Source organism: Trematomus bernacchii, unplaced genomic scaffold (assembly GCF_902827165.1).
Source record: "Trematomus bernacchii unplaced genomic scaffold, fTreBer1.1, whole genome shotgun sequence".
NCBI classification, from domain to species: Eukaryota; Metazoa; Chordata; class Actinopteri; order Perciformes; family Nototheniidae; genus Trematomus; species Trematomus bernacchii.
In genome coordinates, this window is record NW_022987851.1 from 3,158,696 (window position 1) to 3,211,437 (window position 52,742).

General features: G+C 40.1%; 2 protein-coding genes across 2 annotated transcripts; one reads left to right on the top strand and one right to left on the bottom strand.

Annotated features, from left to right (window-relative positions):
* Positions 1 to 17,965: 17,965 nt before the first annotated feature.
* Positions 17,966 to 33,715, bottom strand: LOC117469042 (A disintegrin and metalloproteinase with thrombospondin motifs 15-like). The gene is made up of 8 exons (XM_034113434.1): positions 32,641 to 33,715; positions 29,441 to 29,573; positions 26,120 to 26,287; positions 23,241 to 23,524; positions 22,975 to 23,152; positions 21,561 to 21,736; positions 20,537 to 20,712; positions 17,966 to 19,236 (listed from the first exon to the last, which is right to left on the bottom strand). Exons 1-8 carry the CDS (start codon positions 33,598 to 33,600, stop codon positions 18,459 to 18,461), a joined length of 2,853 nt encoding a protein of 950 aa, XP_033969325.1. The 5' UTR covers positions 33,601 to 33,715; the 3' UTR covers positions 17,966 to 18,458.
* A 1,842-nt stretch (positions 33,716 to 35,557) lies between these two features.
* On the top strand, positions 35,558 to 51,769 carry LOC117469043 (A disintegrin and metalloproteinase with thrombospondin motifs 8-like). The gene is made up of 9 exons (XM_034113435.1): positions 35,558 to 36,476; positions 38,440 to 38,679; positions 42,244 to 42,376; positions 42,493 to 42,660; positions 43,406 to 43,698; positions 45,411 to 45,597; positions 46,562 to 46,734; positions 47,953 to 48,128; positions 49,439 to 51,769. Exons 1-9 carry the CDS (start codon positions 35,775 to 35,777, stop codon positions 50,181 to 50,183), a joined length of 2,817 nt encoding a protein of 938 aa, XP_033969326.1. The 5' UTR covers positions 35,558 to 35,774; the 3' UTR covers positions 50,184 to 51,769.
* The last annotated feature ends 973 nt before the right edge of the window (positions 51,770 to 52,742 follow it).

Genomic DNA, 52,742 nt, shown 5'->3' on the forward strand with positions numbered 1-52,742 from the left:
TTATTTTTGCTCTGACAATTTTCAATCAGTTTACCCTAATGTCTTATTGGATGTTTATTCCAGATTTGAAAAGATTCCCTGTGGCATTACTGAGAAATCCTGTTTACGAAAATAAAAAGGACGGTCACAGCTCACCCTTGACCGCCAAATTCTAATCAGTTCATCCATGATTTCATTTGGATGTTTGTAGAAAATAAAAAATAAAAATCCTTCAAGGTTGCTAAATTGCATTCACAAGAAGGGTACTAAAGGCCAGAATTGTACAGATATATAACAAAAAATAAAACTACGGACAGAGTTACAGTGTATGTTTTTACTTTGTATCACGTCAGGTCCAATCCCAGTTAAACCATGCGGTCCAGTGTTTGGCATGACACAGCTTTGAACAAGTCAGTGATTAATGGTCTGTGTTAAAGTCTTCTGATGTGCTGATTACATCACTCTCTGTTCCTGTCTTTCTCGCCAATATGACACCTGATATCTTGTCAAACCAAAAAGATCATGTCACTGGCATCAGGGTCTAGTGTTTCATATGTTTCAGTATGGTGGTCTTTGATCCAATGCTGTCACATTGAAAACAGACTCTATGGACATAGCATGAGAACACCAGTCATAAAAAGAGCCATTTTACTGCTATTGCGTATGCAGGCCGCATGTTTTCCTTGCCCCACTGTGTTGTTAAAATGCTATGACACACACACACAGCATTTTTATAGTATGAGCATAGTTATATGCCGTGAGCATATTTCCTTATGAAAAAAATGAAAGCATCATATAATACAATTCAACACTGTTAGTTAGATAGATGTTCTCTGCTGAGCGATCAAAACCACTGATTCATACAAAAAAATAGCTCTATTAAAATAAAGTATGGAACACATGACTGTCGATTACAATGTTACCTCTCCAAAGTGCAGTACAGTTAAATGAAAGTTGCTTTTCACAAGTATAAATGACAATACTTTTCAGTGTTATTTGAAGGCAAACAATGCAAATAAATGCTGATATATTTTAGTATAAAAAAACGTTTTCTATATTCCAATTACCTCTAACTGTATCTCAGCATCACCAGCTATCATTCTTGATTATTTTATTCAAAGGATAAATTGTTTAAACTTTCTGACTCACATTACGTCATTGGACAGTATAAAGAGCCACCATGCATTTTCGGGTGGTTGTGTGCATCCAGTAAACCTAAATTCTACGTAATACTTTGTATGAATGGAATGTTAAGAGCCTATGCCATTTTGAAAACAGAGTTGACGGTGGAGCAAAACTGTAAAGTCCAATTTATCCTTCAGGTCACAGTCAGGTCTGGCATCAATTTCCCCACAGTGTGTAATGTTCAGGCCCTGAGAAACCAAGCCAATTATGAAGACGTAGCTGGAGTCGGAGACATTGTTGAGCCTCTTTCGGCCATGTTTTTTATTTGTGTCCCACAGCCCTTTCTTCTTCCTTCCAACAGCCTTCGCCGAGGCTGCGTCAAAATATATCAGGCTGATTGGCTATTCAGTTTATGTAAATGAGTGCACAAGAAGAGAAACAGATGCGAAGGAAACAAGAAAACATTGCATTAAGAAGACGACACACACAGAGTCTCTTTTCATTTTCCATCTAAGTCTCATCTGATCATGTAATAAACAGATATTTTTACAACATGGCAGTTTTAAATTAAGGTAATTGAGAATGACGTGAAAATGGTCGGAAAACATTCCTTTGATTTAGTATTGAATCATAAAAATGGCATTAATATCGACATTCCTATGTTTTCCAATTTCAATTTTTGAATGAGTAGTAAACACTACCGCTGCCTGCTGTTGCTGAACGTTTTTTCCTGTCATCAAGTGCAGAACGTACTTGGAAGTTTGCCTTAGGTTATGATCTTTGCACTGTGTTCAAGTTTTTTGGGCTAGCTGCAGGTAACAGGAGGCAACGCAACTCTCTGCTCCTTCGAAACTAGTTCTTTCTGTGTTGGTTTAGTGTATCAGGGCATTTAGCAAAAGCTAACTTTGACAATGTTATGTGGAACACAGAGGTAAGTCCCCATCTTAAGAAAACCTAGGCCTACTGTTAAAGGTATGCAAGTATGTTAGCGCGTAAGTATGGTAGTCTATCATACCGTTTTTGCTAATTATGATAATACTCCCAAGCACTAACTAGCTCTCCAATGCAATAGCAATGCTGACTTATATTTGTCTTTTTATTGACCATCACTTTGTGAGTATGGAAAATGCTACTCTAGCCTCAGGCTTGTTATATTATGTAAGTAGACATCACTTTGTTAAGTGTTTTGCTTTTACTTATAATTGTGAAGTAAATCTTGATCACAGTGCAGTGGCTGTAGAATAATGACAGCATTAAAGTTGAAATGGGTTTTTATGAGCCATGCTTTCATAACGCAATTCTGCCACTAGGTAAGATATGAGGGTTACTGGCTGGAAGTGAGAAGCCTGCTTGTGTCTACCTCTGTCTAAATCCAGAATTTGAAGTAGTGTGAGGAAGAGAGAACTTGATAGGCCTAGCATTGGCAAGTATGTGGGCCAGGACTTAGTGAACCGTCAGACATTAAGTGTGCTTTACTTTATTTCTGTCAGTGTGTTTCCCTCTGTGTGTGTTAGATGTCCTCCAGATTGCTTCTCCTCCGCCTGAGCGACTCTCTTAGAGACCACCATCTGAAGCGCTGCCTGCCTCCCTTCAGAGAGGCTCATCAGTGCAGGGCGAGGCAAACCGCTCTAGTGTAAACCTGTTAAGCAAACACAACGTGTTGTGATGAAAACCATGCTGTCTCACTCCATGCCTTTAACAACAGTCAGCGTTATTACAGCTGAGGAATAGCTCTCACTCTATTCCTTCCTCTTCTCTCACTTGCCTAACCCGCAATTCCCTCCTTTTCTCTCATTCAACTATACGTTCAGTTCACAGTTTGAACATGGCTGTTGGCCAGAGTATAGCAGAGGCCGCTTTGTGGGATCAAAGCCTATTGGCATCTTCAAGCGGATTTCTGCCATCCATCGGTTGCATCTCCTTCAGATTACAAAAGGCGTTTTTGTTGTGGGAGAGCTGGCTAGCGTTTAAAATGTGTGGTCTCTGAGGGGCAAGTGAATCACTCATTGACAGGCTGGATCCCCTAGGTGCTGCTCTCCCTTTAACAGCAACTCAACCTTTTTGCTAACCAACTTTTACTCCATCTGTGCAAAAGTTAAACTTTTTGAATAACCCATTTCAATGTATCAAGATATTTTATTTTATACATGCAGTATTCACAACATGTGTCCAAACACATTTGTCAATGCAGCCATGAAAGCTGTAAAACTAAGAGGACTGGACTGTAAAGAGCTGTTTTTTTTAGCATGCTGCTTTTCATTACAGCCAAGATGATTGCTGAAACATTAGGAGAGCAGTTAACTAAGCCCGGCCCTTATTTTGCAAGGTCTCCATGGCAACTTAAATCTATCTAGGCGCTGGAAACTACCTCAAGTTGGTCCCCATTAGTTTTTTTTATTGAGGGGAGTATGGCGGAGGAAGAAGTGAGAGAAAAAAAGGTTACAGACTAGAGAGACTTTAGGTTATCATGAAGGTAGATCAGAGTCGGGCTTTTGTAAGATTTTGTTAAATGTTTGAAGTGTTGAAGTTTGTGTGTGGGTGTGGGGGGGGGTGTGTGTGTCATTGGTGGAAAGTAACTAACTACTTTTACTATTGGTATTTTAAATTCATATCAATGCCTATGCTTTTGTACTTCCATCAGAGTATTTCTTCAATGCAATTTTGCTATTTTAATTTAACACTGTGTACCCTAACAAATGTTTTCAGTTCTTGTCATCATTCCACCACCATGAATGGCATCTTCTCTATTACAGGCACGTCCAGAAAATATCTCAATTGGTGATCACCGTCACATAAATATACGCTTTTCCAATGCAGTCATATAACATGCTTGACTGTCATACTACCAATGATTTATAGTTGTTTGTGATGTTTTTCCAAGAGCCTTAAGGCAAGTATTTAAGAGTCACAGTAGAGGATACCTGGATAATGTGTTGTTCAGGAAGACCCTGAGAATAGGTTTAGGGTTAGGGTTAGGGTTAGGGTTATGGTTATGGTTATGGTTAGGGTTAGGGTTAGGCATGTTATAAAGTGACCCTCACTTTAAACCACAATGCTTTAGTTATAGGACATGACCAGAGTTGGGTGTAACGCGTTACAAAGTAACGCGTTACTGTAATAATATTACTTTTGTCGGTAACGGAGTAGTGTAACGCGTTACTTTTATAATTCAGTAATCACACTACAGTTACTAACATTGCCCCGACACGCGTTACTTCGTTACTTTTATAAAATCAGTCATAATCACACTGACAGACAAGAGGGGTTTCCGCCGCAGGTTTATATGTACGTAATCTGCGCGACTTGCGCGTCCACATCTCCACGTGCAGTGCTCCATAAACATGGCAGAGTCAGCGATAACTTTCGAGGGGTGGAGGTTTGCCCATTATTTTGAGTTCGTCCGAAGAATAGACAGGAATGTGACGGTGAGGTGCAAACTGTGTCCAGGCCAGAAGCTGTTATCCACTGCTGCAAACACCACGTCAAACCTCAACAAACACCTGCAAAGAACACATGCTAAGGTGAAGCTAATAGCTAAGGACCCCCGAACCCAGAGTGAGGATGTTGTGAGTGCGCCGCCGCCGATTCCGAAGCAGCACAAATTAGAATTTGGAGGACCGGTAACCAAAGCAGAGATGGACAGGCTTGTAGCATCCTTCATAGTAGAGGTAATGTTGCCCATTTGCACAGTGGAATCACCATCGTATCGTTCAGAGATATACTGCGCAAAATACAGATAGCAGGAGACAGAGGACAGCCATAGTCAGAGCTATCTGGATCAGTCTTATGCGACAATGGAAACTGAACTAAAGAGAACATTTGAAACTTTAGCAGTTTGCGTGATCTGCCTGTAGGGAGGGGCGGGCCGGCCCTGCGAGTAAAGTAATGAGTAAAGTAACGAGTAAAGTAACGAGTTACTTTATGTAGAGAGTAACGAAGTAGTGTAATATATTACTTTTTTTTAAAGTAATATGTAATATGTAATATATTACTTTTTTTTAGTAACGACCCCATCTCTGGACATGACCAGACAGTATTATAGAAAGGAAAACCAAGATGGATGAAATCAGACTTGTAGTGGTTCATATAAGCAGAACACTTTTAGTTGTATCTGAATATATCTGAATTTTAACTTGTAATATATCTAATATTGCATTTTATGTATGTTTCTTTCAATTGTTGGGCCTTGATCTGGTGTTCTCATTTCGGTTTCTTCTAACTCTAACGGGTTCATCCATCACATGGCATTAACATTGACAGTATTTACTTTACTCATCACATCAAAAGGATATATGTTTCTTGGAAAGAACCTGAGTCTGAGCAGGTACAGTAAAGGACATTCTCTGTAACTGAACATGTAAAAACGGCTCAACATAACTCCATTAGTCAGAAAAACACATTATCATGAAAGGACGACCCACTAAAAGCAACAAACGTCAAACAATTCCTTTTCCCAGAATGGAAAAATCTGTCCCTCACTGCCTGTAAGGCGATGGGAGGTGCTAACTAAGGAGTTGTAGGTCTTATGAAAGCACAAAATCATTTGTCACCCTTGGGATCCTCTTGGATCTCATCAGACTGTTTGGCCTGAAATGGTGTTTGGGAAAAGCTATCGTTTAGATCAGTGGTTTTCAAAGTGTGAGGCGCGCCTCCCTGGGGGGGCGCCAGAGAGCTTCAGGGGAGGCGCAGCGTGAGAAAAAAATAACGAGAAAAAGATGAGTAAAGTGTCACTTGCACACTTTTGGCTGTCTGTGGAGACCAAGTTCCCCCACCTCGCCAACAAGGCTGTAAAAGTGCTCATTCCCTTCACCTCCACCCAGGGGCGGACTGGCCATCTATGTGTTCTGGAGAATCACAGAAGAGCCGGTCGTCAGCGGGCCGTTGATGGCCGGCTCGGTTCGCTGACGGCCGGCAGCGCCCTTTATTTGTTATGTTTTTAAACGGCATTGCGGAAATGCAATTGAATACCCCTGCATTATAGCAACAACAACAATAATAATACTAATAGCAATAATAATTGGGAGGGGGGGCGCGGCTGTTCTTATGTTCTCTGAGGGGAGGCTCACCTTCCCACACTTTGGAAACCCCTGGTTTAGATCAATTTATCAATCCAAAGATGCATTTGGAGATTGGTAATTTTACACATGTAACAGCATATCCTTGGGAGAGAGTGAACAAGATGGAGAGAAGCGTTTGTCATCAGGTCAACAAATCAATCTTTTCCTGTGATAGTTATTGCCTTATTTAAAAGCAACATAATGCATAAATAAATCGATTGCAAGGAATTATTTTAGATATTGCCTAAATGCTGTGTATTTTCCCCACAAAGACCCTTTGTTTAACAAGTGGTGACCTTGATGTATTTCCCGACCCCTTGGCTTAGCAAATGAACTTCATAGCCAGTTGTTTACAGCCCTCCAAATGCATTTAATTCCGCAACGCTGGTCATTTTGACTTTGCAGTTCAGTCAATGTAAAGAAAGGCCAACTTAAAGCCTCAGCGGTTCCCATGGACTGGGAAAAATTAACCCTTTATACTCATTAGCCAAGTGAGTGGTGTCTGAATAGGTTGACAGTCCTCAGGGTGCAGAAGAGGAGGGGGGAGAGTAAATCAAAATCCACTCAGCTCTTGGCAGAGGCCTTGTCAACTGCTGTGTTGTTGTGCAAAGCAGATAATGTGATTTCCGGACAAGAGTTCCCTTCACACCTCCCTACAGCCACGGCCCACTGTGAAGAAAAACTCTTTAAGATGAACTCCAAGAGGGTGATTTTGTTAATACATTGGACCAAATCTCACTTTCAATAGAGCTTGATCCATTCAGGAAGCGACAGGGACAGTCCAGGTCAATTAAAGTGTCTAAAGATTCAAACAGCGATGAAACAGGTCTATGCTTCTTTACTTTCTATTTTTAAAGATGGGTGAGAAGATGAAATGGGTGGAGAAGCTGTGTATAACCAATGGAACAAAATAGTATTGCTGACTTAAGAAGGTTGTTCTAAATTCCAAACACATTAAAATCATATTTTTCATATGTGTCAAGAAGTCATCCCTCATACCTTAATATTTCAGATCAAAGTCTTACTTCACCCTTGTGTTAATCATGGTTCCATGAACCTATTCCACCCTGCCACACCCTTCACATGTTGTAGTTTTATCCAGTAATGGACATGAGGTCAAGGTAAAAAAATTGACTATAATTCATGAGTCAGACCAATTCCTGCAAACTGGGTTGAAAAAACAAGAGTACATACCAGGATGCATTGCTCACAAGCTTCTGATGCCTGAGGTCCCAGGTGATTATATCCTCTCGCTCAGTGATGGGAAAGTACCTTAGTACTTTTACTCAAGTCATTTTGTACTTAACTTGAGTATTTCCATTTGATGCTACTTATTTTTCTTCTAATCCACTACATTTCAGAGGCATATATCATACTTTTTGCTCCACTACATTTATTTAACACTCACAGTTACTAGTAACTTTGTATAGTATGCTGCAACCCATTTACATTGGAAGTCGGAGGTTGGAACTGTGAGTGACGTAACATCCGAGTTGACTGCCTTCCAGTAGCAAGAGTCGGGAAAAGATGGACGCCATCAGTAGTTTGCCATACAGCTGTTACAGACACATCGGGTTAGTCATTGTTAGCAATACCGGTTGACAACTACCCTTTATTTTGTATTTTCTGAATACAACCATCCTAGCAACATATCAACAGATAGCAGATGAGCAGTACCATATGTACAGTTGATCCAATGTGACACGATTAATACAGAAGAGCAAAATTATATATTATACGTTTTCTCTTAATATTCATATGCGTTGGCTCCATTTTGAATGATGATCTCGGGTATGGCGAGGTATCTCTGAGTTTTCAAGTTGGAAGTCTGACCTCAGGGGGTGTTCGAGTTGAAATATCTGACTGGGAACTCGGATAATCCCACTTCCCAGTACAACTTGAATGCAGAGTAAAAACGCGCTATGCTGACATGCTATAATGCCATAATGCCAACCCGGTATCACGGCAAGACGTGAACATGTGACGATTTACCATGCTGGGAGACGTGAAGATGTCACAATTTCGTCCCTTCAAACGTGACAGTTACACGGTATTGTTAACATGGCCCAACCAGTGGAGAAATACCCGGAAATGCCAAGCAAATGCTACCCCGACGGTCGGTTGTTATTGTCAATATTAATATAATAATGATTTATTTTGTAATAGTCACACTCGATTCCGCCGATTTCCTTGTTGCTCCAGCTGGTCGACACCTCTTTTAGCAGAAACAAAGGCTACATTAATGTATTAAATCGATGTTAATCCATGTGTGTGGATGTGGAATTAACGGACGTGACGTTGTGCGATTGCGTTGCCAGGCAACAGCTTCGGTTCATGTTAATTTACAAACTCTTCAACTAGAACCGTAGTTATATTTAAAAACATTTTAGAAGGCGTCACGAAATACTTTAATGTAAATTTAAATTTAAATGTGAAGAAATGTGTGTATAACAAAATACATCCGTCATTAAAAATACCGGAAACAGACGTAGGCAAGGTCCTCAGCTCTGTGATTCGATGGTTTAGCCGCAATGCACGTTGGGATATGGTGTTTATGCGATGTGAAATCCGAAAACATTTTTTAAAAATAAAACAATACTTTATTCAGAGTGTGCTTGCTTTTCTCTTTGAAAGTCATCACATAACGGCATTGTAATACACGGTTCGGCTGCATTAAATATTATTTTTATCATTTTATCATTTTTCAAGCTACGAGATGTTTTCCTACGTTTGTCATGAAAAATTATGTCTCAGGAATGTAGGGTTTGGGAATTATGGCAGTTTTAAAAAAGAATATGAAGGCAAATTTCAAGATTTCCTACCCTCTAGCTGTGACATCACGCACTCTAGTTAATGTTAAAATCTGAAGAAAGCCTCTTTACCAAGGTCTGAACAATGTTTAATATCTCTAAAAGTAAGAATCAGATTTAGAAGTTGTGTTACACGAATAATGTCAGAAATATGTGTAACATTTTAAAGTTGGAATGAGGTTTCTGAGTGAAAGTATGAATGAACAGTTAGCAGTTGAAGTCGCATGACGATTGTTCAAGTCTGAAGATTTTCTCCATTGACTTCAATGGTTAAAAATGTGATGAATTATGGGATGTATCTCTGGAATTATGAAAGTTATGAATGATAAAAGTAATAGCCATCGATTCCCGACCGAGCTGAACGTTTTGATGTTTGAACGGAGTTTCTGCAATGTTGAATGCAGGAGGAGAAGAGGTGCAATATTCCGGCGGAATAATAATAATTTTGTCCGTAGAATAACATATAGTTGGAATGCTGTATCAGCATTCCCACTAAATAAAGGTTTTGACAAGACCTGGTGTAACAATAATCAAAAAGGACATTAAAAGAGCTCCAGATGTTAATGATCTAAACAAAACAGCACACCTGAAATGTATATTTAAATACTTTATTAAGGGCAGTGAATTCGTTTTTTCTGTATGTTTTTCAAATCAGTGTTATAAGTGTCATAGACAGTGTTACATTGCTATTATTATCCTTAAAATATATGTAAAACAAAACCACGTATGATCTTTTTATTTGAGTGGTTTACTAATGACAGTTAATTCTGTTTTTGCTATTGATGGTTTCATTTTTGTGAAAAATAATAAAATAATAAAATTCAATAACGTGCTTTAACCACTAGATGTGCCTTTCTATCAGCTGTGCACCGTTATGGTGTAAATACAGCCTATCTACCAATTGGATCAAATATAAAAGTCAGCCGAATTAATATTGATACTGCAAGGAGACGTATTGTGTGAAAAGAAATGTAAGATGTTGTTTAATTGCTGATATATTTATGATCCACGTCACGTTTTCAGTTTTGGTGGCAGTTCTTCCTGTTTGTCTAGAAGTCTTCTCATCAGGGCTCTATACATAGAGAACTACGGCAGATATGTAATATTTAATGCAGCCGAACCGTGTATTACAATGCCGTTATGTGATGACTTTCAAAAAGACTTCCAAGCACACTCGGAATAAAGTATTATTTTATTTTTAAAAAATGTTTTCGGATTTCACATCGCATAAACACCATTTCCCAATGTGCATTGCGGCTAAACCATCAAATCACAGAGCTGAGGACCTTGCCTACGTCTGTTTCCGGTATTTTTTATGACGGATGTATTTTGTTATACACACATTCCTTCACATTTAAATTTAAATGTACATTAAAGTATTTCGTGAGGCCTTCTAAAATGTTTTTAAATATAACTACGGTTCTTGTTGAAGAGTTTGTAAATTAACATGAACCGAAGCTGTTGCCTGGCAACGCAATCGCACAACGTCACGTCCGTTAATTCCACATCCACACACATGGATTAACATCGATTTAATACATTAATGTAGCCTTTGTTGCAACAAGAAAATTGGCAAAATCGAGTGTGACTATTACAAAATAAATCATTATTATATTAATATTGACAATAACAACCGACCGTCGGGGTAGCATTTGCTTGGCATTTCCGGGTATATCTCCACTGGTTGGGCCATGTTAACAATACCGTATACATGTCACGTTTGAAGGGACAAAATTGTGACATCTTCACGTCTCCCAGCATGGTAAATCGTCACATGTTCACGTCTTGCCGTGATACTGGGTTGATAATGCAGTACTGTTCTACAAATACACAGTATTTCAATTATCCAAACTTGGTTGACAAGCTAAAATACTAAAATGCACTTACAAGTTAGTGATACTAACAGGATCATGTAATAACCATAATAATATAATTCTTTGAAAAGATCCATTCTGCATAAGGAGTACTTTTACTTTTGATTATTTAATTACATAAAAGCTGATCAAAAAATACTTTATATTATTCTGAAATGGGTTGTTGTGCAGAATGAAAACTACCTTTTGTACTTTCAATATATTTTGATGCTAATATGTTTGTACTTTTACCTAAGGAACATCAGGACTTGTACTTGTTATGGAGTATTTTAAGACACACATATTTGTATTTTACTTAAAGTGGACCTATCATGCTATATTTGAAACATATATTGTAGGGCCATACCTATACAAAACATGTCTGTGAAGTTTTTTTTTCAAAATACCGAACAGTTCACCCATTGTAGCCATCCCTCATACTGCTCAAACCCCTCTTTTGAAGCCTTGTTAGAGAAACGCGGATCTTGGGTCCTTAGCTTGAAAAAAAGAAAGAAGAGGAGGCGGAGCTAATGCCTGATCAGAATTCTACCCAAGATAAAGTTAAATTCTGCTGTGATAAAACGCCATCCTGTTTAAACCATGTCAAGGATTATTTCTGAAATAGTATGGAGCTCAAATGCTTTTTCTCTTGCAGGTTTATCACAAGGTGAGTTCCTTTTTTTATTTCCTGCTTTTTAAACACATGTGCTCTACACAGTACAGGTTAGCTCTGAGTGTTAGCGAGGCTTGCTAATGTAAATAAAGACGAGTTTACGTCCAAAACACGTCAGGCATTGTTTCTGATAGCAACTTTCTGTGGGTCTGCTGCCGATTTGACGTCAGATCGGCAGCAAATCTGTATCCGCTCGTTGTACACCGGTTTTTAAAAGATTTGGGTACGGAGGAAAAGAGAGAGGGTTTTATTTTCTGACGCTGCGTGAGTTCCCCGATGCACCGGGGACACATATGTCTGTATAAAAGACATCACAAAGTGCATTTTGCATGATAGGTCCCCTTTAAGTAAAGTATCTAAGTACTTCTTCCAACAATGCTCTCACTTGGCTAATGCAGCTGCACTTCTTAGGGCATGTGTTCTGTCAAAAAACAAATCCAGCTCAATATCTGATCCAGCCAAAACACTCTAAATTGTATAAAACTCCATAACATCTTCTGCACCCATTTTTCCTAAACACTTTTAGATATTGGAATCGAACGAGTTTGAAAAAAAACTAACTTAAAGGTGGGGGTAGGTAAGTTTGAGAAACCGGCTCGAGATACACTTTTTGTTATATTCCATGGAATGCTCTTAACATCCCGATAGCAATGAATAGCTTAAGTGCTTTGACAAAAAATCCATAACAAAATGTCATCTGTGGAAGCCGTAATACTGTAAAAAGCATGACCAATCATTTTAGCCGGCCCGGCTAAAATAACTGGATGGCCTACCTGCCTGTCAGCCTTCCATCTGTGCACAAACTTATCTCGTGCCCTCATTGGTTATGTGCGCGTTCGTGTGTGTTGGAGGAGGGGCTCTGTAAGGAAGTGGCAGATTTTTCCCGGTTGTGTATTTTCAAATTCTAGCGCACTCGAGCTGGTTTCTCCAAAATTACCTACCCCACCTTTAATGTGAATGAAAATTCAGACAAACTCAAACTGAAATGTAATTTCAAGTGTGGAGATTTGGATGAAAACCCCAGTTCAGCTTTAGGGAAAGGCCTTTGAATGACTAGGACATTGTGTTTTTAGCAAATAGCTGGCTTCTTCTTCAATTTGAATCTTGTGATAGCAGTGCAGTGTAAGACAAATGCACAATACAAGTTCAATATTTCACTCCAAATCACATCCCTCTTTAGCGATAATAAAGTTTAAGGGGCTCTCCCTGTAAACACAGTTGGGCCTTTCTGTGGCTCTGGAGGAGCTCTGTCAAGTCTGTCAAGTCTGAGAAGATAAAGTAATATCCCTTGGCAGGTGTGTCCAATGAGGAATGGCTAATGTTGATAAATTGAGTGAAGGAGAGAACTTTCAATTAATTTCCATTTTCTTGTATCCATGTAACTAATGTGTACAACAGTTATTCAAAATGGTTCAGTATTACGTGAGTGTGGTGTTGACAGCAACAGCTGAAGAGACTGTGAGTAATAGCCCGAAGCTATTTCATTGCAGTCAATGAACGTATACTTTAAGAGATAGTTTTTGCCACTGATAGGCTAAGATTGCTATTGCTTCTGACAACAGTATGGAAAGGAGTTTACTAGGAGTCCACTTTTAGAGAAATGACGTTGCAGAATTGCCCGAAGGATCAAATGGCAGCAAGTTAAGTGGCTACAAAGCTCTTGCTCAATACTGGATTAAAACAATTGTTGTCACCATTAGTAAGGCACCATCAGCATGCTATATACAGGGTTCCCGCGGGGTCTTAAAAAGTCTTAAAAAGTCTTAAATTTGATAATCTGAATTTAAGGCCTTAAAAAGGTCTTAAATATGACCAAAAAAATAAGAAAGGTCTTAAATATGATTTAGAAGGTCTTAAAAATGATGGGATTTGAAAGGTACTTCTGTGTTGCGATCGCGTCTAAAATGTGTTTTGGGGGAAATGTCCGGGCTGCAAAGTAACCAGTACGGTAAGAGCCTTTCAGTTCCCCCCAACAATTTGTATTGAAATAAATCAACATGGAATCAATAATCACTAACTTTGTTTCCCCCGGCCCCTTAACGGAGAACACCCAGCTAGTAACCTAGCAACCAAGCTTCAGCTAGCGGCAGTCAGAAACTCATGTCTCTTCGAATCTACTTACAAATAAATATGGGGAAGTGTAAGTTCAACCGTATTTCGTTGGAAAACATCGAATTTAGTGCTTGGTTGAAACCAGTGGAGGGGAACGGGTTTGAAGCCCGCTGCACCTTTTGCAAAAGAAATTAGCGTTTGTTTTGCTAATGTAGCGTTAGCTAGTGCAGCGTTAGCTAGTGCAGCAGCTCCCGCAACAACACCGTTGGACCTCCGGGCGACGTTTGGGTCTACGTCAACCCTAAAAGCGGAGGTGCTGTAGACGCTAAATACCGTAGCTCAACACCAATCATACAACAGCAACGATGAAAGATTGTAGCCAAGGCAGCAGAGCTCTGAATATAGCTCTTGTTTCTCTCTCTCTCTCTCTCTCTCTCTCTCTCTCTCACACACACACTAGGGCTGCTCGATTATGGCAAAAATCATAATCACGATTATTTTGGTCAATAATTGATATCACGATTATTAAATAAGATTATTCATTGACTTTGAAAACATCCATTTATTGAACTTTAAAACAAATAATAATTTGAACAGTGTCTTTTTAACTGTTGATTACCCTGAACGTATAATTCAACTGAAAAACCAATACAAAAATAAATTAAATAAATGATATATTTAAATAAATAATATCAAAATAATAAATACCAATAAACAAGATCAACAAATATTTTGGAGCGCACTTCCACAAGCTACTAAACATATATAAATATGATAAATAAAAATAAATTAGACTAAAATTAATTAGATCAAATATGTTGTAGTGCACTGTCACAACCGTGCAAAGCTAAATAATAGTTTTTTTCGATTATGTTGTTTTTGTAATTGTGGCAGGCCAAAATCGTAATTGCGATTAAAATACGATTAATTGCACAGCCCTAACACGCACACACAGAGACACATACACACTTTTTGGCTAACACAGTTCTGTACTGTTATGCTGTTATGTTCAGTCATTGTTCTTATGTTGAACATGAATACATTTGATTTGTAAGTAATTATGGGACGTATTTCTTCTTTCATAGCAATTTTCCTTCATACTTTCTTGCCGTGAAATAGGTCTTAAATTCTATTCGAAGTGGTCTTAAAAAGGTCTTAAAAAGTCTTAAATTTGAGTTGGCGAAACCTGCAGGAACCCTGTATATAATACAACCCCATAAAGGCTTAGGGGTTTTACCTGACCTTTTAAATCCAAGAAAATTAATGCTAGATCATTTTACTCACCCCTTTTAAACCAACTATATCTTTTATCCAAATATGTTGATTTTATTAGTTGGACCTCAATATGGGTCAAATCCTTGGGGTGACTGACGGTGTGCACGTCTGAGAGCCATCTGTCCAACAGAGCATCGGGCTCACTGGGCAGGCAATGGCCAGGCTGGGTGTGTTATTACAGTCCAGCTGGGATAACAGAGCTTGAATCAACCGAATACCAAAGTGGATGAATGAAAAAAACTTTATCTGGGGTCATGCTTCAGTTGGAGAAGAGCTGAGATATTAAGACTGACTCATCTCATGTGATAGAAGACTGCGTGGCACAGCAGAAATCCGCTATAACAGAAACTGCTGATGCAAAGGAAGACGTTCAAGACACAACAGATATCCATACAGTCCATCATTCAAATATGTCTGATTTACAGTAGGTTAGTATTACTAAGTATCAGAACAATACTGTGTTTAGCGACTATCATGTGTGTTCTGCAGCTTCCAAAGTTACCATGGCGATGATGGGTGATCAGTGAAGCAGAGACTTTCTCATTGACTTTGCATTCAAAAGTATCTTTGACATTTCTGCCTCCTATTCAAAGATTAAAGCTCCTAACGGAAATATTTCTGACTTTGAGCATCTGGGATGACAGATGTACTATTTGCATGATTATATGTGCAATATTTGAAAACCTGACTAATCAGAAAACATCAATCATGACTCAGCATATGCTTGTATTCTTATATATATACTTTATTTTATACAGCTAGATGAATGTATACATAGTATACAATACAAAAGACAACTGATAGCATTATCTGTACATGAAAAAAACACAGCAACTGTACAATGGCACCTTTCAGACGGTATAATTGGTTCTTTAAAACAAATAACACTGGAATTTAGGAATGAAATTGAATTTCTGTTGAAGGATGTCGTGTGTCCATCAGTTTAAAGTACCATCTTAAAAAACAATGTTATCTATTTTTCTGGGATGTTATATTTTAAGGATTTTGAAACAGGAAGTGCTGAATTTTCCATTCTTACAGATGATACAATTCAGTTTCATTATTAAACTTTGTAAACATGTAAAAGTCCAGACAGATGCCCTTGCACTTTAAGTCTTATGCTGCGTTCACACCGGACGCGATGCGATGTTTGGGGGCGGCGCGATTACATGTAAAGTCAATGCAGAGACGCGGACAGACGCGAATTCGCTCCGACGGTGCGCATGAAGCGGTGGACGCGGCGCGAATCACGCGATTGAGGCGATTGAACGGTGCCGCGTTAAACGCGAGAGTTCAATTTTTTCAACTCGAGCGTCAAATTCACGTGACGCGTTCTCGCGGAAGCCAATCAGCGGTGAGGATCTCAGCCTGCCGTCACTGACGTTCAACCACACAACATCAGCCGTTAGCTGTTAGCAGTTAGCACACAGAGCTCACAGCTCCTCATATCTGTTCAGAAACTGGACAAAAGTTAAACAAGTACAAACCACAGACTGTCTGTGCCATGGCGAATACAGTCTCTGGTTTATTTATGTCTGTAGGCCGTTGTTATGAGTGTGGAATGAGCATATACAACGTTAGCTTAGCCTGGTCGACCCGATCTTCATTCATAAAACAAGCATTTTAAAAGATTTTTCGCCTGCCGTCTTGTCTGCAGACTTGTCAAAGCATTAATTCATGGTTTTACTAACCGGTATCAGTATGTTGTTACTTCGGCATCATTTAGAAACGTGTATTACAATTTAATCACGGTAAAATATGTTCATTTTGTTGTAGTTGTAGCTCCCGAGCCAGCGCGTCTTGTTTGAATGATGCGAGTAAACACAGCTGGCAGCCGCGGTGAAACTCGAGCGTTTAGAGCGATGCGATAGGAGCGATTAGAGCGAATATTCGCATCGCGTCCGGTGTGAACGCAGCATTAGGGTGTGACGCCCAACTTTACTTTCATTGAATATAAGGGTGGGTGGTCCATTTAACTTTACCATAGATATGTATTATCAACCTTTTTCTGAAAAAAGGGCTTTATATTGATAGTCTGGCATGATGCAATATGTCTGTTCATTAAGGGCTGAAGGTGATAAAGCAGCTACTGTATGTACCCGAAGGGCTGAAGCCTATAGAGGTCGAAGAAATGCCAAAAGCCAACACGTATCCATCACAACATATATTGAACTTTTTGCAAAATATAAGGTCTTCTAAAATGAAAAAATAAAATAGAGCTTTGAGGAGGGTAACCTTGCGTTTTTAGTCAAAATGTAATTTACGAATTAACCCTTATTCTATATTAGTATTAGTATTATTGTAAGGAATATACCTTCTGAATATATAGATATTCAGTAGAGAAGTGATCAATTCTGCAGAAGTTTTAATAATCTATATTGATCTTTACTATCTTCAAAACTGACAACAACCTATTTTTTAGAAGGGGCAAACTGCAAACCACTATGGTTTGGTCTATAACATATCGAATGTTAAATAATATTGCGCTGTATCCTTTATGTAATGGGCAGACAGTGGGTTTTCAATGCTATTGAAGAGTAAAGAGCACACTAGCATTGGTCTGGTCCATTAACAGTATCATTTACAGGTAAGTTTACATGCTGTTTAATATGCTGCCTTATTTGATTGTTACGTTACAACTCTTTGGCCAAATAGAATAAAAACAGCTATGCTCTAGTCAGTTTGGTTTTGCACAAATTGTCACAGACACATTGCACCACTCTAACAGCGTACATTCAATAATAAGAATAGCTAACATCTTGACAAATCTTCGTCTTTAAAAAAATATTCTAAGTTTTTTGGTAACAAGTACAGTCCAGGAATGCTTTGATATTGATTAAAACTATAAAGATTGTATCAAGTACGTAGGGTATATTGTTGACTGTTTTCATTTTGTAAGGTTTGTAAAGCTATGGTCTGACTCAAACAGGCAGTGATTGGCTACTGACTTTGATTATTCACATCGGACAGTCAAACAGTCAATAGTACTGAATCAAGAAATAACTGCATGGAATACAGTTCTTTAATGTTGCGTGAATCATACAGTACCGTGTTTCACATTTTCATTAGTTTTTCAGTGAAATTAGAAAACTCCCAGGTGAGATATCTGCTTTTGATAAATGCACAGTGTGAGTGCTGAAGTTATATCTCACTGTATCTGTTTGTCCTGGACTTTTTTTTGCCCTTTTTTCAATTTCATCCCATGCAGGTAGCTTTACCAAGAAAGTATGTTTATGGGCAGATGTGTGTGATCACTGTCTCTATATCTTTCTCATTTGTTTCTGTCAGTATATGCTCAGGCATTGTGTCATTGTTCCTAGTCGAGGTAGACTAACCACAGGTCAAACCTGATGTGGATGGTTTGACAGTTCAAAAGAAGACTTTCCTTCTTTTCTGTTCTCTAGGCAGATGTCTGTCTTTTCAAACAATGAATGGAGATCCTGTCTTTCTCCATTGTGTTTCTTTGCTCTAACAGACACCACTTGAAACACTGTCAGGCTGCATCTGAGAGTACTTCCACCCAACCCAGTAATAGGGTCATTAAAATGCTCATTTGGTCTCAGGTTCATGTAAAATTGTCACTTTTGTGACACTTACTGAAGCAAATAGGTCCTTGGGCTGTGCCTGTTCTGCTTTAACATGGCTTCAGATTGCAGAGGTCCAGTTCCTGAGGCTTCCTCCTTCCAGAGCAGTGGTCTCTTGGCAGATTCAAACCGTTCTCAGTCATACAGCGCACCGGCCGCCTTTTAAAGCCCCTTCCACAGGATTTGGAGCAGTGAGACCAGACCCCTACATCCCACATAGGACATGGATCCCCACATGATCTCAATGCTACAGGTCTGTCAGCACTGTCACAGTCCACTGCTGGACGCCCCTCTATGCTCTGACACTCCACAAGCCTCTTCTGCAGCCCATTCCCACAAGTCACTGTGCACGAATCCCAACTTCCTGTTACCCAATGACTGACGGGCCTCTTTCCCATCATCAGCTTCTTAGCCTCTACCCGATTACTGTCTGCCAAGACACTATTATGCGCTTTGTGGCTTTTGTCCTCTTTCCGCAGAGTCTTCTCCTCCTTGCTCTCCTTGGAGATGTAGAAGGAGTAGCGCACCCTGGGAGGAGTCATCTTCCCTACAGAGAGAATCTCCACAGTCAGAGGCTCCTGCAGGGGTCTGGTGGCCTGAAGGATCTCTACAGAGGTGGAGGTGCCGCTGTAGCGCAGTAAGCTGCCCTTCACCAGCAAGTCTCGTTCAACGGCTGAGACCACGTAGTTGCCGTTCAGCAGGTACTTGCCGTGCCGATTCTTCACCGCTAAGTAGTTTTCGTCGCTGACCATTCCTCTGTAGCCACGCTGACGGATGTCAATGTTTGAAGCTCCAATGGGCAGCATCAGCACAAAGTTGTAGCCATGTCTGAAATAGATGTAAATGTAACAGTTTTTCATGTATTCTTAAACATCAGAAGATAGAGACAGAGTAGAAAACAGTGTGTTAGCATACATTGCTATCTGATTGTGTTTTTCTTTTAAATTTGTATAATTACCATTAACCATGATACTATGGTCAAGTGAACTGTTATCGCCGGTGTTATGCCGTGTTATTATGCATGCCCACTGCACCTCGCGGGAGCGCACACAGCGTAAAGCAAATACTCACAGACATTTCAATGATTTGTACGGCAAAGTTAGGTTTGGAAACAATATAATTTCCTTTTTGGCGGGCATGCATAACACCGGAGCCTCGCTGCGGGGAAACTTTGCCGCTGTTCTGAGTTTGTTCTAATCTGTCAAAATGACGGACTGCTTTCAGATTTTTCCGTCATTGTTAAAAGAAATCCGTCACAGACGGAAGAAATTCGGTTAACGCGACCACTGCACCAGTATTACTCCAACAAAATTGTTAAATATGTTAATACCTTTGTGCTTAAACTGTATCACTTAGTCTAGTTAAGTTGCCTTCACATGACCAGCGGTGAAACGGCTCTGCGCTGATGTTGTCGTTCTCTCCTATGGAAAGAGCAATGCCTTCTGCGCTTCCCTCTGCGTTGCACATTGCTCTAAATTGTTGAAAAGCACTCCACTAAAGCTCAAATGATTTAAACTTTGACCTTGTATACGGCTGACCTTTTGACTTTCAACCAATGAGCTGTCAGCTTTATGAAGCGGCGCAAGCTAGCAGGGGAGGTAACGATAGAATCAAAACTTAACTAGCTGTTTTCTCTGCAAAGCACTGCACCCGCTGTGAGCAGAGAGCAAATTGCGTATCATGTGAAAGGCAGCTTAACGCAATCGAAAAACATTCACGGCTGAATTGCAGGTGGTTGTTGGAAACAACATATAAGCTGAAACATTTTCTATATGATAGTCTCCACTTAAAAAAAATATACTTGCCCTTTTACCAAGAGTCAAAAAGGAACATGACAGCCACCTTTTCCTTTGAGGTATTCAAATGTTCAAGGTAACTTGTTCAACCACAATGTTTTGTATTTGTAAATGTGTAAAATACGTAGAGGAAATTTTGAATGAACTAAAAGGCTTAGGCAGGCTAAAATATCTCAGTTATCACCTCCTTTCTGTAGATCCGATTTAGCAAAGACCTATTTCCAGCTATTCTATATGCCCCAAAATCTAAAGTTGACATCAATGTTGACCTCAACCTGTCCCGTCACTTCAACACTTAGAGGTAATACAGTATCTGCTGATGTGCGACTTACATAGGTTTGGTGAACATTCCTGAGACCTTCTTGCAGCCCTGGTTGTCGCCACCACACACCCCACACTTGTCAAACTTCCTGTTGGAGTCCAGCTTGCTATCGCAGCCTGCCTTGATGCATTTTCCTTGAACACATACAGCTGAGGTGTCAGGAGAGCAGGGGGTCCCATCCACAACCTGCAAGGATGAAGACATTGTATTATGACAATCTTAAGATGCATAATAAAATGAAAGGCAAGAGTTTGTTGCCACATGTGGTCTTCCATATTTACATTGTTAAATGTTCTGAGTAAACAAACATAATGAACTGAAAAGCTTGATAAAGGTCAGATGTAGAACCAGAGGAAGTGCACAGTATTCTTAAGTGGAAAAGAGATGTTGGCTTGTATTACTGCTACAAGCTTGTTTCCTTTTGGCTGAGTAAATAGTAGCTGACAAGCCCCAGCTGTGAAGTGATACTGTCCCTGCATGTTTCCTTTCCCACCACACCATCCATCCAGCAGCAGCAGCCGCTCTCTCTACTGCCACCAACAAATGACCTGTCATTGCTTTGCTGTGGAAAGAACTAGCAGTCACTTCTTTCATTCCAAATAAGGGCCAAAAGATACAGGGAAATTACACGCCAAACCATTGTGAACAGTGGGCAGCTATATATTTCAAATACAAGGAGTACAGATTGCATCAGCAAGTAAAGTAGTTGATTCCCATTTAGATCAGAATATTGAAACAATTTACTACAGTCACGTCCAAGCTTTTAGACAGATATATGTACCATCTAGTGGCTACAACAGCTTGAATCTTGCAATTATCATTCTCCGATCAGCATTCTGTCAAAGTAGTCAATATTTAATTTGGCTAGAATTTGTTTCTCTACTTTATTAACACAGCATACCCACTGGGTTGTCACATGATTGGTTGTCATGTTATTGTAATCCTGGTTGTTCATGTTTTTGTAATACATTTCATTTGTTTAATGATTAGAAAAGTGAACAGTTCATTTAAACAGGTGTTTGTAAGTTACATACCTTTGGAGCAAGGACATAGAAGTACCCAGTACCGTTGGCGCGGCAAATAAGTTTGCATTTGTCCTTAGGAGAGATGCCTGAATATTTAGGGACCCAAACCGCAGACGGACCCAGTCTGTTGGTGTTCAGGTTTATTCCATTGAATGCCTCACACTGCTCCTCACGGAAACTCTTACCTAGAGATAGAAACAACGTCAGGTTAAATAGAGATCTACTCCAAAATGGTTGACCTTACAGACTGTGACTGGAGTTTTGAAATTGAACATTCACCAAGAGCGGCATAGTTGCTACTCATATAAATGATGCGCGCACAGCACATGCATTTCACTTATGATTATGGTGGCAGATTTCCGGCTTCAACTTCCAAGTAATTTTCAAAACTATGGGTCCATGATTCTTTTAGACAGTGATAGACAACAGAAACTTCTACTTTCCTGACAGTTTGTATCTAGCTGTAGCTAGCAGGCTAATTAAGCTAACATTAACTTCAAGGGAGCTTAAATACACACTTGCTGTCTCCTTAGCGTACATACTTGAATACATTTTAAAAGAGTATGTTTAACTTTTAACCTCACAAGAGAATAGTATTTCAGGATGAAAACTATCCAATGTCTTATATGTCAAATAACTTTAGCTGGGGTTTTTTGGAATGTTGATTTTCCCAAACCAGTAAAGAGCAGGAAACAGCTGCTAATATGCTACTCTCCAACATGGTGGGGAGGCTACACAGTGGATGTGCCAGTAATGAAATGAGGCTTTTCTTCACTGTAACTCCTACATCTTACTATTGGGCTTAAATGAATGCTTGGTTATGTTTCTACCATATTGGGAAGCTAATTAGCTACACCAAATTAAAACACTGTTCGATCCATTCCTTCCAATTTTGCTCAGTTGCTTTGGGTTGCTTCAACTGTTTCAGCATTCAGAAAAAGCTAAACAAACTCGGAACAGCAGCAAAGTTTCCCCGCAGCGAGGCTCCCGTGTTATGCATGCCCGCCAAAAAGGAAATGATACCGTTTCCAAACCAAACTTTGCCGTACAAATCATTGAAATGTCTGGGAGTTTTTGCTTTACGCTGTGCGCGCTCCTGCGAGGTGCAGTGGGCATGCATAACACGGCGCTAACAGTTCACGAGCGTGCGTCCTCTCGTTGACAGCTCACAAGCGTGCTCTTCCCCCCCCCTCGTCAGAGTTGTGTAAAGGCCGACGGGTAATAGTGGATTTTGACGGAAAAATGTCCGTCAAAATGACGGGCAGCGAAAAAGTCTAGCGCAACCTCTGGTAGTTACATAAGCTAAAGTAACTGTAACTGTAAAGTAACTGGACAGTTTTTGGGACATCTTTAGTAAATGGTCAATAACAGCCATTATTGTGTGTCTTTGTTTGTGAACATACTGGAACAGCGAGTAGCGTACCTGTTTCAGGGCAAGGGTTGAGGTTACATGAGCGATATTTGATGCGAAGGCCATAGCAGTATTTGCCTCCATTCTCAGGAATGGGGTTGTCACACGCTCTCTTGGCCAGCTGAACTCCTCCACCACAACTTCGAGAACAGTCCCCAAATAGTCCCCACTTCCCCCACCGACCATCCACCTGAGACAAAGGAAAAACAGACACAATGGTACATCAATCTGTACTGAAAAAAAGGAAGTTTGACAGTGCTGTTTCTGCATTCTCTTACCTTGATGTGCATGGTGGTGTTCTTATCAGTGCAGGTTCCTCTGAAGCATATTTTACCGTTACCACAGCTGGTGCCGTCCGCCCAGGGGAAGTGTCGGGTTTGGCAGACCAGCTGGCCGCGGGCCCTTCCGGTGCACCACAGCTTGGAGCAGGGTTGCATGTATGGGCAGGGCTTGGAGCCGGAGCCGAAGGCAAGCTCACATTGACGATGCAGGCTGTAGCTGGACCCAGGCAGGTTGTCGGTAAGAGACAGCTGCCTCTGAGGCTGGTCCAGCAGACATTCTCCTGCAGAAAGACCAACAACATTGCAAAAAATCAGTCGCAATTACTCACAAGTTGCACTTATTGATATGGTAATATTTACTATAAGGGAAATGGGTACTTGGGGGTAATATGAGAGGTGTTGCTTTTGGAACCCAGAAAGAATTGTCACCAACTCTCCGGAACGTTTGTGCATCTTAAAACGCTTTCCCCCCCCTCTATTCCTGTCTTTCAGTCTCAGAACTCAAACAACAATGTTTCCAAGAGCAGCAGGCAGCTGTTTTCAGTGCAATAAACCCATTTAATTCTACCTGTCCGGCACCAAACAACACACCGACACAGTTATTGACCAGCTGATGGGAAAGTCCTTGCTACTTCCTTCAGGAGTTCATGGAGACCAAAAACATTGGGTAGTCAAGAGTGAATATTGAACTTTTTCTTGTGTATAGGCAACTCATAGATAATGTGGTTATATGCTCATACTTTGTTTACAGCTTGTTACACAGCACCCATATGGCCAATAAATCAATAACTATAGCTTAAAGGACAAAATTAAAAACCTAAATCCTTTCTTTAACAGCATTTGTTTTTGCTAAATTCTTAGCTAACCAAAATGTCTTGCAGTTATACTCTCTTTGTTAGGGAAGTAACAATTACCTACAATTAATTGTTTGGATTGTTTGGTTGATCTAAGTTAATGTAAGGAAATACCAAAGAAAACAAATAATAATAATATGACTATTAAACTAGATAACATTAAAATAATGATAATGAAAATAGTTGCTACAATATATTTGTCTTCAGTCTTTCAAAAGCAGACTCTTAGCCGTCTTTGAGACAGCACAGGCTCCATATTATATTTAGATAAAGCAAATTAATCATGTAAAAAAGGACTGTTAGCAATGTAGTGTTTAATTTAGTAAATGCACATTTGCTTGTTACAATAAGTAGGCTGGTTGAGGGGAAGTAATAATGTGGTGGCTATTACACAGAATCCACTCACAGTCACTTACGGGAGTTTACACACGGACAGAAAAAGACTTGGCACATAAGGGCTACTGCGGAGAAAGAAACCGGAATGATATATTCATTCACTTATGAATGTTACATTTTTATTTGGATACTGGAAGTGGATACTGTCATCATAATACGAAATAACAACGCAAGGAAAATACTTTCTTAGATGTTCTTAAGTGATTTATATTGCACTTCTTTTACATTTTACATTTCTGCATTTCTTGTGGATGCAGTCTTCTGAGTCAAATGGGAATCTGATATGTTCTAGGATCTTTCGTTTTTCTCTTAAAAAGCTTTATATAAATGTATAGGCTCTGATCAGCATATAACATACGTCAGTTTGCACTTCAGGACTGGGTGCTGCATCACTTCGAGTTTGTTGTTAAAACAAAATAGTCAAGTTTAGAGAATTATGATCCTATGTATGCCAATACTATTTCACATAGTGATTTGACAAATTGTTGTTTATATGTATATAAGAACAACTTCAAGAAATCTGCTTTTTTAATTACATGGGCCTTTTTATGCTTTTGAGGTTTTCCCTTTCCTGTAGTGTGTTATATACAGGGGTGCACATAACTTTCTTAGTGAGTTACTCAAATGAGTACCAGGAGACGATGTTTGGTACGCAAGGTTATGTGTTCAGCCCCTCTGTTTCGCGAACGTCGGCTGGGGGGGTGTGGCTGGGGGGGTGTGGCTGGGGGTGTGGTATTGAACGTCGACGGGAGGGGTGTGGCTGGGGGTGTGGTATTGAACGTCGACGGGAGGGGTGGAGGTGGGCGCTAGTGGAGCACTCGCGTGGAACTCGCGCCAGAAGTTGTGGCACAATTCCGTTGTACACACCGACGTTAACAGCAGCCCCGTCTGTGCGCACGGCGATTGACTCTATCGTCCAGTGATCGAAGCGCCTTCTGGAAATGCTTCTCAAAACGCAAATGCGCTTAGTGAGACAAGTGACGGTACGCATTTCAGATGTTTGCCGCGCATGCGTACCTGCGTACCAGTTATGTGCACCCCTGGTTATATAGTAGATTTGTGTGCATGTAAATGGTTTGCAAAGACTAAAATCTTAAAGTTCCCTCTTGAAAATTAGCATTAAATGTCGTCTTTAGGTAAGTTATTTGATGGACTCCCTTATCAACATAGATACAAAGTAAGACTTTGTAATACTAAGCTTATGCAGTTTTATTCTCTTGATATTGGATTTATGTGTGTTATTTATTGTGTTTAAAAGTGTTGAAGTACAGTAGGTTGACCCTAGGCTGAGTAGTTTGACTTTTCTATTCCAAGACCCCATTTTTGAAGGATAAGGATAAAAAAGTAACTCAAATATAAACCTTCGCCTCGTCCAAGAAACATCTAATACAACCAGAAATATACTGTATATTAACAAAAGTATCAGGGTTAAACATAAAATAGTTTTATATGATCACTTGATCACTTACAAGTAAAAACTGAAATTAAAAATGTAACCATGAGAAACCAAAGCCAAGGTCTGTTTTTGCGGGTACAATTATATTAGAACCAGCTGAGCACATGAAGCCTGGACAGAATTAGTGGTCCATCTGAGTCCAGAGACATATACAGGAAGTGTTTACTAACCATGACCTCTGTCCAGGAACTCAGTAATGATGGCTGCGCTGCACACAGACCAGGGCCTGCTCCTGTCGATCTGAATCAGTGTGGGAGACATCATGTGGTTGTCCTTTAGTTTCCCAAATACCTCCTCACATACCTTCACATTGTCGTGGGGCATGTTGAAGACGTGGCCTGAGGGATAAGAGAAGAGAGACAGAAGATTACCTCTTTGTTAGAGTCAGGAACCTCTACTGTTAGTTGTCCCATGATTTGAAACACAGTTAGCCTTAAGGAAAAGTCACTGGGAAGATACTTCTGAGGGGATTTACCCAAAGAGAAACTTTTTACCAGACATCACAACACACATGTTTATATGGCTAAGCAAGCTCAACTTGGACTGATTTGAAGCTGATGTCATCGCACAGAGGAATGCAGTTATGCATGGGAATATACAGCATGGCGTTCGTCCATGTTCTAGACCAGGCCTGACAGGGGAATTTAGTTCCCAAGGAAATCATTTCACTCCCTAAATACGAACATGTATTACTTTCCAAAAATGAAAAAAAAATACATAAACTGTGTTTCGGGGTATTCAATCATGAGACAGGACCATGTTGGGAGGAAATTGTGTGATTAACATACATAAGGGCAGTGTAAACCAATGCCTCTATTGGGGGCTCAAGAGTTACTTGTGCATCTGGTTTCAGGCAAGAGTCTTACTTATTTTACAGCCCAAAACACTGATATTTAAAATGTGAAAAAAGTCACATGTATTATTAATAGGATCAGCCTTAACTAGACAGTGTTAGTGTGTCAAACGACAGTGCATAAAGTTAAGTACTACACATTAGATTTCATTGGAAAGCATGATTGGCAGTGTTCAACTTCACCTCCATTTATTTTCACCTTTGACAGGCATGTAACTTAAATCTGCAATTTGTTTTTTTTGGGGGGGAATAAAACCACATCCATTAAATCAGCCTAAATTCCAGATGAAAAGAGAAAAAATGCATCCCTGTGGATTTGTCCCAATTTGTCCAAATTTCCCACACAGACAACACACGCAGGGAGTAATAAATCCAACTTCCACCTCCAGTTTAAAGTCAGAAATCTGGGAAACAAGAGCATGATCACTTACTATGATGACTGATGTAATGCCAATCAATATGTTGGTCTTACCTAGCTATTTGGCAAGGATATAATAGACTGTAATTTGTCATTTAAAATAATAATTCATAATTTAAAAAGTACTCTACTTGGATTGCTCCCTTAAAGTGAAAAGAGAGAATTGACATCAATCTGTTGGAGCTAGTATGTGGTTAGCCTAGCTTAGCGCTCATTTTGGTATAGTCTCTGACTTTAGCTACAACATGTAGCTGTTTTTTGAGGTTGAGCAAAAAAGATGTGTGAATAAGTGAGCTTTGGAGGTGTTTTTCAAATACATTTTTTATCTGAGCAGATCTTCTGTCTTTCCTCGGTGCTCGTCCTTAATGCCAAGCTAGGCTAACCATGCACTGACTCCTGTACTTACAACCCAGTCTCACGGTATTTCGTGTTATAGTCACAACATTTAATCTATTGATTCGTGTTCACCAACACGATTTTCCCCTTTTTTTCGTGTCACACAGAACGATTTTAAAAGCAATGTATTTCTATTGGTAGTATGTTTCGTGCCTGCAACACGTTTTTTTGTCCGGTCGGGTCTTGGAAGACCAGAAGCTGTGTGGTTCATAAAAACATGTTCTTACTCAATATCAAGCCACGATTATTGTTTTTTATTTTAAATCGTATAATGTCTGACTTTTTTTGCCGTCTGTGAGGAAAAGAAATGGGGCTCAGAGCCTCAGAATACTGATATCTGTATTTTTAAAATATTTTATTCCTTCTAATTTGTTATTCTTTTCTAAATAACACACTGTTATTTACTCAACAATAACACACAATTATCCTTGTTTTTATTTCTTTGTTTAATTCTATAATATCTGGCTTTTTTGCCGAACTGAATTTCAAAATAAAGTCACCGGAAACAGACGTAGGCGATACACACCCACTGAACTGATTACCCGAGATCCTCAGCTATGGTTGAAGCTCGGTGATTGGATGTTTTAGCCACAATGAACGTTGGGATATGGTGTTAATGCGATATGAAATAACTCTCAACAGAATTGCGTTGCCAGGCAACAGCTTGGGATGAAAACAGTATTTCCGGTATCGCCTACGTCTGTTTCCAGTGACTTTATTTTGAAATTCAGTTCCTGACGGATGGCAAAAAAGCCCGATATTATAGAATTAAACAAATAAATAAAAACAAGGATAATTGTGTGTTATTGTTGAGTAAATAACAGTGTGTTATTTAGAAAATAATAACAAATTAGAAGGAAAAAAAGATTTAAAAAATACAGATTTCAGTATTCTGAGGCTCTGAGCCCCATTTCTTTTCCTCGCGGACGGCAAAAAAAGTCAGACATTATACAATTTAAAATAAAAACAATAATCGTGGCTTGATATTGAGTAAGAACATGTTTTTATGAACCACACAGCTTCTGGTCTTCCAAGACCCGACCGGACAAAAAGACGTGTTGCAGGCACGAAACATACTACCAATAGAAATACATTGCTTTTAAAATCGTTCTGTGTGACACGAAAAAAAGGGGGAAATCGTGTTGGTGAACACAACAATAAATGTATTTCGTGACTATTACACGAAATGCCTTGAGACTGGGTTGTGTATATAGTCTCTTAAAGAGACAGTTAGGACTCAGAGAAAACTGTACATGTGTTATGTTGCCTAGTTCAACCCCTTTTCCTTGCTAACACTTTCTCTCACAAAAAAAGCCCAGCTGGAATGTTGAAGCTAATAGTACATTTGTCAGTATCATTTTATCGTGTGAAATAATTGATGATGCCTGAACTGTACCATTTGCAGCTGCCAGTGAGCAAAGTTATGTCGTGCAACTGTAATACCAAACATGAAAAAATCTCAACCTCGCCCAGAGACCTGCTGGTTTTGATTTTGCCCATCTAGTCAGGGACGGATTTTCAACAAGAACATGCAATTTAATAGCTGGTAGGTTCGTGCTGCACCAGGATGAAGAACCAACATCACACAGATCTTCATGAAAGTAGCAAAGCCCTCCGGCCAAGCCAGTTTGCAAACTGATTGTGCGCATAAAAGTCTGTCAAACTTGAATTCCTCTGACAACTTAAGCTAAGGTTGTATGCAGCTCTTGCCTTGAGCATCTGTCTCTGAGGCCAAGTGTGCATTAGCATGAATCCAAAATGCATAATGTGAGAGTTAGTCATCGTTAGATGTTCAACACATTTCCCAAACCACACAATTCTTACCAAGTTCATGGGCGGTTGTGAAGGCGGAGGGCAAGCCATCATCTTCGATGACAGAGCAGCTTCTCTTCGGGTCACACATGGTCCCAACATCAGCCATCCCCAATGTATCACAGGTTGTGGCCCCGCAGAGATCCTGGTGACACAGAAACATAAATGTTCATTGGGACACGCCTTTCATTTCATTCTCATAAAAAAGTTGGACTAGGACAGTGTTCTTCTTGGTGAGGCTGTGCCTTGAGCTACAGATTGAACAGACCATGAAGAGCACTAATACAAAGCACATGGGACTGTGGTTTGTTTATTGTTGCTCTGTTCTTCAAATATATTGAAGCAAAAGGTCAGGGGAGATTGCCCACTGCATATTTCCTCTTAGTGTTTAGGTAAAGAGAGTTTGGGAGCACGAGATAGGTCCCACCTGCGGTACACAGCCCAGGGGAAGTAAAATAACCATATCAACACGGTCATTATGTGTTTATCTGCAATTCTCTCAGTATCACGACTTATCTATTTACTGTACCTCCATTTGTACTTGGCTGTACTTAGCTGGGTAAGTCAACAACACAACTGTCCCCCATTCCGTTCTGATCATTGGATTCTTTTTGAATATATAACATTGTCAGGTAGTAAGACCATAACTTATAGGGCTGGAAGGAAATAATTAAACAGCTTTGAAACATACTGTATCTCGGAAAATGTATACAGACATTCATGATCACCAGAGGATGTTGTTGATCCGCCAACTTTTATTTTGGCACTACAATGATGTTAAAGGACATATTGTGCTAATTTGTTTCAGGTTAATATTTGTATTTTGTGTTTTTACTGTCTTTAATGTTAGAAAAGTTATTTTTGTTCTCATACTGCCTGTGCTGCAGCACCTCTGTCTGAAACCTGATTGGTTAGCTGGCCGGCTCTGTTGTGATTAGTCTACTGTTTAGAGATGTATTGGAGATGTCCCGCCCCTTAGCCTATCAAGTTCAATCTGTTGGAGCGCTAGCCAATAGAGGCGCGAGTGTCACACCATGATGTCATCATGTGACAGAAGTAAACAAAGGAGTACAATGGAGGTGATTCAAGCAGGGCAGTGTGTGAGAGAGAAACTCCCTCTAAAGGGAACTTTGGGATTTTAGCCTTTGCAGACCATTTACATGCACAAAAACCTACATAACACACTATAGGAAAGGGGAAACACCAAAAAGCATAATAGAGACTCTTTAAAGGTCCCATGTCATGCTTTTCCGGTTATTACCCGTCCCCTTGTGTGTTATGAAGGTTTTTCTGCATGTAAACGGTCTGCAAAGTCACAAACCCTCAAAGTACTCCCTGTAGCGAGTAAAACTCTAACACAGAAAAGACCTGTCTATGCTGCCCCAGAACGCCTCGTTGGAGATTTCTCTTTTTTTCTTCCTGGGTTCTGTGACGTGTGAATACCCAAATCAACAACACATGACCGGATTGGCCCAAATGGACCAATCCACAGAGCACCTCACACACCAGGATCCCTTGGCTAACTAACAGGGAGTCCCCATTGACTTGCATAGAGCTCCCTGAACGCTGGTAATAGACAAGTTGGGATCGCGGAGAAATGCTCTCCGCAGACCCATTCTCACAGCGTTATAAACCTTTTTCTAACTCAATATTAAGCCACACTTATTGTTTTTACTTCGGCTGTGAGTGTGTGTGTGTGTTCAGGATGAGTTTCGCTTGTTCTCGCTGTATCGCCGACCCGGAAACCTGTCCGCTCCTCGCAGCAACGAGCCTCGCAACGTCCCGACCAATCAGAGCACACTGGGCTCACAGGGAGGGAGGGGGGGGGGGGGGGGGGGGGCAGGAGCTCCAACAAGCCGTTTAGGACAGAGAGTGAATACACATACTATACAGAGATGCTGTATGAGAAACCAATGTGATTTTGGAAAATTGCACATTTTAAATCTATTCTAGTAGACCTCAACAATGGAAATATGATCAGTAGAAATGGCCATGACATGGGACCTTTAATATATTTTTTGTTAGTATTGAAATTACTCACTATCGGTCCAAAGTGGACGATAAACTTGTTAACCCAGTGTTTCGATGAGGCCCAGCGATGCCAGAAGCCCCCTCTGCCAGCCATGTGTATTCCACACCACCAGCTCTCCATAACCTATTACAAGATTTTTTCCATCTCTGCAGCTGCACTCATTGTGCCCAACAAGGACAACACCGCCGGACTTTCCTACATATAATTACCCTTAGTGTAAATAAAGGGATCTTTCCCGAGTAGACTGTGATTTTTTAAGTCGTTTTGACCTTGAAATGTTTTTGTATGTTGCTGTGCAGTGAAGGAGAGAGGCCGTGTATCAGATGGCCAAACTGGACCCTAATGGAAAGCAGGCACCATGAAACAGGCATCAGTGAAGTTGGTGTAGGATGTACTGAACAATGGTTACAGCTCTAGTGGCCACATGGGATTATCTGACAGCTGTGACCACACTGAATGTCGTAGATAGTGTCAGTTACCACCAGCTTGAATGAATAAAGAAGGAGTTTGGATTCTTATGATTCATATTGAAGGTTCCTATATGCAGATAATGACCCAGTTCTTATTCTGCAGCTGCAGACAGAGGTGAATACTTTGTATGGAAACAACTGGCTCTGTTGCTCTTTTACAGTGACTCATTGAAATACAGAAAGAGGACTAGCAGGGCTTCATCATCACATAAAGGATGCATAACCCTACAGGGCACAGACCTGTATGAAAGTCTTGCAAGTCAATCAAATGACTGCAAACATGCCTGTGTTGTGTCCCTGAGTGTTAGAGTTTGGTTCATCTGCAGAATATGACTGGAAGAGTAGTCATTTTGTCTCCTATTACTTGCATATTAGTCTTGCAACATTCTCTTGCACTATTTGTATTGTTTTTTGTATTTGCTTTATTGTTTCATGTCTTATATATATTTATGTTGCATTGTTGGAGGGTGGTAAGATTTTCATTGCCGTAACTACACTCTAGCTACTGTGCATGACAATAAAGCCTTTGAATCTTGAATCTACAGTCTGTTTTTTTTTCTCATTTGTAGAAGAGACAGGGGCCCTTAAATATTTGTGACCTGGGGCCCATTGTTTTATAATCCACCTATGAGTGTATCATTTATAATTATTTATTTCCCTGCTGATGCATCACATCTGTGTTTGACTAAGCTCCCTCCTCCCCTGCTTACCTGTTTGGTGAACAGTATGGCAGTGTCCCAGTACTCTGGCTGCTTGTCATTGTGTTTATTCAATTTCTTCTGCCAGGAACAAAAGTTGCGCAGAGTCAGGGCTGCATTACTGGAAACCTTTGGTCCCTTGTCAGCTTCACTTATCACCATGAATCCCACCACCACTATGTTTATGGAGTTGAGGATGCTGGGGTGCTTGTAAAGCCTGGCTGCCACTGACATCAGGGTCAGGAGGTAATGCTTTAGGTCATCCCCGTGAAATGTTGCCATAGATTCATCCGCCACCACCAGCACCTCCACAAACCTTGGGATGGAGGCAAATCTCTTGGACCTCCCCAAGGTTTTCAACACAGTTTTGGTTAAGCCATCAAACTCCAGTTGGCCCAAGTGCTTGTATTTCTCCAGGGAAATGTTGAAGTTGGAGTCAGGTGTAACTCCACACCTGCTGGTGAAGTTAGTACCCGAGTGCGCAGCGCGTCTCCGGCGGCGGATGATGTGCGTCCTGTCGAAAGAGTTTCCAAATCCAGACGCAGCGTCTTCACTGCCAGTCAGGCTGATGAAATACTCCATACCGTTATAAGAAAACCCCCCATGGAGACCTTTACACAGGCTGAGCGCGGCGAATGAGTCCGGTTCCGCGTTGACATTCCCGGAGTAGAAGCATTCCCGTAGGTCAGAGGTTTCGTTGGATGCTGAGGAGCTGCTCTCAAGTGGCAAGCTGCCCGGTGCAAGGAAACTAGAGTCCGGCGTGAGTTGGAGGTACAATTCCTGTTTGAATGCACTTAGTCTGAAAACGATCTGTCTTTCCTCAATCTCCTCCGCGCGCCGGTGCAGATGCTTCTCGTGCCTTTGGTGATCCACACGCACAGGGATGCAAAAATCTACCTCCATGCAATATGCTGGGTTCAAATAAAGCAGGAACTGTGTTAATATAATCAATGAACTGATGAGTATAGCCATCTTGCTCAAGAAAGTCCACTCTATTTCAGCTTCGGTGCAGCAAAAGTTATGCGTAATGGCACGGAGCGCAGCTTGCGTCTGCACTGACTTCCAGCTTCTCTCCCATCTTGCACCGTTTCCACTCTGGCCACCAACTTGTCTGCACGGCTGATCTTTAAACTCGCACATACAGTATAACACCGATGATGTCTGTCAAAAGAAATCTGGGTTCGTGCGCAAGAGAGAGAGAGAGCTCATTGGTCATGCGTCTCGGTTTGAGCTGCAGACCGCAGCCACTTGTAACTCTCCAAATATTATTGTTGCTGTACGGCATGTGTGACAGGAGCAATAGAGCATCATTCCCCTCCCATTGCCAGACTCGTGAGGAAGACAGACAGTGAGCAAACACACAAGGAACAAAACCCAAAATACAAGAGTTTAAGTTTTTTAAACGTGCATTTCAAACTAATCCACCTGCATCAGAACTTTACACAATCTAAAAATAAATCATAAAATGTACTTTCCACTTGTTTTTTTTCTTTCCAGAAAATGTATTTTTAGACGTAAATATTTGAATTGGTCAAATAAAAAATAAAAACATAAAAGGAGTATCCACTCGCATGCACAGACACACATACATTTTGTTCTGCATATCCTTATGCGTAAGAACAAAGTTTAAAGGCACATGCAAAGTGGAGTGCAGGCAAAGAGCGACACCTGTCTGCAGCACCTAATGTTCACTGCAGCTTCAGTTCCTCTGAGCGCCTGAACAGGTGTGTTGTACTCTGGCTCCACCTGGGGGTTAATGTGTGAAAATGCACCTCCAGAACCATTGTTATTGTTTAAAGAGATGGCACTCTCCTTACACACAGTATCAATTAAGTGATGTACATGGTTCCAGGAAGAACACATTTGTATTATCGTAATACAGCAGTAGCCCTTTAGAAAAACCTTATTTAGCATCATGAAGAAAAAAAAGGAAAATCTGCAGTAATAAATCAAATATAATTTCACTTAAAAAAAAAATCGATTTGTTTCAGAAATTGCTCCGTGTTCTTGCACCTATATACTTTTAAGAATAGCTTGTCTATGATTTTTTTTGTATGTTTGTATAACTCTATGTTTTTCTTTTGGTTTTGGTTGGCTTTTAGTTCCTTTAATTGTCCTCGTGATTAAATTGTGTTCGTTTTTTTAAATTGTAAAACAACTGTGTTTTGAAAAGTGCTATATAACACATCATTATTTTTATTTTTATTATAATTACTATGATTATTATTATCATTTAACTTTTTCTATGGGTTATGGTATATGAAAACATAACTAAATAATAATATTCTTTGTAACTGTATTTTTATAATAAGGTTTATATTATTATTATTATTATTATTATTATTATTATTATTATTATTATTATTATTATTATTATTATTATTATTATATTTCAAACATATGTACTTTTTTGGGGGGTTATGGTTAATCAAAGAATAATAACATCATATATCCTTCCTTTAGCTTTACCAATGTGTTTAAACATTTCCCAGGGTTCAAGGTGGCGGTCAGTTCCATGCAAACTCAGTGCCTTTCTCTGTCCAGCGGTGCTCCTTTGTGCAGGGATAAAGCAGACCGGCCTTGGGGGGCTCCGGGCTCTGTCGGGGCCTGCCACTCACACAAGGCTCCGAAATAACCCAAGCAGCGGACTTCCAGCTATGCGTAGTATAGATGTCCTGCCGCTGCCATATAGCACGCTGGGTTAATAATAGGAGCATGGTTGTCAAGCTATTTCAGAAGGGGGGAGTGTCGGCCTATTCTCATTGGATCCGTTTTATCCGCGAGTATCTCATGAAGTGCGAGTGGGAGGAGAATTTCCAGCAACCGAGGATATCAAAAATAAACCCCCTCATGTCCAGGGAAGAGCAGAAAGTATAAATACCCCCGATGTGTCCAGACTGCAGCGGTGCTGGTGAGTGGCACAACAAGACTTAGCTTGCTTGGTGAATTAGAAACGACAACTCAGACAGACTGAAATTAAATAGTTTGACCAAGATTGGCTTTACAGCGCTGGACAATCTATTTTATTTTGAAAAGATTCCCAACCTGGATTGGAGAAGACGCGCCACTTACCAGAGATCAAGGACATTAATTATAATAAAGTCTTTATTTTTTACCACTCGTCAGTGTAATTTCCATTGCAGAAGATGTGTTCCACTGTGTGTTTGATGTTTTTACTCCTGGGCGTAATGAACGCTGCACTTTCAACTCCTTTTGAATCAGAGGATATTGTACCTGTCCGGATAAATGGAAGAATCAGTGGTCGCTTTTGGAAAAGGAGTGAGGAGCAGCCGAGGTTTATCCTCAGTGCATTTGGCAAGGATTTGACACTTAATCTTATTCCAGATACCAGCTTTATCGCGCCTTCGTTCACCATACAGCGCATCAAAGCCAGAGATGTTGGCGCTTTACGCAGCGCTTCAGGTGCCCAGCCTGTCGCAGATCTCCACAAATACATGAACCAGACAGAGGAGAGTGAAGGACATCTTAGGAGCTGTTTTTACTCGGGGAATGTAGACCACGATGAGAGCTCGGTGGTGGCTGTCAGTTTGTGCGCCGGCATCTTTGGCTCCTTTATAACGGAGGGGAAAGAGTATTTAATTGAGCCCAAACTCCGCGGCGGCCTGGGGCCAGACGCTGCCGAGCATCTGCATGTCATCAAGAGGAGGACATTCACAAACAGCCACGGTGTTCCCCTCCTGTTTGATCACGCGGCGGCAGCGGCGGCGGAGCACAACGGGGAAAGGAGGGAACCTCGCCGGAGACGCTTTGTTTCCGCACCACGGTTCATAGAGACCCTGGTTGTGGCAGACTCAACTATGACCCAATTCTTCGGAGATGAAATAAAGGTCAGACACGATCAACTTTTTTCCCTGCACACATTGTTGATAGGAACCCAAACAATCGTTAGATCTGTCACATAAACAAACGTTCCATCATCCTCCTTGCAAGTATTCAAAGCCAACATATACAGTGCAGGAATCGGATTTGATGTGCCTCTTTATGAAACACATGTTGGCATTGAGGGGGCTTGGGAGGAAATCGATGGGCTCCCTGATTTCAACAGGCTGAGAAAGAGGTCAGGCTAAAAAAATGCAAACAATGCTGAAGCACATTCCTGAGAACTTGGTCACGATTTGGCAGCAGAGCCTCAGCGTCATGAAGTGAATATTCACAAGGCTTACAATATCTAATAGAATTTGGATTAACTCCTTTTCATGACTTTGTTTAATTTATCCAAATCATCCAATATTTAAATTGAACAAATAAATATGATGGATAGTGATAGAATACAAAAACAATCCTGAAATTATCCTCCATCCATAATATCAGTCCTCTTTCAATCCAGAGCTTAACTCTAGATTTATTTGAACAAAAGTAGAACAATCTGTGATCCTGCCACAGTCTGGAGTCTGTTTGTACTTAGCAAACTCCTCAGCTGCCAGACCCTCTGCCTCATCCCAAAATAAGTTATCTAAGTGAGTATCTAAAGTATCTAGCTAGAAAACAGGTTCAGGTGGACAAAGGTTAGACGGACAAGTTGAATTTCAATTAGCAAATTACAAAACAGACTCGCTCAAATGTCATTACCTTTTGTTTTTGTTTGAGCAGGGGTGTTTTAGTGATTAGAGTTCCCAGGCAAAAATCAACATCATGTGGCTCGTGTAGCACATGTGGAAAAACCTTTCATGCGGAAACGTCATCATACCCTAGGAAGAGAAGAGTGAGTGCAGCTAGGCTGATGGAAGACGTTGCGATACATCATGGCACAGTCTCCCACATTGTGATTTACCAGCTCTCCACTAAAACAACTCTGACAGCTCTGTGGAAAACCCAGCCTGTCAGGAAGGCCCAAGACCCAATCCTAGTGAAGTGCACAACAAATGTGGAGGCAGAGCTTACAGATAATACAGCCAAAAAGTTACGTTACTGAATTCTTTACAGAAAAAGACAAGTTGGCCTAAATCTTGCATCTGTTTTCCTCAAACTGTTGCAAGGCTAAGTGACATGACTCGAGTGTGTCTAAAAATGTCTGGCAATTTTAAAGCTTAAATGCAATAGGCTACTTGTGAAGTTAGCAGGATAAATGCATGTGTCAGAGTAGGAGCAGTATACCGTACGGTATATATACACATACATATCATGAGAGTCATAGTGAAAAAACTAATCATATACATGGAGATTGTTTATTTGCATTTATTGTTTTGTCTTAAAGTTAAAAATTAGACGTGAAAATGTCTCCCTTGCATTAGGGTTAGAGTTAGGGTCATTTATGATAAGAGGTGCTGTTCACTTGTGCCAGACAATTCTTTGATTACCAATTTCAAGTCTCTTAAGAAACACAAAATGTTTGTCAAAGCAATTATCCTCAGGATATTAGTCGAACACGTCACTATCTACTGCCAAATGTGTTAACACAATGGTGATTGAGCATACGGCCCACTAATGAAAGACAAGCATTTGTATTATTATGAACTGAGCCATGCTCTGTGGGAAGTGCTCTGACCAAACACTCAGATTATAAGTCTATTTGGAAACAAATAATGACTAATGATATATTATAACGTTTTGTTGCCCAAATATCATCATCTTACGACAGAAAACTTTAAATTGTTTGGGCTTTAGTCTGTTCAAGCAGAGATACAGACATAATATTATGCAAAATTGATAGAAGCAGTGCTTGACCTTCATCCGTTTGGTTCTTTAATTAAACATGGATGTGAACACTGTTTAAAAGCCTTGAGCAATGAAGTTCATGTTCATGGAAGTTAAACTCTTTAAATGTTGTGTCCTGTCTCTCCCCTCTCGCAGCACTACATTCTAACCCTGATGTCAATGGCTGCCCAGCTTTACAAGCACCCCAGCATAAAGAACTCGGTCAACATAGTGGTGGTTAAGATGTTGGTGGTGGAGGAAGAGGAGGTCGGCCCGGAGGTCTCCAGCAACGGGGGGGTTGCTCTGAGGAACTTCTGCTCCTGGCAGCAGCTCTTCAACCCGCCGAGCCAGAGGCATCCAGAGCACTATGACACTGCCATGCTCTTCACCAGAGAGGTGAGGGACAATGACAACGCTGCTTTAGCTTCTTCTCAAAGCAGTAGAATGGTTGGTAATGTCTCTGGATAAAACATACCATCATCTGCAAATAGTGTCACAATCACTTGAGGAGAGACATTGTGGTGAGTTTGAGAGTTGATTATTCACCTATGAGAGGTAGTAGTTTGACAAAAAAAAATCTTGACTAAAGGTCTACTTAACGTCAAAGCTTCCACCATCTTCTTCAGCAGATGAATTTGTCACATTAATTACATTGTTGCATTTGGGTTCACACAGGACACAGACTTGATCAGTCTTTGTACTACACTAAAAAACGTTGACTTTAATTAAATGTATTATGTTAGTTGAAAGCCATACTATTTAGTTAAATCAAAAATATAAATTAGGTTAAACTTGAATTCTATTGCTTTTAACTGACCTGATTTGTTGACATAATACATTTGATTCAAGTCAGCATTTCAGTTTTCAGTGTACGTCCTGGACTTCCTTGTTAACCCTTCCAAATCACTACATCCATAGCAAACATTAAAAGGACGCAGTTTAAAAAAACAAAATTGATAGACTGTACCTGCTCAGCAATAAACAGCAGGCAGACAAAGTTAGTGGTAAATATTGTGTAACATTTAGCAAATAAAGAGCAGATATTTCCCTCGAGAGTTGGCAGAGACAAAAACAAAATAAAAGTGAGTATTGGAATCACATTCTTTCGATGGGATGAAAACAGAGCCATAACAACTTTACAAGGCCAAAAAGATATCAACCACGCTTGATAAATACAGCTTTAAAACTAATCGGTATGAGTAAAAAATATCTGATATGATTGTGGACTCTTTCTTCAGAGCATAAGCCGGACTGTTAGGTATGAAACAACACAAACAATGTTGTGAGTGCTTTACAGTGTACTATAAGATGGATAAAGCACTCACCCATGATAGTCTGGAATATTTTGTTCTCCATTCAGAAGGAAATAGCCCAAGGAAGCAAGGATGAGTCACAAATAAATCCCTGCTGGATTCAGTCCCAGGCCAGCTGTGGTACATAGTGTGGTTTCTGAACAGCAAACTAAACCACACAACAATGACTTGAAGCCAAAGTATTTTACAGTAACGCAGGTGCATTTTAGGGCAAGTTGTGCCAGATTCTCTGCTTTGGGACAATTATAAACATATTTTCTTTAAGCTACCCAAAAAGGGAAACAAGGTGTGGTTAAGGAAAGCCTTTCTGGCTCTTTGGGTGAACTAAGGATGCTGAAAAGGGATCGTCAAGATGGAATAGTTGTACACTTTTCCAAGCTGGGGAAATGTCAGCAGAGAGTAAACAGTGTGCTTTATGGATGCTTCAACAGGAAATAAGTTCAGCAGTCCTAAGGGTTGGACTTGTGATTGGCTTGTTATGACTGTATTTGGCTGCTTTTTTCCACCCGGTAAGTGCATGTTGACAAGGTGTTAGCACACAACACATCAGCCAAGTACATTTCTATAGCCCTGGATGCAGCTTGATTCGATGACAGGTTGAAAGACATTAGATCTGACCCGGGATTGAGCAAATGATGAATAGAACATATGGACTTCTGCAGTCTTGTGCTGGATTTGTTGCCATCATTCACATGAACCCTGTTTGTGTTGGTTTTTCCATTTCAGCGGAGATATGCTTTGAAATGTGGAGGACGGAAGGCTCCTTGTGGATGAGCTAACTTTAGTGCCGCCACAAATCAGCCATGACATGATTAAGGCTCTTTAAAAATGATCTGCTTGTCTGGGTTGAAACAGTGTGCCATATATCCCACAATAAGAATGCTGCTGCTAATACTGGCTGTTGTGAAACTGTACACTCTGTTGCATTCAGTGGAAACAGTTATTCTTGTGCATTTTTGTGGTCTTATGCTGCATTCGGCAAATGTACATATGTCTGCTAAAGCTATACAAATGCAAATGCTTGTGCTTTGACCCTACATCTTACTTTGTGTCTGCACATGTGAGTGACCGATGCTATTGTGGAACAAGGTATACGAACAGACACTGAGCAGCGTTCAAAACGCAGCTCCAAGTCCAGATGTGTTTTGAATCACAGAGGGTTGTGCCTTGTGGTTTTTTTTTGGGCTGAGGCAATGGCCATGGACGTGTCCGTCTTCGTCCTACACAGCCAGGCGTCTTATGGAGCAAGGAAGGATTTTTGATAAACCACAGTTAAGGTCATACTGTAGCTGCATGCTGAGTTTATTTATTTGCTTTTTTATGACGGAAACACTGAGCAACATGTTTTTGATTTGTTTCTTAAAGAGTGACAGAAAAACAACTGGACACAAATAAGCAATGAGGGTCCGCCATTCGAATACTTAAAATAACAATGAAAGGGCTGCCTGCCCATACTCTTAATATATTTAACATTTGACAGAATGATGTCTTTACTCTTTGATAGTTCACTTTGCCAGCTGTTTCTAAGCAAATGGGCACTCCTTTTAAGGGAGATAGTCCTTATTCAGGGTTAGAACAGTGGTTAGAGCCAATATTTGTGAATGCTACACTGGTTGACCATGAAAATGCCCTGGCCTACACTGATATGAAGTACATTGTTGAATTGGTTCCAATACAGAAGTGTCTCATCATCTCTCATGATATGTTTGTTCTATTGGCATAAGTCTATTCTACATTAAGTGATATGTTTGTCACTGTTCATTTTTGCAATGCCGCTGTGGTTCTACTGGCTTATGGTACTTAGAAATGGTATGTTACTCATGGTACACAGGCAGATACCATTCACAGTACATACTGTTTGTAATTGACATACTGTATGCCACTGGAGATTATTGTCCAACCCTAATCCTAACCTCTGCTGTGCTAGGTGTACATAGCCAATATATAGCAAAAGCCCTAGTCGCGTTCTGGCAAACACATTTGTTTTACACAGTAACCTTGAAAAGACATAATACAGAGTGGGTAAAGAAACATGTTCATAGTTTTAAGAAATGTCAAGCATACAAATCTGTTTTTGCAACGTAACCTCAAACAGTGGAGTAGTCTATGACATCTTACTGAGTTACTTACTGTAGAGCAATACGAGTGAAGTGCAAGCCGCTGCAGTGCTGAATCCGTTTTAAAAAGAAATAAAACACACCTATCCTCTTAGGCTGAATTTGTTAAAGGTTGCCTAACATATCTTGGCTTTCTGCCGACTGCCCATTGTTCCAAAGGCCCAATATTACGAAACCACAATTATCCGGAAAATGTCCTAATAGTCCCATTTTTCCAAAATCCCCTTGTTTTCTGAAAACAATGCCCATCGTTCCAAAGGCCCAACGCCCAGAAAGTCACTCTCTCCCTGCAACAAACAGAAGCCCATATGGTCATTTTTATGCAGAATGACAGCAATATTTGTATTTCTTCATTCTTCATAATAGTAAGCCATACTGTATGTTTTTCTGTTTGTTGTATCGGAAGCATGTATATTTATAGGTATAAGTATGAACAATGAATAAGAACAGTATGTATATACATCTTGTTTCTTCTATATGACCTTTCTTGCTCCAGTTTCAATGTTTGTTCTGTGTTATTTGTGTTGAAGGACATCTGCGGACAGAAGAGCTGCGACACGTTGGGTGTGGCCGATGTTGGGACGATGTGCGATCCCAAGAGAAGCTGCTCAGTTATCGAGGATAACGGCCTGCAAGCTGCCTTCACAGCTGCTCACGAGCTTGGTAAGTTTACATTTATTATTTAAGGGTAGGTATGTGGCCTTAAAGTATTTTCCAGTCATTCAGAACCACTTTTCTGTGCATCTGTGAAACTGTGTCTCCCATTATTACCATTGCAGGTCATGTGTTGAGTATGCCTCATGATGACTCCAAGACCTGTGAGAGGCTGTTTGGAGATCTGGGAGGTCATCACCTGATGGCTCCTCTGTTTGTCAGCCTCAACAAGACCGCGCCTTGGTCTCCCTGCAGCGCTCTCTACATCACAGAGTTCTTTGACAATGGACATGGTAAGAAATATTTGAGTTTTCTTTCCCCAGCATACTAGAAATTACACACTCATTAGATCAGAAGCTAAGCAGCCAATATGGACGTCTCTTTCACAATACTGACTGTCTTAATAGGGCTGATTCAGAGACGAATAAAACATAATGTTATTCCTCTTCTGCTATAACTATGGCTTTCTTGTGTAAACATGTCGCTCCCCTCAAATTATGGGTTGTAGGGATAGTTTATCGTGCCCTCGATTTCCACATCCCCTTCTCCTAACTCCCTTTCGGTTTCTTAATGTAGCTTCCCTCTCTCCATCCCTGGTTGTGTATGTTACATTTGTTTGTATCCTTGCTAGACCTATCAGTGAACCTTCTTTCCCTATGAGTCATGCAACAGACTTCTTCCTGTTCTTCACCTCCTCGGCCAAAAGCAACAGCTGGTGTCAGCAAAATATGTTCTTTATCAGTTTGAATAAAACACGTGTTAAGAGTGTTCATTCCAAACTGCGGACGTCATTGAACACTCAAGAAACAAAAGTTTATTGAATGTAACAGAGAATCATGTGAGGACAATGAAAGCATTCTGATTTGAAATAGCTACCAAATGTCAAGATTCAAAACCCTAGGATGCCTATAAAAGTGACGTTATCCATTTTTGCCCTGAATAATTTCCCAATGTTGTCATGCCACCCAAAGTCCTTAATCCCCATAAACCACACTATAATCTCATGCAGTGTTTCTTTTCTTTGTGTTGTGACCATAGGGGACTGCCTGCTGGATGTAACAGGGAGTACCATGCCGTTACCGAGCGAGCTGCCGGGCTTCAAGTACAGCCTGGACCAGCAGTGCCAGCACATGTTTGGAGAGGAGTTTGTCCAATGCCCCAACTCCTCAGACAGTGATATTTGTAGCCAGCTGTGGTGTCAGGAGGACGGGACGCAGCAGTGCTCCACCAAGAATGGCAGCTTGCCCTGGGCGGACGGGACCCCCTGCAGCCTTAACGGGTCCTGCCTCCACGGAGAGTGCATGCCCACTCAGGACGTGATGCAGCCTTTGGTAAGTCTGCTTCTGAGTTCTTCCACATTTTGAAGTCATTAACGATAAAACTCTCCCTTGCTTAATTCAACACACTCTGGGGTTCGGTGCTACAGCTTTAGTTGGTCTGGTATGACTTATGGTGGCTAATGTTAGCTAATGTTCGCAAACTTAGAAGTTTGCTGACTTCTGAATTTCTTCCTTCTTGTGCTGTTATCCCAACTTTTAGCCCTCATCATTTTCCTCGAGACTTAAATTGTAGATACAGTGACAGCCATTCAATGCAATGTACACATCGGTGTTTTAGTCACGTACCAACTTTAAAACCATCTGCTATTTTTAGTCTGATAATGATATGACTCAGGGAACTACAGCCAATATTTTGGAGGTTCTGGTGTCTGTTTAAAGGATATTCAAGCCAAGACTGCCTCTTCCATGTGTCAGTCATTGATTAAGGTCAGATAATCAATTTAAGATGCTAGAATAAAGTTTGAGTTGTCAAGGGGCAAAGTCTACAACCGATTAGCTAAGCTAATCCAAAACTAATTCCTCTTGAGACGACTGTAAACCTGTATTCAATCTGCTTAACCGTGATTGGTCAATAGGCCTACTACTTGGAATTCTAAGGGAAACCAGAACGCTTCTAATACCAAAATCTTGTCCTATTTTTTTTAGATGAGTAACTTCCTTTGAAGTGCACTGTATTTTACAAAAAAGTTACCAAATTTGTTGCAAAAACCTGTTGGCTTATTTTTCGACCATCTTTTTAGACAACAAAAACAGGTTTTCAATGTTTTAAGTTTTCACATTGGGTTTTTGATACAGAATTATTTTTGACAAATGTTATAGGTTTGACCCTCTGTTCTGCAACAGAAATCCTGGAAATAGTCTAAATGAACTTGCAACCTACATTATGTAGTGAATGATAAGAAGATGTCCTTTTTGTGCTAAGGAAACATTTTACATCAAAAACTTAATGCAATGTAAAGCACCAAACCAACCATAAAAGGATTGTTATTCACCAACGCAAAACAACATTTATATTGGAAATCGGTTGTTTTAGGGGAAAGAAACATCCTAGTTAGCCTGACTGTCGCAATTCAAAGACACAGTGTCTTACAGAAGTAGCAGTTTTAAGTAGTTTTACATAAATGAAAAGCACAAGTGACTGAAATGAAAAGCACAAGTGACTGTTTATGAATATACTTACTTGGAATTCAGTAAGTTTAAACCAAGTTGCTTCATAATGTCTGTTTATATTTCCTAAAAGAACATGTATAAGTCTCAGTGTTTCATTTGACCTTGCTCACCTTGATATCTGCTCCTTGTGTTATGATCATACATCTGTTTATCAACCTAGACGTGCTGGCAGTTGGGATGTTAGCTGGTCCAAACTCATAAACTTCTGGAAAAGGACACTAACTCTTCAAACACATACACATATGCACACACACTTTCAATGATGCCTTCCAAAGCTGCAGCATGGCAGGTTCCACTAGTGGTGAGTGACACATGTGGCAGGAATGCGGGCAGAGGCGGACAGCATGCGCGTGCCGAACTTCAACACAGATTTAGCCTGGAGTCGCGGCACGCCAGCACACTGTGCGGCCTCAAACCCAGAAGCCCAGACTGTGGTTAAGGCTACACAGCTGAGATTGCCTTTGGCACTGAGCTCTAACCACCTACTCTGACTGCTCTTTTCCCTCCTCTTCCCTCGCTATGTTGTACCGCAGGTGGCTGTGGACGGCGGCTGGAGTTTGTGGGGACCGTGGCAGCAGTGCTCCAGGACGTGTGGAGGGGGGGTGGAGTTCTCCTACAGGGAGTGCACTGAACCTATCCCGCAGAACGGAGGAAAGTACTGTGAGGGACAGAGGGTTCAGTACCAGTCTTGCAACACGCAGCCCTGTGACGAAGACGAAGGTGAGAATAAGCAATAGGCAGGTTTTAAAAACAAAGCTTCAAGCATGCTGAATGATTTTATACACTCCATTACATTACATTTTATCCAAAGCGACTTACAAGTGACTTACAAAGTGTAAAAACCATAAAGATTCAAACTCCAAACAACAAGGAACGTGCAGATATATTCACTTCAAGGAAGTCATACCGTTTGAAATGCTGGTGAATTAGTTTCAAGGCCTAAAGTAACTTTTTTAGGTGCTTTTTTCCCCCTTTTTTTTGTTGGCAAGTTACAATCTAAATAGATGGGTTTTACATATACATATCATATATTCAATATAATAACTACAAGGGCAAATGTAGTGTGCAGACCTATTTTGCAATGTTAATGAAAGTGAAAAATAATGTGTGTATCCGCCTCTGTGAATCAGACCCACTGTATCATTTAACAGGCTATATCCTCCCAACAGGTTTCATGAATTTTCCTCCACTAGTTTTTTTCTGTAATCTTGCTGACAGAGAGAGAAACAAACAAAGCTGAAAACATACTGTAACCTTCTTGAAGGAGGTACAAAAAGATGTCTTGACAAATATTTAATGGTTTAACCAGACCTTTTTGACAAGGTAGACAAATACAATAAAACCATGGAAACATGCAATACTAATGAAATGATAAAGATCATGCATTCTTGTGTAGAATCAATTCATGCCCTTTCTGTAGAGATGTCGTCTCATGGATCAAATCATTATAAATAGTTTCCTGATTCATTTCTTTTGACACTTTTAGTATTTTTTTGCATTTTAATAGTGACATTTACCTTTTAAATGATATGCTTTATATTTCTTCTTGTGATTCTTATTTTTACTGAAATGATCTTGTATAATTGTCTTAAATGCACATTAGGTTTTTTTATGAATCTGAATGATTTCATTTCCATAGTAGACCTCAGTGTATTGTACACTAATCTTTACTCCTTTACCTTAGGAAAGAGTTTCAGAGAGGAGCAGTGTGATATGTACAACAGCCCTAACTACCTGGACTACAATAGGAATATGAAACAGTGGATCCCAAAGTACGCCGGCGTTTCTCCCAGAGACAGATGCAAGCTGTTCTGCAGGGCCAGGGGCAGCAGTGAATTTAAGGTGTTCGAACCCAAGGTACAGCAGATGCACTCACAGCTCAAACGCAACCATTATACTTTTCACATATTCACATTTGATGGTGAAATATATATCTTAGAACTCAGTCCGACATAAAAGCTTGTATTGTAATTGATTGAGAACACAACCATCCTTAAAGTACATAATCGTGAGTATCAGAGCAGGAGCAAACTCATTTTTAAGCTATAGTGAAAATAAATAAAAGAACACCAACAGGTTGATGGTCTCTAAACTCTTTCCATTTCGTGCTCTCCACAAATATAATATTAATAAAATGTATTCCATGGTATTCACTGATGGAGGAAAACTAATGTTTAGTGTTCACAACTGACGTAAAATTGACCATACTTTCTGCGGATTGATATGACTGCACATTAGTCAGAGCGTCCTCCTTAGTGGAGGTCTGAATATTAAACAAACCCCTGGAATGTCCAAATTTCACCCATCAGAATTGAGTATTCAACTAAGCAATGTAATAATACACTGTCAAATCTGAGGAATCCATTGCTGTCAAAGGTCTCCGTAAAGCTTCTCTAGAAGTGTACTGAATAAAGCTCTAAAGTAAGGCTGAGACGCGCAGTCCCGATCGACTGTATTGTTTTCAAAATGCTGTGGCCAACTAATTTCTGCTAAAGTAAAGAAATATATGCAGATATAATATGATATCACATGAAACTATAAATTCATTAATCCATTGTTATTAATGTTATTATCTGTTTTACACTGACAAATTATTTCACATGACACATGGAAACCTGGCCTTTCCTGAGTTAATATAACATGCATTACAGTATTTGTGTGGAAGCTCAAGCGAAAACCCCATTCAAAGACTTATTTGAACACAATTATTCTTTCAGTCAAGATTTTCTTGACCTACGAAAAGGAGTTTGACCAATAACCCAAAGTCCACATTCTCTCTTTTTGTGGACCTGTCATTGTTAAAAGCTTTTCAACAGACCTTTGTTAAAGGAATACTCCACTCCTATCAATTCATCATCCTATTTTTTGATGAATTAAAGTAAACAAGGGGTGGCCTAACAACATCAAAACTACATCAGAACAACCTGTGCAGTATATCCCAAGTCTCATTTTTGTCGTCCTATTCTCACTACTTCCGAAACACATGCATTTTTACTTCTATTTAGAACACTTTGATACAAAACGCTTGACTTTTGTTAAAAAAATTAACAACCACTATTTGCTGCGTTCCTGCAGGTCATTGATGGGACGACCTGTGGCCCTGACACCACATCGGTGTGTGTCCAAGGCCAGTGTGTGAAGGCCGGCTGCGACCAAGTGATTGGATCCAACAAGAGATTGGATAAGTGTGGAGTGTGTGGAGGGAGTGGGCTCACTTGTCGAAAGATCACAGGCTCCTACAACAAAGCAACGTAAGTGCTCTGAAAATCCTTGGTATATGAACATGAAAGTCATAATAAATGCAGTGTAGATTGATTTCATTTTTGAGTGAAAAAGGCTTTTAGAAGGTTTTGCCTATCATTTTGTAGTGAAAAAACGAGGGCAACGCACTAGCAGAACAAGAAGCTAGCTACTAAAATAATTCAGATGTCAAATCAGTGCTATATTTGACTGTTTTGACATTCTCTAATCTGATGAAAGATTGGAGCATCGAAAACGCTGCTTCCTCTTGCTTATCTTGATGGAAAGGTTTTGCAGCAATGAAAGCAGTTATTTTAAAGGGACAAACACATGGAAAAAAAGAATGGCTGTTAGAATGATAGAAAAATATTGCTTGTTTGCACACAATGATCCGAATCTGCTCCAAACTTAATTATTTATTTATTCCCTGGCAAATGATACACTCCTCCACCATGATTTATGAAAGCAGGCCAGCAGTTTTCCATAACCCTGCAGAGACAGACAGAAAAACAAACAAACCGATTCAAAAACATGATCTACTTTATGTAATTTGGAAATTATTTTTCCCTTTATATTCTCTAGGGTTTCCAGGAAGAACAATCAAATTCCTACACTGCCAACAACCAGTGGCCAATAAAACAAATAGTTTCTCTATTTATATATTTATAGATGTAAGCTAGGATACAAAACAAACATAGCAATACAACAGTTACCTGATAATGAAATCAAAAACACTTTCTGTATTTCTGAGAGATACATCAGAGGACCAATACTAATCACTTTCTTACCTAGGATTGCTAATAAGCATGTATTAACATTTATTTAGCCTGAATGCTTTGACGACCTGAGTATTAGACAACATTCCTACCACTTTAATAGCTTAGTAGGGATCTCTGGCACTACTTTAACTACTTCCAAGGTGCATGGAGCGGGGGGAAAAAGTCTCAAAAGGTTAGGCTACAGCAACACGCAGTATACAGAATTACTTTATTGTTTGACCAACAGGTTTCAGTTTGTGGCTTTTGATCAGGGTCATTCTGGGTAAATGAAAGTCTACAGCCAGCAGTTGGTTAGCTATCATAGCGCAAAACTGAAAAATGGGGGTCAGCTAGCCTAGCTCTGTTTGTTAGCATATTAGCTAAAATCTAAAAGGAATTCCATAAAGTAGTTAGATTTATAGGTGTTGCCGTATTTTTGAGCATTTCAAAGAGCTCGGGTCCAGGGAAGATAGCTATCAGACCCAAATAATGAACTATTCATTTAAGGGAGGATAAAAAAGAGGGTAAATGATCTAAATCCAGTTCTGTCTTTTCTCCACCAGCTATGGATACAGCGACATTGTCACAATTCCTGTTGGCGCTACGAACATTGACATCAAACAGCGGAGCCACAGAGGAATCAAACATGATGGGAATTACCTGGCTGTAAAGAGAGAGGGTGTCGGTTACATCCTCAACGGTAACTTCTCTGTATCCACGATGGAGCAGGACATTCCTGTGCTGGGCGCTGTGCTGAAGTACAGCGGCTCCTCCACCACGCTGGAGAGGATACAGAGCTTCAGGAAGCTGAAGGAGGCCATCACCATCCAACTCCTAGCCACTGCAGGGGACGACAACCCTCCCAAGGTCAAATATACCTTTTTCATCCCTAGAGATGTGAGCTTCAACAAATCAAAGGAGAGGAAGGCCTTTGCACCGTCTTTGCATATGATCCATCCGTTTGGCGTACCTGACTGGATGCTAGGGGAGTGGTCTGAGTGCTCCAAGAGCTGTGGCTCCGGATGGTCCCGGAGGAACGTTGAATGCAGAGACAACGCAGGCTTCCTTTCCAGCCATTGTGACAGAGACCTTAAGCCTGTAGACATCAGGCCCTGTGGGGATGTGCCATGCCCCATTTGGCAAATGGGACCTTGGTCCGTCTGCTCACGAACTTGTGGCCAGGGGGAGCGCCGCCGCAGCGTTGTGTGCATAGACTACACTGGGAAGATTGTTGAGTCAGAGAAGTGCGATCTGAACAAAATCCCAGATCCAGTCTCCGGGGACTGTCTCAACCAAGAATGCTTATGAAGAACATGAGTATACTGAACTTTCCCTCATTGGTCCGACTGCATTTACCAACCATGGATGGATTACTGGATGGGCTCTCCAGGCACAGACAAACAACCAAAAAGGCACACAATGACAACACAAAACAACCGTAGGCTCAAAACCACCCAAAAAAGATCACAAAGGGATGCAAAATTACGAGAAAGAAACACAAAACAAATACCAAGGGACACAAACAACCACAGAGACAAAAAACTACCACATATTGACACAAAAATACCACAAATCAAAGTGACCACAAACAGAAGCAAAATGAGCACAAAGAAAAACATAACATAAACCAGAAGACACAAAAGAACCACAAGGAGACATATACCAAACACTAACTGACAAAAACAACTACAGACACTCAACATTGCCACAAAGAGACATATAAAAAACACAAAGAGACCCAAAACCACCTCAAAGAGACACAAGTTGAAACAAAGTGACCACCAAAAGAGCCTTCATGTCTGTGCCCGGGGGTCCCATGCTTGTAATCCGTCCATATTACTAACTGGTAGCATCTAGTCAGATCATGGGAATTTGCCTGAATATCGTTTTGTCATGTTTTGTTGACATTAGACACCACTATTGAGACACAATGGAAATCTACCTCAGGATGTACATGTGATGCTATGTATAGTTGTTAGACGAAGGTGCTGTGTGTGACTTTTTCCAGAAAGAGAAACAAAAAATTAACTTTTTTGGATGAAGTCTGGTATAATCTGCAATATGTCTTTCTAAGTTTGCTTTCATTTATTGTGGGGCTAAAACAATGGCATGAAACCTGCTGTCCAACACCAGCAAAGTGTAAATATATCTCCAACTGTCCTCCACAGAACTCAAAGCCCTTCAAAGCTCAAAGGAGCCATTTGTCTTGTATTGAGGCCGGTACATACGATTGATACATTGGAGTATTAAGCCTCTGGGAAATGCGTTTTTTTGTGTGTTGAACTGTGGGAATACTAATCAATGACACTCAAACAGGATTATTTTGGACTTTAAAATGTGCTACTAAGGACTACAGATTTGTTCAATGCCAACTACACATTGTGTAAAGTGAATTAGCCTTGATAACGAGAAACCCATGACAGAGAAATTCCCTCTGCCCTGTAGTTTAATTGTATTCCAAGGTACATTACAATTCCGTTGAGAGGAACAGTGGTACAGACAATTTGCCATGCTACAAATGTTTGTAATTACCAAGTCGTAAGCATACTATCTATCGTGTATGTGAAAAGTATCTTTAATTGTATTTGTTTCCAGACTTTTATTTGTTAATGCATCATATGCAAACACTCACAGATGTTTTCAGACTCTTGTATGTATATCAGATTTTTTATTCTGATGTTAATTTACATAATGTTATAAAACAAAACAGAATGAGCATTAGGCTTATACTGTATCCCTTCAGTGAAGGACCATACTATTTTATTATTACAGCTTCCTTTTTAAGCTATTTATTTTTGTATTTTTTTTACCTTGGACATATAATTTGGGCAGATGCTACTGTCTTTGAGATTGTTGTCTATGAAAATGGTCAAATAAACACATTTATGTCAATACATGATTATCTTTTTCTGATGCGCATTCTCTATGATACTTTTTGTTTTCTCTTTTGTGCAAAAAAAGCTTGATTACTTGAAGATTCCAGGGGTTTCCAGATTGGTGGGTACATATCAACAAACATGTGCCAATATTGGGAGGAGCCATACTTCAAAATAACCCTTTAAATGCAAACAAATATTCAAGTTTTCCATGTTTTCCAGAGAACTCTTTAAACCCATTGTTGGCCACTTAAACACGCCAATGAAAGCCAGATTATTGGAATCCTTTGAGTTGGGTCAACAGCTTATAAAAGTTGGGCGAGGTATTTAATTGCAGGTTTTACAACTAAAACACCTTAAGATCTTCTGTAAAATCCTCAGACATGGGAATCACTTCTCTGCTCAGGCATCTTAAATAAAGACAGCCATAAAAGCATACTCAGCAGCAGAGGAATGGGAGAAACCTTAATTTAACATGAATCAACAGTGACATACTGTAACATATATCAATCAGAATCAGAAACAGGTTCATGTGTAACAATATCCTATTTAATACCAGTCTTATTCTTTCACAGCTGGCGGAGCATATTAGACCAAAGACCAAATGAGTTACAAATTAATATATTTGTTGGACTGTTGTCTGTAACCTTAATCATTTTGTATTTGAAAATGATTAAGGTTACAGACAACATTCCAACAAATATATTAAATATAACATATCAAAATCTATCAGGAATAGAAATGTATATCCATCACTGTCCCTGGTGTTTTCACAGAGATTCATCAATATGGAGAAATGCATAATAATAGTAATATTCTTAATGTCTGGCATTACAACATTACAATAAGAGGAATTAACATCATACCATCATCACTTGTTTTCCCCAGGAAGCATATAGCTACACAATAAAAGTGTCATAGACACCTACAAATTAATATAATTCACCTTACTGAAGAGAATGCTTGTATGACAAAGTTCAAGGTGTGAATG

Bases quoted from the DNA above. Each gene is read 5' to 3' on its own strand.
- LOC117469043 (XM_034113435.1), top strand. From the start codon at position 35,775: ATGTGTTCCACTGTGTGTTTGATGTTTTTACTCCTGGGCGTAATGAAC. The intron at 36,477-38,439 runs GTCAGACACGAT...CCCCTCTCGCAG, and splicing joins TCTTCGGAGATGAAATAAAG to CACTACATTCTAACCCTGAT. The intron at 38,680-42,243 runs GTGAGGGACAAT...TTTGTGTTGAAG, and splicing joins CCATGCTCTTCACCAGAGAG to GACATCTGCGGACAGAAGAG.
- LOC117469042 (XM_034113434.1), bottom strand. From the start codon at position 33,600: ATGGCTATACTCATCAGTTCATTGATTATATTAACACAGTTCCTGCTT. The intron at 29,574-32,640 runs GTAAGCAGGGGA...CTGTGTCACCAG, and splicing joins CCATACTGTTCACCAAACAG to GATCTCTGCGGGGCCACAAC. The intron at 21,737-22,974 runs GTACGCTACTCG...TTCTATCTCTAG, and splicing joins CAACCCTTGCCCTGAAACAG to GTAAGAGTTTCCGTGAGGAG.